Here is a 70,949-nt window from a genome sequence, read left to right on the forward strand (position 1 = left end):
CGCTATAATTCACCGGACTGTCCGGTGTGCACCGGACTGTCCGGTGCAACTCCGGAGCAACGGCTACCTCCGCGCCAACGGCTCTCTGCCGCGCATTTAATGCGCGCTCTGCGCGCGCAGATGGCAGGCGCGCCCACTCCGGCACACCGGACAAGGAACAGTAGATGTCCGGTGTGCACCGAACACCCAGGCGGGCCCACAAGTCAGAAGCTTCAACGGTCGAATCCAACGGCAGTGATGACGTGGCAGGGGGCACCGGACTGTCCGGTGTGCACCGGACTGTCCGGTGCGCCATCGAACAGACAGAACTCCCAACGGCCACATTTGGTGGTTGGGGCTATAAATACCCCAACCACCCCACCATTCATTGCATCCAAGTTTTCCACTTCCCAACTACTACAAGAGCTCTAGCATTCAATTCTAGACACACACCCAAGAGATCAAATCCTCTCCAATTCCACTCAAGCCTTTAGTGACTAGCGAGAGAGATTTGCCGTGTTCTTTTGAGCTCTTGCGCTTGGATCGCTTTCTTTCTTTCTCACTTGCTCTTGTGATCAAAACTCAATTGTAACCAAGGCAAGAGGCACCAATTGTGTGGTGGCCCTTGCGGGGAAGTTTTGTTCCCGTTTTGATTGAGAAGAAGAAAAGCTCACTCGATCCGTGGATCGTTTGAGAGAGGGAAGGGTTGAAAGAGACCCGGCCTTTGTGGCCTCCTCAACGGGGAGTAGGTTTGCAAGAACCGAACCTCGGTAAAACAAATCTCCGTGTCTCACTTGCCTATTCACTTGGGATTTGTTTTGCGCCCTCTCTTGCGGACTCGTTTCCTTATTACTAACGCTAACCCGGCTTGTAGTTGTGTTTATATTTGTAAATTTCAGTTTCGCCCTATTCACCCCCCCTCTAGGCGACTTTCACAGGCTGCGCAGGCGGAGGCCAGGCTGGCGCGGGCGGAAGGCAATATCGCCAAGGAGCTCGCCGGAGAGCTGCAGCGGCGGCTTACTGCCCTGGAGAGCCGCGCGGAGGGGGCCGAGGCCGCGATGCGAGCGGAGGCCGAACGGACGCGCACGCAGCTCATGACTTCATATCGCGAGCTGGGTGTGCGGACGGGTGACTTCGAGGTGCCGGAGCGAGAGGTCGGGCTTCGCTGTCTGGAATGGGTGCAGGAGGAACTGCAGGAGCTCCCCACTGTCTTGGCGGGGTTGATGTCGTTCACCTCCCTGGTCACCTGCGAGGCAGCGATGAACGCGCTCTCTCGCGAAGGCTGCCGGCACTTTGAGGCCCTCGACCAGGTGGGTGAGGATTTTGGGCGAGATATCTTTGAGGTCGAAGACCCCGTGGTGAAGGAATCCGCCGGGGCCCTCTATGACCGGATGTGGGGTTCATACGGTCGTGAGGTGGTCCGGGCGTGGGCCGAGGCTGCGAGGGCTCAGGTAACGTTGTCGTTTGCTCGGCGTTTGCTGGATGCGGTCTGTGCGTGTGTTTGCTGAATTTTTGTGTGTTTTGTCTTAGGCGGAGCGCGGCGAGCGGGTGGACGACTTCGGGGCGCTGAACAGCGCGCTGCCTGAGCCGGAGACGACCCCTGCGGAGGCCGCGACTGGAGTCGCCCCGGGACCGACCCCGGAGACTGCGGAAGATGCACCAGGCGCCCCTGCATCTGCTGCGGCCGGCGAAGACCTTCCCCCAAAGGTGGCCGAAGGCGCGCCTGATGCCCCCGCAGCTGCTGTGCCGAGCGCTGAAGATCCAGCGGAGGTGGGGGCGGAGGCAGCGGCGGAGGCTCCCGCAGCGGTAGGGCCTTCGCAGGTGGCATAGGTGGTGTTTAGGGTTGAGGAATTTTTGGATGTTGTACTGAATTTTGGTTGCTGCGCAGGTTCAAGATTTTGGGCCTGCGCACGCAACCGCTACTACTGAGTTTTTGGCGGCTTCGACCGCGGAAGATGGAAATGAATGTGGTGGGTCTGTTTCTGAGTTTTTTGATTTTACTGACTCTGGGAGCTCGGTTGAGTGGACTGAGGAGTCGTCGGAGGAGGACTTGGATTATTTTGCGGCCTTGGACGTGGCTGCGGCGGAGGCTGCACCACATGCTGCGGACGCGCCAGGCGTGCCCGGTCCTAGCACCGGGCACCGACGACGAAGGGCGGTTGCAAAGCGTAGGATTAGTGCGGAGGAAGGGGCTCGGCTTCGCGTTAGTAGGGCTGGTCGGCAGGAGCTGCTGTCTTTGCCGGCCGCCTCGGGTGTAGGGGAAGGGGAGCTGCGAAGCCTTTTTGCGGGTGAGGAGCTTAGGATAATGTTATTTAATTATAGAGAGATGGGGATTATTCCTAAGGTTGAGCCGATGTAGGGCGTGGTGCCCTCGCTTGTGTATGTGTAAGGGCTTGTAAAATGGAGTTGTGTGCCCTCGCGTGCCTGTGCCTGCGAGGGCGCTGTGTACTTTGTCTGGTGTGATTGATTGTGCTGTGCCAGTATGATTATAATTGGTCTTGCTGTCATTTCTGCTTTTGTTATACTGGGTTGGCTGCGCCCTTAGGCGGCTCCTGCGATAGACTTCGGATTTTTGCGCGTTTGTGCTTAGTCCGGCTGCACCTTTTAGGCGACTTCTGCGCGGATAGTCTTCGCGATAGACTTCGGATTTTGCGCACTTGTTGTGCTAAGTCCGGCTGCACCCTTGGGCGACTTCTGCGCGGATGGTCTTCGCGATAGACTACGGATTTTTGCGCACTTGTTGTGCTAAGTCCGGCTGCACCCTTAGGCGACTTCTGCGCGGATAGTCTTCGCGATAGACTTTGGTTTTTGTGCACTTGTTGTGCTAAGTCCGGCTGCACCCTTAGGCGACTTCTGCGCGGATAGTCTTCGCGATAGACTTCGGATTTTGCGCACTTGTTGTGCTAAGTCCGGCTGCACCCTTAGGCGACTTCTGCGCGGATAGTCTTCGCGATAGACTTCGGTTTTTGCGCACTTGTTGTGCTAAGTCCGGCTGCACCCTTAGGCGACTTCTGCGCGGATAGTCTTCGCGATAGACTTCGGTTTTTGCGCACTTGTTGTGCTAAGTCCGGCTGCACCCTTGGGCGACTTCTGCGCGGATTGGTCGCACGCGAGGGTGGCTAGCGCTTAGCCTCGCGGTGACTTCGAATTGGTCGAATGCCGAAGACCGTTGTCGCGGTCTTTTTTCGACACATGCCTTTGCGGGGGATTTTTCTCACATATATTACATGGCTCCGCCTCGTTAAAAACCTCACCCCCCGGGAGGAAAAGAGTGCGGGCCGGTACAAGATTGTTTGCGGTGAATTACAAGGGCGAACTCAGCCCTAAGTATTAAACAAAAAATTTACGAAGGTTGTCGATGTTCCAGGAGTGCTCCAGGTCCTCGCCATTTGGCGTTGTGAGCCTGTAAGCGCTGGGGGAAGCTTTTGTTTTGACTATGAAGGGGCCCTCCCACTTGGGCTCCAACTTGCCCTTGGACTCCGTCCGAGCTGTTCGGATGAGTACGAGGTCCCCCGCGCTGAACTCCCTTGGGATGACTGCGCGGTCGCGCCATGCTTTGGTCTGGGCTTGGTATTTGTTTAAGGCCTGCAGGGCGAAGACCCGGTCTCCGTCAATGAGATCTTTGGAGGTTGGCTCATCCACGTCAGGGGCGGCTGACGGAGCTGTGCGCGGAGACCCATGCTTTATTTCTTGCGGGGTCATTGCCTCCGATCCGTATAGAAGGCGGAAAGGAGTGAACCCGGTCGCCCTGCACTCGGTTGTGTTTAGCGCCCAGACTGCCTCCGGTAACAAGTCGGTCCATCTGCCTTTTTTTTCATCGAGGAGCATCTTCTTGACAGCTGTGAAGATTTTCCCATTGGCACGCTCCACGACCCCGTTGGACTGCGGATGATAGACTGAAGCGAAGGCTAGCTTGGTGCCGATGGAAAAGCAAAAATCCTTGAAATCTTGGCTGTCAAACTGCTTGCCGTTGTCAACTGTTAGCTCGGACGGTACTCCGAAGCGGCAAACAATGTTCTGCCAAAAGAACTTTTGGGCAGTCTTTGATGTGATTGTGGAAACGGCCCTCGCTTCAATCCATTTGGTGAAGTATTCGACGGCTACGAAGGCGAACTTAAGGTTCCCCTGAGCGGTGGGCAGGGGCCCGACAATGTCCAGGCCCCAGCGCTGAAGAGGCCATGTATGGGCAATCAGCTTTGTGTATTGCGAGGGGTTGCCTGACCGAGGAGAGAACTTCTGGCAGGCTTCGCAGGACCTTGTGACTCGATTTGCGGCGCAGATCATTGCAGGCCAGTAAAACCCTTGTCGGATCACCTTTGCAGCCAGGGCCCTTGGCCCCGCGTGCGAGCCGCACGTGCCACTGTGGACCTCGCGCAGGATTTGCATGCCTTCGGTTTCGGTGACGCATTTAAGCATTGGCTGACTGACCCCTTTCTTGTATAATTGGCCCTCGATCAGTGCGAAGTCCCGGCTTCGATGTCTGAGGCGCTTTGCCTCACTGACGTCGGTTGGATGATAGTATCCCTGTAGGAACAGGGTTATTGGGGCCCGCCAGTCTTCGGTCATGATTAGGTTGACTATACGGTGGCCCTCGCTATCATTAGTTATTTGGAGCCCTTCGGGGCTCCGGACGGCTGGCGTGCCGATGGTGTGAAAGAATACGTCGGAGGGCAGGGGCTCGCCCCTGGCGGCGGCCTTGGCTAATGCATCGGCCTCCTCGTTCTTTGCCCTGTCCACATGCTGTAGGGTGAATCCCTTGAACTGTCTCTCGAGACTTCGGATAGCCGCGAGGTATTGCATGAGAGCGGGGTCTTTTGCTGCATAGTCTTTCTCGACCTGACCGGCAACTATCTTGGAGTCTGTTTTGATGATACATGTGGTGACTCCGAGGGCCCTCAGCTTGCGGAGGCCGAGGATGACTACTTCATACTCTGCTATGTTGTTTGTACATTTGTCAGATTCCAGAGCAAAGCTGAGGCGTGCTGCATATCTGTGTTTGACTCCGGCTGGTGAGGTGACGACTGCAGCGACGCCTGCCCCCGCATGACACCATGCACCGTCGCAATGGATAGTCCAGACCTTTTCTGTGGATGGGTCCGGCTGTGTTACTGGCCCAGTCCAGTCGACGACGAAGTCTGCCAGGACTTGCGACTTGATAGCTGTCCTGGGCTCGAAGCTGATGTGGTAGCCGGAGAGTTCGGCTGCCCACTTGGCAATCCTCACTGATGCCTCCGGGTTCCTGAATAGTTCGCCGAGCCCCCTGTCTGAGGTGACTCGGACCTTAAATGCTTCAAAATAATGGCGCAGCTTGCGCGAGGACATAACAACTGCGTAGGCAATCTTCTCCAGCTCTGTCATGTTGCATTTGGACGGTGTCAGGACTTCGGAGACATAGTAGACAGGGCACTGTCTGACTGCGCCCTCGACTGTCTGCTCCTGTACCAGTGCCGCGCTGACCGCGTGCGGCGAAGCCGCGACATAGAGCAACAAGGGGAGCGAGGAGTCGGGGCTTGTGAGGATGGCCAGCTCCGACAGGTACTGCTTTAGTGAGGCGAAGGCCGCTGCTTGCTCCGGTCCCCAAGCGAAGTCCTTCGCGCCGCGGAGTGTTTTGAGGAAGGGGAGGCTTCGCTCGGCGGACTTGGAGATGAATCTGTTGAGAGCGGCCATCCTGCCTGTCAGGCGCTGGACGTCCCTGGCGGACTGCGGAGGCGACATATCGACGATGGCCTGGATCTTGGTTGGGTTGGCCTCTATGCCGCGGCGGGACACCAGGTAGCCCAATATCTTGCCCTGGCGAACACCGAAAACGCACTTTTCCGGGTTTAGGCGGAGTCGTGCATCTCGCATGTTCGCGAATGTCTCTGCCAGGTCGGCGAGATGGTCCTCCTAGGCCAACAAGGGTGAACAGTGGTGAAAACAGGGTTACGTGCACGGGGGCAATAGCTCTGTTAATCTAGCCTCTCACGGGCACTGTGCGGGGGTATTTATAGGTATCTGAGTGCCCAGCATCTTGTGTTAAGGACGCATGTGCCCTCAGACACCTATTTTATCCCCAGAATATTCCCATAAAGCAGGGTTACAAGCTGTAATTACAAGTATTCCTTTACAAGTTAGGCCCGTAATACAGAGGCGGCCACGCGGGGCCCGTTACAATGGGCCCGATCACTCGTGGGCCTTGGGTTTGAACGAGGACGCGCCGTGGGAGGACGTCGCCGCAGGCCTTCGTCAAAGAGCCGAGTCCTGCGAAGGGTGTCCCTGCCCGCTTTGTCTCTGTCGGAACAGCGGCTGCAGCGAAGGCCTCGAGCGAAGGGTGGCGTCTATGCCTTCGCCCCAACACATTGTATGTGTATTCCAATCACTATAACCAAAAAGGATGTGTAGATGGAAAAGGGATTTATTCTACCAAGTCAGATTGTGAGTGGCCCTCATTGTTATGAAAGTTGATTGTATAACTTTTGTCTTTCTATTATTCTGAACATGTTGGGAAAATTGCAGAGATATGTAAAATATTTCGAGCACATCTTAACTTACTTCAATGGTGAAAATCAACCACCTAGGAGGTATTTATACCTTTTCAACAATGGTGTCAAAATCATATGCATGTGTATTTTTTAACCGTAACTCTGAATTTAGTGATTCTCGAACCTACGACCTCGTAGCAGCGCATAGAATATTCTTAAGTTGTTTGTTCTCATGTTTGATGTAATGTTATTTTTATGTAATCCTTGTCCATTTGTATGTATTGCTACGAATAGAAGTGAGGTCACGAGTCACTTGAAGACCAAGTTGGTGAAGCACCTGGGAATCTCGAGTCTAAGGCAAGTTATACCCTTGATCACTTTTCTCTACCTAATAATGTTCCTATTAATCACTGTGACATGCTTAGGTTAATTTGATTGGACCTAATAGGCTTCCCTAGCATTGTTTATCCCACACCTTGCAGACAAAAGAACTATTGGGTAGTTTTGCTATTATTCTACCTGGTTTTAGGAAAGTAATGTTATATTATGTTCATGTTCCAATTTTGTTGTTGTTGATTATTGTTCATGATAAGATCATTATGTTAATTGGAACATGGAGAACCACCCGGGAAAACAATGCTACCACAAGGGTGGTATGGGACGCCCTTGGCTGACTAATTAGGAAAGCTAGTGGAGGACTACCTTACCCGAAAGGGGCAAGAGCGGTAGAGGAGCTACGTATAGGGAGGTTCTCGGGTCGATCATACTGCGATGGCTTTTCGAACAAGGGATTCCTATATTGCCCTTCTCAGAAACCGTAGCGGGTTTTATGAAGCTAGTGGAACTTTGTAAAGGCCTCATAGTGGATCCCTAGCCATTCACCTCGAAAGTGTCTAAGGGCCATGCAAACCCTGGCTAGACGGGATACACGACTTGTGGGTAAAGATGCGTAACCTCTGCAGAGTGTAAAACTGGTATATCAGCCATGCTCACGGTCATGAGCGGCTCGGACACTCACATGATTAATTTATGGAATTACACTTAATTTGTCATTTGCATTGCATTGTGGGTGTTGTTATTAATTGTGATCTCTTATTTAATTGGGTTGGTATCTACTTACACTTAGTAACTGCTAATAAAATTTTGACCAACTTTAAAAGCAATGCTCCGCTTTAACCATCTCCTTTGGTAAACCTTACACTTTACATGAGCTCCCACCTTTGGTGAGTTCATGCACATTATTCCCCACAACTTGTTAAGCGATGAACGTATGTAAGCTCACCCTTGCCATACTCACATCCCCCTAGGTCAAGAACAGGTACCGCAGGAAGAGGCGCGTGAAGGATGTTGTGACGAGTTTGTGAGTGGTCTAGGCCATCGTCTCCTAGTCAACTTTGGGTTGCTGGATCGTTGTCTTCGTATGATGTAATTATTTAATTATTTTGTACAGAACTCCATTATATATTAATGATGTGACATCCGTTTCTGTACCATTAGTCATCATATGTGTGAGACTTGATCCTAGCACAGATTTGAATCGTGCCCGGGTTTGGCCCCCTAAAACCCGAGTGTGACAATTTTCCTTGACTGTTAAGTTGGTTGTAGAAACCTACATGGTTTAATGAGATCAATCATAGTATCTAAAAATGTATCTTAAATAGTGGAACAATCGACAAATTTATAGTTTTGAACAATGCAAATGTATGCATTTTAGGAGAATTAATTTAAGTTACAAAGTAGAAAAAGGCAGGTTTAATAGAAGCATGTGGTTATTCTATACTTTTTTTGTTACTTTGAGCACAAAAAACTGCTATAACCTCAATCATAAAGGTATGGAAAGACTATATACCAATTTAAAAGAAGGTAAAAAACTAAAAACACATGCTACTTAACATATGTTAAGAACTACATATACACATTTCAAAATTTAAGTATTCAGGATGGCAGAAATATGAAACTAAAACCGCTAGAAAGTTCAAATGATCCACTGTCTTACCTTGAACTTTGGTATGTTTCTCCTTATACCACATTCAAATTAAATCAGTGGTATAAAGGTCAAAATAGGACTCTCTATGTCAACCAAAAATTTGTGCAACATCCAAAGCTATTTTATTACGAATGGCATATGTCTGAAGTGCTGAACTAAGCGAAGACAGTAGAACAACAAAGAGAGAATCCAATCTAAGTTGATATTCTGTAATAACTCTAGAGAGCACCAATTGAGTTATTACAGGATCGCAACTCACTGAGCTGACCACGTCCGCTCATGACATGCCCTAGTAGCCGCCAGCTGCTTCCGGTAGCACAATAAAATTTTCTTTACTATTAAGTTGGTTATAGAAACCTACATAGTTTAATGGGAGGATAGCATCTGAAAATGTATCCTAAATAAGGAAACAATCGACAAATTTCTAGTTTTGAGCAGTGTAGTAGTGTGGATTACAGTGGTGTCAAAGAGGAGTTATCTCGTTTGATCTACTCGACCATTTATAGCTGAACTACCTTTTCCCCAAAAAGGTAAATAAACGTCCGCTTATGACATGTCCTAGTAGCCGCCAGCTGCTTCTGGTAGCACCATAAAATTTTCTTTACTGTTAAGTTGGTTATAGAAACCTACATAGTTTAATGGGAGGATAGCATCTGAAAATGTATCCTAAATAGGGAAAAATCGACAAATTTCTAGTTTTGAGGAGTGCAGTAGTGTGGATTACGGTGGTGTAAAAGAGGAGTTATCTTGTTTGATCTGCTCGACCATTTATAGTTGAACTACCTTCTTCCCAAAAAGGTAAATAAGACGAAACATAAACACACATACATAGCAGAAAAGAATCTCAATTGAGAAAACTAATAAAAACTATACTTTTAGTAAAGAACTTACATGCTTTTTTCTTTCTTTTCTGCTAGCTAAGGCACCGTCATCCTTTACTTGAGATGTCGACATTGAAATAACTAGAAGGCAGCTACTAAGGCTGTTTTTGTAAGATTTGTAAGAGGTGTATAGTATCATCAGTTCGGTAGAACTGAGCAGTGTGAGCGACCTAGTCATGTTCAATACAGATTCAGATTGTATAGCCTGCTACAAATAGTAGATTCATGATCAATATCTTATAATTTAAAAAGGAAAGTAACATAACAATAAGCACACAGTACTAAACATATTTATGTTGAGCTCAAGTTTCATTATTTGCATACCACATAAATATGTTAGAAGGATACAAGAGCATGTAGTGTTTGGAAAAATTGCCATGCACGAAGTATGGAATGTGTTTATTAATTGTAAAATAGTCTACACATAATTGTCGGCAAATCACTGTGTATGTAGATATATAAATGTACATGTAGGTTTAATTGGTGCAAGAACTGATGTGCATATTCACAGGAAAGAAGCACAATCACAATTACCATATATTTAGAATATAGCACGACACGTAGAGAAATAACATAAGGCAACGCTTATTGAAATAAATTTTTGGTAAATGCGTTCGGGCTCACAAAAAAGTGACAATAAAACTACGATCCTAAACCTGAACATGAACAACAGCGAACAAATACAACAGCACAATCCACAAATCCTCAAATATGCGCTCGAATCAGACACCTTCCTGCAACAATTGAAGAAACGAAGCTAATACAAATCCTGGACAGGGAGATGAGAGTATGAACCTAGTAGTCATGTATCTGAAGTAGCTGCAATCCCCAGATAAGGATCCGGGAGCGAAGCGACAATGTTCACGCGCGACCACGCAAGGGAGCTGCATGGTACGGAGGTCAGCCAGGAGCCAACATGTAATGTGGCCATTGGGGAAGGGTAGCGAGGTGGGACCACATCGCATCTTAGAACTCTCGCTTGACGCCAGGGAAGGACCTGGTCACATTGACGAAAGGGTTCCATAGCTGCAGGTGGAGGTGCTTGCCGCTACAGCGCTTGATATCGAGCTCTTCGGGTGCGACGCGAGACCAGATCCCATCTCAGAACTCCGGCTTGACGCCACGGAAGGGCACTCTGACGAAGGGGTTCATTAATTGTGGGTCGAGGTGCTCGCCGCAGCGGCGCTTGATGTCGAGCCCCGGGTGGTACCAATCTGTCGAGGCAAAGAACTCCAGGAGACCCTGCAGCAGCCGGCAAGGTAGAGCGCGGAGATAGACCTGTAGAGGTCCCCGTGGAGGTCTTCGATGGCGAGGAGATTGGAGGAAGGTGGTCAGATTGTAGGGGGAGGAGGGCGATGGGGAAGGATGGGGGGCAAGGAAGGGAAGGAGATGCTTGACATGGCAAAGTCTAGGAAAGCGTCGAGGGTTCATTTTCATTCTGGAAACCTTCTGTGGTCTCATGGAGTGGCGAAACGCGGACCAGCTCCTGACCTTAGGTACACGATCTAACGACTGAGACATTAAGCGCTGCCGTGGATAGTCTCATTATTGTCGTTTTGAACCAGCTTTAATAATAAGGAAATTGGTGATTGTTAACAAACATGGTTCTCTGAACTTTATTCCAATAATTAGGGATTTTAAATTATGTGGTATAATGTTGCCTTATGAACTTCGATAAAATAATTGTCCTATGTCCTGTAGGTAATCTATGTAGGTGTTATATGTATTTCTCTCGCTTTGCTATCTAAGAAGGTGTTGTAGCTATTCAACCCCTAATGCCCTTAGCCCAAAAAAGTGTTATCTGTTTTGTTAATGAAAGAACACCTAATCCAATCATTTTTTAGATTAATTGGTGAAACCTCTATTTAGAAGTCCCATGCTGATATATGCAAATTTTTAGTCTTTGTTTGTTGTGTCCTAGAGATACGTTTCTATGTGGTTTGTAGCTCTTCTTAAATTGACCGTTATTTCAGTCTTCGTTTACTATTATGCTTGTTTTGCTGATAGGTTGTTGATGACTTGTTTGCATAAACCCAAAACTACACCATATTCTCATTTAGTGAACCTTAACCTAAATATGTATTAATTTCTCGACCACTCATCCTAGGTGCCATCTTGTGTGAAGATCGTTCTTTTCACAAGTGTTGGGGGTCTTCTTCTCCGTTGAAGGTCTTCAAGACAAAGACATCATTGGCAAAGTGATTTTGAGGACTCTCTCTCTCTCTCTACCGAAGATCCTCGAGATGAAGATATTGTCTGGAAGCAACGATGGCGAGTACCAAAGTTACCATCGAAGGATGATAGCTTCGGCTTAAACCGATGCCGAAGATCAAACATGGAGCCAAGTCGAAGAGGAAAAGACTAGCTAGTCCCTAGTGATTTACGTTACGATTATGAATAAATGTTAAGGTCATAAATGTACTTTTACCCGGTCTACGCCCGTGCCTCTAAATAGGTGAACACTACCCCCATACTGTTCACGCTGAATTGTAATCGCTCTCGCATCTACACCTTCGAACAAGCTGAAGGTATCAGTGTAATATAAATTTTATTAATATCCATGTGTGTATTATGAAACACATATATGTAAAAGTCAATAGATTACATTCATTGTCTCAATGTATTCTTACTTGCATGAATCGTGAAGGCATGTCCTTCATGACCTTCGTCTGAAAATTATTATATCTGAGAAGAGATAATACTTTGGAGGACGAAGGTCCTTATCTTTAACTATTATGTTGCCTTGTTCTTGATTCACAGCATTCGAGAACAAGTGACCAACATTGGCGCCCACCTCTAGTGAACTCACTTCCACGACCACAACAATGGCTTCGCATAGCGGCCAAGGTGTGGCACCTTCGGCTATGAAGCAAGTGCTCCTAATCACAGGCGGCTCAAGTTCTGAACTAGGCAATAAGAAGCAAAAGAAGGAAGCACAAAGAAGGGTACAACATGTTGGAGTGCAGGGACCCTTCATCAAGTCCAAGTGGTCTCATATACCAATCACCTTCTCCCAGGAAGACCTTCAGCTCAAGGACCACCCTCATAATGATGCAATAGTTATATCTTGTGTTATCAAAGCGTTTCTAGTTCACAATGTCCTTGTAGACATAGGCAGTGCAATAGATATCATCTTTGCAAAAGCCTTCAAGCAGATGCAGGAGCAGGATGACAAGATACATGATGCAACACACCCCCTGTGTGGCTTCGGAGGAAGGCAAATAGTGGCACTCGAAAAGATAACAATGTCAATCACCATAGGTTATGTTCACAACACAAGAACAGAACGAAGTTGTTTTTGACATTGTCGATATGGACTATCCCTACAATGCAATCATTGGTCGAAGGACATTAAATGCCTTCGAAGCAATACTCCATCCAGCATATCTGTGCATGAAGATACCATCTAACCAGGGTCCCATCGCTTTGCATGGAAATCAAGAGACTGCTAGAAGGGCCAAAGGGAACTGGATAGATTCAAAAACCATCCATAACATAGATGAAGCTGAAGCTCATCAACGTATAAACATAATAGAGACAAGGCTGCCTCAGCAGATCAACCAAAGCCTATGCTTTTGAGCGAAGACATAGCCGAGCAGAAGGTGTTGTTGGGGTCCAAATTGTTTGATGGACAAGAGAAAACTTTGTTGAAGATTTTTTTCAACAAGGATGTTTTTGCTTGGTCAGTCAATGATCTTTGTGGTGTCAACAGAGATGTCATTGAGCACTCACTCAATGTAGACCCGGCCATTAGACCAAGGAAGCAGAAGCTTCGGAAGATGTCCAATGACAAAGCCGAAGGTGCAAGAAACGAAGTCAAAAGACTCCTGAGTGCCGAAATAATCAGAGAGGTGACATATCCAGAGTGGCTAGCCAATACTGTGATGGTGAAGAAGGCTAATGGAAAGTGGAGGATGTGCATTGATTTTACATATCTCAACAAGGCATGTCCGAAGGATGAGTTCCCCTTGCCAAGAATAGACTCCCTTGTGGACGCAGCAGCTACTTCAGAACTCATGAGTTTATTGGACTGTTATTTAGGCTACCATCAAATTTGGATGAAGAAGAAAGATGAGCCCAAAACAAGCTTCATAACCCCTAGTGGGACCTATTGCTACCATCGGATGCCCGAGGGGCTCAAGAATGCCAGAGGAAGCTTCAGCAGAATGACCTCCAAAGTCCTTAGCTCTCAGATTCGCAGGAATGTATTGACATATGTCGATGATATCATTGTAAAAAGCACAAAGCAAGAAAATCATATTGTCGACCTGCAAGAAACATTTGCCAATTTTAGGAAGGCTGGTCTCAAGCTAAATCCAGAGAAATGTGTCTTCGGGGTGAAGAAGGGAAAGTTTCTTGGGTGCCTTGTATCAACAAAAGGAATTGAAGCAAATCCAAGCAAGATAGAAGCTATACTTCGGATGGAGCCACCAAGGACAAGAAAAGGTGCTTAGAGATTAACAGGAAGGCTGGCATCTCTAAACAGGTTCATCTCAAGATCAGCAGAGAGGAATTTTCCATTCTTTGAAGTGCTGAAATCAGCCAAAGTCTTTCAATGGGGACCAATTCAACAAAAGGCTTTCGAAGAACTGAAGCAGTATCTGATACAATTGATACCAGTCACTCCACCTTCGTCAGGAGCCCCACTGCTACTGTATGTAGCTGCATCTCACGCTGTAGTCAGTGCAGTGCTGGTGCAGGAGAGACAAGATGGTCAAACGAAGAAGCAGGTCCTAGTATACTTCGTCTCTGAAGTACTTAGTCCTTCAAAGAGAAATTACACAGAGTTGGAGAAGGTACTATATGTTGTATTGATGGCTTCCAGAAAGCTTCGGCATTATTTCTAGTCATACCACATTATAGTACCTTCATCCCAACCTCTCAAGAACATTATAAGAAACAGAGAAGCCACAGGGAGAGTTGGCAAATGGGTTGCAGAACTAAATGAGTTCATTATTTATTTTGTCCATAGATCTTCGATCCAATCCCATGTGTTAGCAGACTTCATTGCTGATTGCACGCCAGGGGCTCAGGTCGAAGAAAGCACAACAAACAACAAAGCTTGGACAGTTTTGTGTGATGGGTCATGGGGGACCTTCGGCGTAGGCGCAGCTGCTATCCTAATTTCACCATCCATGATCAAAACCTGCTACGCAGCCAGATTGGAGTTCAACTACATAACATTGCAGAGTACGGAGCCCTTCTCTTAGGGCTTCGAAAGCTTAAGGCAATAAAAATAAGAAGGGCAATCCTCAAATCTGATTCACAGGTCATCATAGGCCATGTTGATAAAAGCAGCAAAGCAAGAGATCCGAAGCTTGAGAAGTATCTTGATACAGTCTGAAGAATGGAAGTCTCTTTCGAAGGTTTCTCAGTGAAGAATATCCCAAGAGTAGAAAATGAGCATGCAGATTTACTAGCTAAATCAGCGGCACAAGGGCTCCCACTTCCTTCATAAGTATTCTTTGAAACTTTAAAAGCACCTTCAGTCGAGCTCATGGAGCGAGCGATGCTTACAATCTCACCAGTACACAGTGAAGATTAGAGGACTGAGATTGTATCTTTCCTGCAAGGCAATTGTTCTTCGGATGACAAAGTTTACATAAAAAGAATCCAAGACAGGACAAGGCCTTACCTGATCATAGAAGGAGAACTGTACAAACAAGGAGTTTGTTCTCCATTGCTGAAGTGTTTGTCTAGAGCCGAAGGCCAAGAACTAATGAAACTGATACATGCAGGGGTATGCAGAGCTCATATTGGGTCCAGACCTTTGCTTGGAAAAGTTTTCAAACAAGGATTTTATTAGCCAAAGGCAGCTTCGGATGCAGCGGATCTAGTTCAAAAATGTGAAAGCTGACAGAAGTGTGCCAGAGACCAAAAACTTCCTTCGTCTTTAACTCAGCTAATCCATCCCACTTGGCCACAACAAAGGTGGTGCCTAGATTTATTAGGCCCATTTCTACCAGCGCAAGGTAACTTGAAATATGTTGTGGTAGTGGTGGAGTATTTTTCAAAGTGGGTTGAAGCTAAAACTTTAGCTACAATCACTTCGGCCATGGTCCAGAAGTTCTTCTGGCAGAATATTGTTTGTCGGTTTGGTTTGCCGAAGACCATCGCAGTTGATAATGGAACTCAATTTGATGTTGAAACATTCAAGACTTTTTGTGACCAAATTGGTACAAAAATACATTTCGCATCCGTGAGGCATCCAGAATCAAATGGACTGATAGAATGAGCTAACGGAATCATTATAACAGGAATAATGAAGTCAATCTTCAATCTGCCAAAAGGAAAGTGGCTAGGTGAGTTGGTAAAAGTTGTATGGAACCATAACACGGTTGTCTCAAGATCAACTAGGTTTACCCCTTTAGAGCTTTTATTCGACGATGAAACAATAACACCGGAAGAAGCAAGAACAGGTTCAATAAGGATTTTAGCTTCGGCAGAAGACGAAGAGGCTTACAAAGTAACAAAAGACACCATAGAAGGGACCAGGCTTCAAGCAATAGATCACATCAATAAATATCAGGACGAAACAGTTAAATGGCGAGACAGAAAGGTGAAATTAAAGAATATCAAGCTAGGACACTTGGTGCTTCGAAGAGTGGCCAACCCAAATACAGTGGGGAAGCTTCAGCTTAAGTGGAAAGGTCCTTTCTTGGTGGTGTCTTCGTCAAGACCTGGATCATACAGGTTGAAAGATATGGACGGTAATGACATTCCAAGATCTTGGAACGCAGATGAGCTTCAGAGATATTATGTGTAAACTATGTAATTTTCCTATTTTTCCCCTATGGCACCCTTTTCCTTTCAAGAGGGGAGAAAGGTTTTTAATGGGGCCATAAGTTTTAATTTTCTTTTTTTTCTTGCGCAGCCTTGTGCAATACAAGGGCCAGCTTCCCCCACATGTAAAATGTAAAGATCTAAGATTACACCATCGAGTGTAAAAAAAGTATGAAAAAGCTCCAAAGTCGTCCCTAAGGAGATGCAGAGCTAAAATACCACCTAAGTCAAAGGTGAAGAAGCTCCAAAGTCGTTCCTAAGGGGATGCAGAGCTTAAATGCCACTTAAGTCAAAGGTCAAGAAGCTCCAAAGTCGTTCCTAAGGGGATGCAGAGCTTAGCTCCAAAGTCGTTCCTAAGGGAATGCAGAGCTGAAATACCACCAAAGTAAAAGGTGAAGAGACTCCAAAGTCGTTTCCAAGGGGATGGAGAGTCTGAGTGTGTATTCTCGTGAGTTTTTTACCTTTGGCATACATTTGCATACTTGATCACATCATCTTTTGCATTTATACAAACATACATTAGGCATCTGTAGATTCATCGCATCATGACATAAAGCAAAGGGCATTAACAGGAAAGGCGAGGGTGTTTGCCTCCAATGACAAAATGCTTCGTTATAAACGAGGATGCTTCGTCTCAAATGAAGGTGTTTTTCAGAAAAAAGAAAGGAAAACACTTAGTTGTATATGAGGGGGGCGATCTTTGATTTTGCTCAAAAGGTGCTTCGATGTGAACGAAAATAAGGGAAGGTGTTTTTCGCCTTTTCGGCTCAAAAAAGCTGCGAGCATTGGTTTCATCCACAACAAAGCAGACAACACACGAATAAAAGGTAAAGTAGCATTACGAAGCATTTACAAATATTTACAACAATTTGTTCACATTCAATTACAATTCTTTGACAAATGATACACTTTCTTGCACAAAGAACTTCCAAAAGTGTTTCTACAAATATTAAGAATGGGAACTTCTGAAGTCTTCTTCAACGCTTTAGATCTAGCTTCGGCTTACTAGCTTTCGGCACCATCACCCTGAAGAATGACAAAGGCAAGGATATTGAGGAATATGGTAAGAAAAAATATAAAATAAAAGCATAAAGGTAAAGAGATTTTTTATACTTTGTTGAGCAGGTTTCGAGCTTCGTCTCCAGCCAACTCTCGGTCGCCCTTCGCCCAGATCTAGGTGATAAATCTGTTGCCTATGCTTCGAGCTTCAACTAGAATATCAACTAGGTTCGACGGTGAAAGGCTGAAGTTTGGCCTGTTAATGACTCTTACCGGCTTTCATGAAAGTAGCAGTCGTGCCACGAGAAACCACTAGCGCACAAAAACCACCGTGGCCAGTTATGACTTCGTCGAGGACGTCAACCTCTTTTTCAACACATTCAAGAGCCCCACGAATATCCTCAGCAGAAAGGGCAACTTCTTCAAATGCGGCTCCAACAGAATGGAAGATACCCTTCAGTCGAGCAATGCATCGAGTAGCAAAACTGAAGCATTTATCCCGAAGAATTTTCACGGTTTCACTCAGTTTGACATTCTTTTCAACTTCTGCTTTAATTCTCGCATTCAGCGCTTCGAACTCATGATTGAAGCGATCCGAGTTCTTCTCCAAAAGTGTTCGAGCTTCTTCCAGCTCTTTGCTCAATTTTTCATTTCGGGATTGAGCTCCGGCGAGGGAACCTTTGGCTAAATGCAGCAGGGTGTCTTTTTCTTTCAAAGAAGTTTCAAGCTTTTTAATCTTGTCTTCCAAGCCTTCGATAACGATCTCATTTTTTCTGTCTTCGTCATCCTGCTGCATTTTCAAGGCCATGCTCAGCAACAGACTCTGAAAGGCGAATTAAAGTTAGAATCTCATTATTAAAATACTTAAATCGGCATGATAAAAGAAAAGATAGCAAAGGAACTTTACTTTAAAGTCTGAGTAAAATAAGCTGCCAATAATGTGTTGTCTTCTGTAGCAGCTGATGTCCTTTTCCAGCTTCGGGAATCTGATGCTCTTTGATAATGTGCTTATGATTTTAGCTCCGGCGCGATCGCGAATGCATCCCAAAATATCTTCGTCGACACCGCCAAAGAGCATGGATCTAGGCTGGTAGCCGCAAGATATGGCAAACTCCTTCAATTCCGATATATCCTCTTTGGAAAGTTGTTAGCCACCCAGGTGCCAAAGGTCGAAATTTTTATCTTCCGAAGAGGTCTCTTCAATTCTCATTCCCTTATCAGGAGCCTCTTCGGCTACGACTTTCTTAGGAACCACATCTGATATAAGTCTGTCAATTTCTGACATTGTGGTTGCAAGATAATCAGTTTCAGGTGTAGCTTCATTAGTTTTGGCCCCGACAGTATCTTCAGTATCGGCAGGAATAATAGCTTTTTCCGCCGAAGCTAGGGGCGGGGTCTGTTAAATAGCTTGCATCACGTTCATCATCCGGTGTTTCTTCTGCCCCCTCGGCTTTCCCCTCGGTAGCCGAAGCGGTCTCCTTTGACTACAATAGACTAGTCAGATCTGATCTTAGAGAATTAGTTGTGCAAACGGAATGGGTTCAGTCATTACCTTTAGAATTTCCGAAACATCAGCAGAAGAAGGCGAAACAGCGCCTGCAGCTTTATCTAGCACATCTTGTACCTTCGTCTTTACAGGAGATATTCTGGCGAACTTTCGTTTCTTGGGAGCCGAATCATTCGGCTCTGCTACAATTTTCTGCTTCTTGATGGCCTTCTGGTCTTCCTTGATTGACCGGATGGTCTGTCTATCCAGAATACTAACAATCCTTTTTCTTTTTGCTCCTCTGGTCCCTCCATCAAGTCTCTCGTAATCTGGGTACTCAAAATTCAGAGCGTCCATCACACGATTCAACCTTCATTTTTGGCAGGTGCCAAAGGCAGCTGTCATCAGTTGATCTTCTTTCTTCGTATAATTCCTGAGAATTTCGTTGCACATCGTTTCTATCAGCTCCAGCCATTCAATGCACGGTTTGCTGAATCTCTTCTGGAATTTAAACTTATAAGGAAGTCGAACAAGTTCATACTTCTTTCCTTCCTCCTTTTTCTTCGGCATTCCCCAACCACCAGAGGTTGGAAACGTCTTGTTCGCCAAGTATTCTTGCACCAAGTCCGTGGTGCTAATGTGCTCGGCCACAACTCTAAACTCCACCTCAGCTAGTTGGACGGAGACCTGAAGCGCCCCAATCCTCTGGGACTCAAATGTGATACAATTACTAGTCCCACGAGGCTAGTAAACACATTTATACATCAGATAGTTCCAGATCTTCTTAAACGAGACAAACCTATAAAGGTGGCGATCAACTTTAAGAGTTGGTCCACAACTCGGGACATAACATCAGAGTGTGGCTGAAACAGCCTGATATACGCAGCGAAGCAAATCAGCGGTCCAACAGCCACAGGCAAGGTTGGGAACAAGCGTAACTCTTACCCGATCAACGATATCCTTCTCTGAAAAATAACAAATAAGCAAGGGTGAGTACTAACGTACTCAGCAGTCCACCTTCACCCACGGAATGGGGAAATCAGATATAATGCATGGAATATGTGGAGCTCAGGATATTTTGCAGAAAGAGCAATATTTGATGTAGGGTTATTTTGTAAAACATTTTGTATTTTTCAAAGCACATCCTCTCCCAAAGGAGTAGGAATTTTTTCAATATAGAACAAAATCCCCTGGACTAAACCATCCAGGTATCTCAGCAGTTTCCCACTGGTCTTTATTTTCAAAAACAGCTACTGGACTTCCCGTCCACCATAGCTCACGGCTAACCCGCCGAACCTTTTAAAAAGCACTTTTCAAAAGCATTTTTGGAAAAAACACTAATTGTCAAATCTATGCCATGACTCATCCATATCCGTGGATGCAGACTATTCGAATAGGTTTTTAAACTCTGCGTGGAGGTGTACAGTTTACCCACTAGTCCGGTTTCTGCAATCTCACGGTCGTGAGATCCGAATGCTGAATCTCTCTCTTTCCTTGCATGTACTTACCTTAACGATTATACCAGAAGGAGTCAGGCCACCACCATGTCCAAACCGGACAAAACATTCCCCTTCCTTATCCTCCCGGTGCTCCCCAGCCATCATAACCCTAGGGTTCGGACTGTACAAGTTCAGATTGAGCGACCGCCCTGTGTTCTTCTGCTAGATATCGTCTCTATTGTTGATATCTCCAAATAGCTTAAAGTGATACATGATATATCTAGTAGAGAAACAACATCTTGAGACACTTATCTTCGCCTAGAACTGTCTTATGCTATCACTGGTATGGACCGGAGTTACAGGCTTCTCTACTCTTAAAAGTCTTTCCCTTCGAATCTCGAGATGATATACTTTTAAGGGGCGAGGGCTGTAACACCCCAGGTGTTTATCGCCATCTTAACACCAAATATGGGTCTAAGATAAGAAGGTCAGTGAAGATAAGGAGTTTGGTGTTGTATTCATCTCCATAATTTAAACAGTTAAAAAGATTTTATGAACTTTGGGGTTACCTAATCTCGTCTGATGGCGAATTTTGAGTCGTTTGGATCATGCGTGTAAGTGAATATGAAAAATCAGAAAATTTCCCATTTTGCGTAAATTTGGACCCCTCGTGATGTCCGAGAAAAACCATGCGCCAGTTCATTAATCGATTATTCTCTAGTCAAATGTTCGGATAGCGGGTGTTATTCATCTAAATTCAACTGGATCAAATGTAGTCCAAAGTGTCGTGGTCGATATCATTTTGGTTCGCCCATTTACATCTCGCTCAAACCTTGGTCCTTGCAACAGAATCTGGTTCCTTAAACTTCATCTTGAATCCCTCCACATCTGCAAGAACGTCTCTCTATGGCCTGACATTGTGGCGTGTGGCGGGTGCTAACATGTGTGTGGACAGCGCATAGCCTCTCGCCCACGTGAACGATGTGTGATGTCGCTTCCGAAAGGATCACAATTTCGATGCCGCATCGGCCTCGCATATTTATTTCGCGAAATGTCGAGTCTTGTGTCTATTTAAAATTAATGGATTAAGAGAACACGAATTTGGAATCCTGACCCACTATTGTGATTGTTGTCCTAAGTAAATATCATTAGAACTCGATGACAACAGTATTGATGTAAAATTAAATCGGACCGAGATAATTAGAACCGAACCGAGTATTCATAATTAATCTGCGTCACTCTCCATAACTGTGGAAAATTAATGTGTGTAGCCTAAAAATCGTTTTAGTCCGGTCTATTTGCCTCTCGCCAATTCTAACACTAGAACTCAGATTACGTTTTTGTAGCTCATGTCGCATTAATTCGGTCTGACGTGTGTTTGAATTCAAAATATAGATAAATACTAATTATTAAAAACTTTTGTAGTTTAAACTCCACTCAAGTCACGTTATAATCTTAGGGTTGAATTAGGATAAATTGTTGCGTTGAAATTTGAATTGGAGAGAAAACAAAATATAGTAATTTAAAAAACTGACTTTATCTCTTACCGCCTCTCCATATATCCTTATCCTGAGTCACATGGTTCCTGGAGGTATAGATGTCCATCCGGGCCGCCCGGCACGGACCCGGCCCGAGCCCGGTTAGGCACGGCACGAACAGGGTCATGCCTGGCCCGGCACGCTGTTGCCTCGGGCCGTGCCGGTTCGGGTCACGTGCTAGGACATGTGTCCAAGCACGGCCCAGAGAGGCCCAAAACGTGCCGGGCTGGCCCGAAAGCCTCTGGGCCATTCCGGGTCGTGCCCTCCACTGGCCCGAAAAATCACATAATTACAAAAAATCTAAAATACTAAAATTCTAAAATCAGGCATCAGGCAACCAACTAATATGAAAACACAAGCACACATCTAATATGGAAACAGATAATTATGGAGCTGTGTGCAATGGCTGCCTCATTAAAAACCTTCTTAGGCAAAAACTCACACCTCGTGAGAAAAAAAGCCTAAGAAGGAAAAAAGAGTACAGCCACAACTCCTAAGCCCTAAGGCATAAGTTCATACAGTACAGTCCATGAGTTCATGTTCATTACAAGAATAAGCCATCAGGCATCAGGCAAACAACTAAGCTAGCCAACCACCACTCCACCAGTCCACTGTCCACCACCAACTACTGGTTGTGTTCTTCTGGATCATCAAGGTACAAGTTCTCATGTTCAGCTTCAAGTTCCCGTGTCTCTTCTTCCACAGTATGCTGCAGGTGAGCATCAGCAAGCTCCCATCTTTTATGCAAGACAAAACCTCGACCATATCTGGAGCCAGGCGACGTCGACGCTCTTCAATCACCCTGCCAGCAAGACTAAAGGTAGACTCTGAAGATATAGTAGAAGCTGGGACTGTCAAAACATCTTTAGCAAGTAGAGCAAGAATAGGATAAGTGAGCTTATGCTGATGCCACCAAGATAGGACATTGAAGTCCTCATCAAACTCAGTTATAGTATCACTATCTAAGTAAGATGCCAGCTCAGAAGTGGATGCAGCAGTAGAGATAGAACTAGAACCTGGTCTCCTTCCCGCAGAAAACTCACCATCATAGTCATCATCACCATAGATGTCATCCCATGCCATTTTTTCTTACCAGAACCAAGAGATGTTGGGTGTTGATTAGCACGCAGGCGTGTGTCACCAAATTTAGCTTCATACAACTGAAATATCTTGGATAGTTTAGATCTAACTTCAATTGGAACATTAGAATAATTTGTACCAGTTAAGCTAGCTAACCTGACAAGGAGTTTGTTAAAACCCCTCATCTTAGCTAACCTGACAAGAACTTTTTCAGCAATTGTCCAATGATCATCAGTGAGTAAAGGAGTACCATCAGAATGCAAAGGATACTGAGTTTTGATAAAAACAGAAAAGCTGGACTTGTATGGTACTAGGTGTTTAAGCATTAAGTATGTAGAATTTCATCTAACATCCATGTCAACACCAAACTTACGAGGACGAATAGTGTAACACCCGGTTTTAAAGGACAAAGCCGGGTGCATCTCATACATGCGCCAAGAAGACAACATATATAATAACAGAGTGTATAGAGATAAATGTCATAAAACATCAAAGTATTTATTACATAGCGGAAGACTTATTACAAAATAAAAGAATAAATATAAAACGAACTAAGGATCGTCGGCGCCAATGTCAACTGAGAAACGCCACCTAGATCAAGTCGAATGCCTCAGTGTTAGGCGGCTCCTCTTCGACCACCTGTTCTTCTCCTGTGTGGGGGGTGTGAGACAGCAAGAGTGAGCTCACATACGTTCATAGCTCAACAAGTCATGGGGAATAATGTGGCATGAACTCACCAAAGGTGGGAGTTCATGAAGTGTATGGCTGGTCAATGAAATAAAGGCTGAGGCTGAGCATTGCTTTTATAAGTTGGTCAAAATTTTATTAGCAGTTACTAAGTGTAAGTAAATACCAAACCTTAATAATAATAAATAAAAGTAGGAATAAAATAATCCCAAATGTGATGCAAATGTCAAATTAAATTTAAGTTCCATAATTAATCATGTGAGGGTCCGAGCTGCTCATGACCGTGAGCACGGCTAGTATACCAGTTTTACACTCTGCAGAGGTTGCGCATCTTTACCCACAAGTCATGTTACCCATCTGCCAAGAGATGGCCAATCCCATACACCTCTACCGAGGAGGTGAGGCAGGGTAACACTACGAGGCCTTTACAAAGTTCCACTAGCTTCAGAAATCCCGCTACAGTTTATAGGAAGCTCCAATGCAAGGTTCTTGCCTGACCGCCATCGCAGCAAAATCAACCCAAGGACCTCCCTACACTGACCACTCCCCTACTGCCCTTGCCCCTTTCGGGTAAGGAAGACCTCCACTAGCTTTCCTAGTTAATCAGCCAAGGGCGTCCCATTATACCCTTGTGGTAGCACTGTTTTCCCGGGTGGTCGCTCCATGTTCCCATTAACATAATGATCTTAACATGAACAGTAATAATAACAAGATAATAACAGAATAATCATGAATAGTGTATCTTCATACCCAAATCCACATAAAGCAATAGCAGGTACTACCCAAAAATATTTCAGGGGTGATCAAGGTATAAAGATAACCAAAACTGGGGTAACCTATTGGATCCCATCAAAATTAACCTATGCAGATCATTATAATTAATAAGAACATGGCTGGGAAAAGTAAGTGATCAAGGGCACAACTTGCCTTCAATGAGCTCCTGCTCAGCTACTTCTACTTGTTGAACCTCAGTTTCCACAGTGGCTTGCTCGTCTATTCGCATCAACACAATACATACATAGTATAGCCAAAATCAACATCACACCAAACATGTAAATAAAATATACAGTAAAAATCTACACATTAAAATGAGATCATAGGAACTGGAATCACTAAATTTGGAGTTATAGAATTTAAGTTATGAATTTCCTAAGGTTTAATGTGATTAAAATAGGTTTAAATGTTAAATTAATGTTCTTACTGTTTTTATGTCAAAACAGAGACACTAAATGATAGATAATATTATTACAAAATTTTAGAAATTGGAATGGTTCAATTTGGAGCTCTCATGGATTTTCTAAGAATTAATTAAGTTCTAGGAATTGTTTTGTATTAAAAATACATTTTCCCAATTCATTTAATCTGATTTACTCTTCTATGGATGGCGCCTCAATTCCCAGAAAAGCCAGGGGTCTCTGCGCAAATTACCTAAGACACAGAGAACAATTCCACTGGACGGCGGGTTGATTACTGCTTTCCTCGGGGACTCTTTAATAAAAGTGTGTCGCGAAGGGGTATGCTCATATATCCATCGTCCGATCGGACACAGACGGCCCAGATCGAATTTAGTATTGATCTAATGTCATCCCTACGATCCAAATCAGATGATCGCGCACACGCCCGCACCAATCAGTACCAACTTCCAATCTCGGTCGCCCATCGTGAAATCAACGGCAGACAGGTCCTCCCCTAACCCCACAGCGTTACCAGGCGGCGGCGGCGGACGACAGAACCCAGAGCCATGGCCGAAGCTCACCGGCGCGCACGATACATCACCCAAGCGACCCCAACTCTGAAATTGATTGGTGCTACGCGACGAGGAGGACGAGGCGAGCTTAGTAGCTTAGGTTGTTACCTGTGCTGTAGCGCGGACACTGCCGCCCACGGGATTAGGCGGATACACGGCGGCGGACTCCCTGTCTGGCGAGAAATTGCTGCCCAACCATAGCTTTCTACTCCAAATTTCTCGCCGTGGAACGCTCCTCAAGATAGCGCGCTATCCCCAAGCCCGATCCTGGATTCCGGACGACGTCGAGATGGAAGATCCGTGTTGGTGACGAAGTGCTCCACCCGATGAACATTCCACAGTATTTCGAACAGACAGCGCCCTCGATCTCCCTGTTCTGCTTGGCTTCCATATCGACGCCATAGGTCCCAGTCATGGTGTGGCTTGCCCCAAGCCCCTCCGCGGCACGAGCAGTCCCGCGGCGTGGATCTTCTCCAACGCGGCATTCGCGTCCGCGCGTATGCGACGGAGAGGAAACAAGGCGAGAGAAGGCATTGGATTTCCTAGACGGCTTCGGGAAGGAGCGGCATGGGAGGGATGCGACACGCGGCGAAGTGATGGACCAGGTCTGCACATTTATGGCCCCTAGGGAGCAAGGGAACGACCTTGGCGAGCTCCCAGGCGAGAGAATCGGTCCAAGCACAACTACCCGAGGAAGAAGACCGGCCTGGCGAATGGGCCCCACGCGGAAGAGTGACGACAGAGAGACAGGCGCGCGCGAGTGGAGAATTGGACCGTAGGCAAAAAATGGTATGGGCCGAGGGGAGGAGAATCGGCCCAGATGGATTCTGCTAACTTTTTCTTTTTACCTCCATTTTCTTTTATCTATTTTCAAGATCAATTTGAATTCGAATTTAACTTTAAACATTGTGAAAATTTCATTCTCAATTATAGTGTGACCTTAAAGTACTAATCTTGTAAATTTAATTATATTACTTATATTTTTATATCATTCCTCTTCTTCCTATTTTCAAAACCCTATTTTCAAATTTAGGGTTTAATCAAACCTTTAGATTTATTATTATTATTATTAACATTATTATTTTATTTAATGCACAAACAATAAAACTCCAACATGATACATATTATTATATTCATTTATTATTATTTTTTTATCATTTGTCTTAATTCGTCTCTAAATTCTGTGTATGCTCTTTTCATGATGCAAATGAGGCACACAAAATGAGGAGCTCTCTCAATTATTCTTTGTATACAATTTTGAGTACTACAAATAGCCATACTCATACAATAGCTTTTATATGCAGCTATTCGTTGATTTGAAGCATTTAAAAAGGTTATAGCAGTTCTAAAGTCATCAATATAAGCTTTCAAATGTTGAAGACCAGCTTTAACAATTAAATTAATAACATGACAGGAACATCTTTGATGCAAGAACATAGTGCACAAGTCATCATCAGTAGGTGTAAAAGAATCATCATCATCATCAGTCACAACAGGAGCAGGCACACCAAGGTAACCAGACAAGAAAGGTCTGAGATATTTCATGGCAGTATTGTTTGATGAAGCATTATCTAAGGTGATTGCAAATACTTTATCAGTTAAAGCATAATCATCTATCACAGTAGCAACTAGATTAGCAATACTAACACCACTATGTTTACCATCAATTAACCTTAGACCAAGCAACCTTTTTTCTATTTCCCAGTGAGAATTCACAAAATGAGCAACTACACTTAAATAGTCTTCCTTAGCCTTGCCAGCCCAAATATCAGAGGTTAGACAAACAGATGTAACATCAGTTTTCAAAGTACCAATTAAGTTTACCTTACGCTCATTATATAACTTAATCATGTCCCTAGCAGTGGTTTGCCTAGAAACATGCACAAATCTAGGGTTATGTGCACGAGTGATGTATTCTTGAAATGCATCAGTGGAGCCATGCCATAGAGGTAGATCATCTCTAGCTATCAAACAACAAAGTTCATTCCTTGCAACAGAAGGACAGTACTCCCAACGCTGCAAAGAACCATCAGGGTTGTACTTAAGCACAGTTTGGGTTTGGCTAGGTCGATCATGTGCCTTCTTAGCACTACAATTGTGTCTAAGCAAGTGACCAGTACCAGAAGAGGATCTAGCACTTAATGTCTCATGACAGAACTTGCATCGAGCAGCATACCTTACACGCTTACCATTTACCAGATTGGTTAACTCGTTGAAATTGTTCCAAACTTTGGATCTCTTCCTTGAGCCGCCACCAGCAGAGGCAGTGGTAGATGCTGGTGGGCTCGTGGAGTCCGTAGCAGTGCCTGTTCTAGAGGCAACGAAATCCTCGAGGTCGACCGGATCTAAATGAGTGACACCAACACCCAATAAGGCTTGTCTAGCATCCATCGCCTCATTGTGGTCCTCAAGTTGTCGCTCAGCCTCCTAATCCTCTGCAGCCGGGTCAAGATCCATAGTATTGAGACCTTGACCTCGACAACGAGCACGAGGAACACACCGGTCTCCGACTCTCGGCTCTCGGCTCTCGACACCCGTCTCCGACTCCTCAACGACTGCACGGCACCCGATTTAACCGATACCTACGTTGAGGAACACACCGGAAGAATTAGGGTTAGGAGTATTGCCCGAAGAACACACCGATAGAATCATAGAATAGGGAAAGGAGTAGGGCCCGAGGGACTCACCTTGTGCAGTCGGAGCACCGGAGACGACGGACGATGGGCGAGATCCGTGGAGCGAGGAACACCGGAGGGGATTAGGGTTAGGGAGAGGACCGGGAGAGGAAGGTAAGGACAGAGAGGAAGTATAGATGTCCAAGCACGGCGCGGGCGACCGACGTGCAACTGATTCCAAGCACAAGAGACACCGGCGGACGGCGGCGAACCGCAGATCCGAGAGGAGAGAGGAGATTAGGGTTCGGGCGGAGCCGCGGAGTCGTCGAGAGCAAGCGAGCGAGGCGAGAGCGACTGCGTAAATGGGAGTATGGGACTGGCGAGAGGGAGAGGCCGTAAATGGGAGTATGGGACGGCGGGGGTGGGCTGGGCCGCGGGGCGCGTCGCGCGCGGCCGGTTAACGTAACCGGGCCGCCACGTGCCTCCCCCTCAGACGGGTCGGGCCGGGTTAAACCCGACGGGCCGAATTCTGGGGCCCAGCCCGACACGGTGAACGGGCCGGGCCAGCCCAGGCACGTTAGAAGCTGGGTCGTGCCGGTTCTGGGCCGGGCCATTTTCGTGCCGTGTCGCGGGCCACCCGGTGGGCCCGGCGCAGATGGACATCTATACCTGGAGGTACGTAGAGCACTTCTAGTTTGATCGTTCTCTGTCCCCTCGTGCAGACGTGCAGCTTATGGCACCCCACCCCAGCCTTATCTCCTCTGCAGTACACGTCTCCTTCATCCCTATCATGTTCATCTCCAAGCCGCACAGCTGCGGGCGACCTACTGCTCGCTCAATTCGCTGGCATGCCACTCTGGCCGCGGCGCCGCGTGTCCTCATCGCAGCGCCCCTTCTCCAGGTCCGACCGGCGCCTCCCCTCGTCCCTCCCATGGGCCATGGCACGCTCGCCCAGCCATCTCCCATGGCCAGCAACCTCGCTTCCACACAGTGCCCCCCTACTCGTGCCTGGACTTTGCTCGCCCAGGTCTTCCTCCCCATCACGCGCAGCACCCAATCAGTCGCCGCTCTGCCTCTTCATCCTGACGTGGCCACGGCGAGCATCTGCCCCGCCGTCCGCGGCTGCTGGACGCCGCCCACTGTAGCTCGCCGGCGTCGTGCTTCCTCACCATGACTGCGTCCCTGCCGCAGTGCCGGCAAGCTCGCCTCTGTGCTCAGGTTCTCCTCCAGCCGCTCCCCCCTCCATGGACGCTACTCTTTCCTCTCCGTGAAACTCTGTCGTGCTCAGTGTTGTCCAAGTCGAGTTATTTGGAGCCGAGGTATCCCGAACGGCGGGCTTCGGAAGTTTGGTACCCCCAACCTTGCAATTGGAATCTTAGTATTATAATAGGCTTCCGTTTGGAAATTTGTCATCGTGGGCGCTTTAATCCGTCGCCAGCTGCTGTTACGTTGAAGATTTGGATTTCCCGTTCGTCAAAACGGATCGGCCTTCCAACCTCCTTCAGAACGGATCGCGAGCTGAGTTCGCTCCTTTCTTCCTCTCGCTCTCTGTCCGGCTCCCCGACGGCTCCTCCCCGACTGCTCCCAGCACCCCGGCGCTCGTCGAGCTCGCCAGTTTGCGGTGCTCCTCGTCGAGCTCCAGGTGAGTAGCAGCCCTGCAAACTGTCGGCTATATCTTGCTTTCTTTTCTGCAACTGCTGAAGAAAATCCAGCAATAATTCTTGTCCCAATGGAAACTCCTGCAGACTGATTCCGGCGCTCCCCTCGCCGGACTGATTCCTCTCCGTCTCTCCGTCTCCGTCTCTTTCTTCGTCCCAATGGAAACTCCGACAGTCCCCTCGCCGGACGGACTCTCGCCGGACCTCGCAGTCCAATCAGCCGGCGAGTTAGCCTCGTCGTTGCCTCCAGGCGATGTCGTAGGCAGCGACACAGGGTTGAGCCTCAATCCGTCGCCGTTCGTCGATGCTGCTTTGACGATCGCCGACGTTGACAACTTTTGGTTGGAGGCACCACCAGATTGTCGTGAAGATCATGTTGAAACGGTAACTGATTTGTGCCCAGTGGTCAACAATTTCTGTTTGTGAATGACATGAAAATGTAGTCAACATTTTCTGTTTGTGCCCATGCGATGTCAACTTGACTGGGCCAAAATTATTCAGTTAACAGTTAACTTCACTGCTCCTCATAATTTTTGTAGGGCACTGTCAATTTTCAGTTAACAGTGTTTGACCCATCGCAAGTATTTGATTTTGAGGGTATTGGACCTGATCTTCGATGGGATGAAGAAGGGCCTCAACATGTACCCAGTGAGTTAGCTATGTATTCGAAACTTGGATTGGCGGCTGAAGATGAACGAGAAAACAAAGAGAGAGAGGAGGCTTCTAATCATTGTGGTCATTCAAATAATCCAAATGAGTTTGGAGTTGATTCTTCATCCTCCATGCCCTGTGTTGATTTTTTGCCAAACGAGAGTAGAGTTTTGTATGATTCTAACCATCCAGTCATGGCGGTTGGCTGCATGTATCCATCTATGGCTGAATTCAGACTTGCTATGAGACAGTATGCCATAGAAAAAGAGTTTGAGTTAGGCATTGAGGCTAGTACCCCGAAGAAATACAGAGGATTTTGTCGAGGTGGTGATTGTCCTTGGAGCATACATGCAAGAATTGAGAGGGCTGGGTCACCTACCATAATTGTACGGTTTTGTCAAAGTTTTAATTTTGTTGAAGTTTTTTTATGCCTTAGTAGTAATGTGCATTTCATTTATACATCTGTAGGTGACTGTGATGAATGATCATCACACTTGCACTTCTAGTGGCCGGAGGAGGACAAGCACACCGACCAGTGCTTGGGTTGCTGCTAAAGCTTTACCTATCCTTGCGAAGAAACCACACACAGGTGCAAAGGATTTACAGACTTTCCTTCAAGATACGTACAAGTGCACCATTTCTTATGATACAGTTTGGTATGGAAAAGAGAAAGCCTTGAAGGAGTTGTTTGGGACTTGGGAAGAGAGTTTCCAACTTCTATTCTCTTGGAAGGAGGCTGTACTGCAGAGGTCACCTGACAGTGTCATTGAAATTGATGTACTTGTTGAGGATGGCAGAGTTTATTTTAGTAGGTTCTTCTGTGCACTTGGCCCTTGTATTAGTGGTTTCTTACATGGATGCAGACCATACTTGAGTGTTGATTCGACAGCTTTGAATGGTAGATGGAATGGTCACCTACCATCTGCAACAGCCGTCGACGGCCACAACTGGATGTTCCCTGTTGCATATGGATTCTTTGAGTCCGAAACAGAGGACAACTGGCATTGGTTCCTTCTACAGTTACGCAAGGCCATCGGGGATTTACCTAACCTAGCATTGTGTTCTGATGCTTGCAAAGGGCTAACAAATGCAATGAAGGATGTTTTTCCAGAAGCTGAGAAAAGAGAGTGTTTCCGGCACCTAATGAACAATTATGTCAAGCAATATGCTGGATCAGAATACATGTACCCTGCTGCAAGGGCGTACAAGGCAGAAGTATATGACATGTACATTGCAAATGTCAGAAGCAATCCTGATATTGCTGCTTGGTTAGATAGGTTCCATTCCTTGTTGTGGTACCGAAGTGCATTCAACCCTACTATCAAATGCGACTATGTAACAAATAACATTGCTGAGGTGTTCAATAACTGGATAAAGGACTACAAGGACCTCCCTGTTTGTGACCTGGCTGACAAAATTAGGATAATGATCATGCAACTATTCTACAAGAGGAGGCGGATAGGAAGGAGGTTGGAGGGAAAGATTTTACCTTCTATCATAGCACAACTAAATGCAAGAACTAGAGGACTTGGACACTTGGAGGTCATAAAAGGCGATGACTATGTTGCAGAGGTGAGAGACAATGGTGATTGTTTTTCTAGATATGTGGTGAAGGCTCATCTTAGAGAATGTTCATGTAAGGAATGGCAACATACAGGGAAGCCCTGCCACCATGCATTATGTCTAATTACCGCACAGCAATATAGAAATGTAATGATGGAGGAGTTTGTCGACGATTACTACTCAGTTGACATGTTTAGGAAAGCTTATGAGAGATTGGTGGAGCCAATTGAAAGCAAATTATTTTGGCCAAAGGTGGATTTTGCAAAGGAGGTTGGTGCTCCACTAGGCAAGAGAGGCGTGGGACGTCAAAGGAAAAATAGGTTCAAGAGTTGTCTAGAAGGTGGGAGTAGTAAGAAAAAGCCTGCCAACGAAAGTGAGAAAGCTAAGAAGATTATTCGAGGCAAATTCAAGTGCCCTAATTGTGGGGAGTTAGGGCATAGGAAGGCTAGCTACAAATGCCCCCTAAATGGAACGAAGAAAAGGTACTCTTATAATCTCATATTTGTTTATATAAATTAATTTCGGTTGTTTATCTAATAATCATTTGCACAGGAAAAGGAAACCAAGAAAGAACTCAACAAAGAAATGGTTTCCTAAGGAGCCAGCTGAAGCTTCTTCATCACAGCCAGAACTAGGGGATTCTGGTCAACACCAACTTGTCTCCACTGATGTTCCAAAAGAAATAGTTGGTACTACCCCACAGAGGAGAGTGAGGTGTGCTGTCAAAAAGAAGATTACTCCCAAGAAGAAGATCTGCTTCTGAGTAGCTGCTTAAGTATGGAAGTTGTGTCTATATTTTAAGTATGAATTATGGCAGTTGTGTTTGTATTTTAAGTATGAATTATGGGTATTGTTTCTGGCAGCTGTCAACAATTTCTGTTTGTGCCTGAGATGAAAATGTAGTACTGGGTGTGTTTAGAAATGTGACAGGCAACAGCCCAGTAGTGATTGAAGTAGTGAACTATTTCTGTTTGTGCCCAGTGGTCAACAATTTCTGTTTGTGAATGACATGAAAATGTAGTCAACATTTTCTGTTTGTGCCCAGCTGTCAACAATTTCTGCCAACTGCTGTTTCTGTTTGTGCCCAGGTGAACTGCTGTTTCTGGCAGCTGTTTCTGGTAGCTCTTACATTGCAGTTAGCTTCACATATTCATGCTTGTTGTGGCAAATGCAGTTAGACAAATGCAGTTAGACAAACAGCTGTTTCTGGCAGCTGAACTGGAGCACGAACTGGCAGCTGTCAACAATTCTGTTCGTGCTCCACATATTCACAGATAGTTCAGTTCAGTTCAGTTACTTCAGTTGACTGAACTAACTGCATTTGTCTGAAAATGCACATAAATTGACTGAACTAACCACATATTCACAGATAGTTCAGTTCAGCTGAACTGGAGCACGAACTGGTAGCTCATTTCTGAAAATGCACATAAATTGACTGAACACAAGCTGAACTAAAGCTGAACACAAGTTGAACACAAGCTGAACACAAGTTGAACACAAGCTGAAAATGCACAGATGACTGAACACAAGCTGAACTAAAAGTTCAAGATACATTATGGCCGAAACAGAAATTGTACAAGCTGAACTAAAAGTTCACAGATAGTACAAGCTGCCAGTCAAGCTTAGATAAATGAACTACAAGTTCAAGATACATTATGGCCGAAACCAAGTTGAACTAAAAATACATCATCAACTACAAGTCTCACAAAATACATTGCCAATAGAATACTACATCAAATTAAAACATGGCTATTGTCCACGAGACAACTCTCTCACAGACAAATAGGTCAGATAGGCTCATTCATATGTGATAAACGGCGATCATTGATCTCATCCGAGTCAAAAGAAGAGTTGTCTTCATCTGAACCACACTGCTCATAACAATCACAATGAACATCAGATTTGAAATCATCATACATTCCAAGGGCTTCGTAATCCTCAATTAGAGGTTGCGGACCAATAAGAACTTCCTCCAAATCCCTGCTCATAGTGTCTAGACCTTTTGCAATTTCACTAACATCACTCATGGCATTAATCAAGCAATTCTTGTGCACCATATCATAATACTCAGGCACATGATTGCGGCGGCTCAACTTCCTCAACTCATCGGCAGATAACTGCATTTGTCTAATGGCGTCTAAAAGACCATCCCAAACTCGATTATATCTCTGCGCCTACAACCAAATGAATAATGACATTTAATATCACATTATATTATTGACTATTACTATAATAAGACATTATGTTAGTTACAGTAAAAACATACCGGATCATGTGTGGTACATAATCGATGGCGCGGACGTAATCTACTAGTGCCATAATCAATTTTGCTCGTGTCGACAATGCATGTGCGCCTAATCCCATCTGCAGCTTCTGCGACATCTTTGCGTGTGTCGGCCCTAGCAGGTCCAGATCCGATACGAATTGATCTTGGTGATTTATCCATGGCCGCGGTGAAGGATCCTACGACGAGCTGCTCAAGGGGCGCCAGGAGAAAGGTTACCACCTGATAATTCCCTAGGTCTGAACTGAACACCTGATAATTCTCCCTGTCTGAAACCAAGATTTTATATGGAAAAGTGCAGCAAACAATCTAAAAGTTGTAGCAACCAACCATCCTACAATGCACTTGCGGGACAGTTCTGCCTATTTGTGAAAGTCAGATGTATCATTTATCTTATAATATTTCGGTTTTGAACTTTTGATATTATTCATAGTTCATGTTCATTTCGAATCTTCAATAGAAAAATATGGTTGTATTACAGCTGATGAAAGTGCCAGCACACTTCTTTTCGTTCTAGGCGTTCCTCAGTGGACTGTGGATCTTTATCTTTGGCTAGAAAAGAAAGCAAGATATAGCCGACAGTTTGCAGGGCTGCTACTCACCTGGAGCGCCGGGCAGAGGGACCAAGACCTTTCGGTAGGAGACTCGCGAGCTCGACGAGGAGCACCGCAAACTGGCGAGCTCGACGAGCGCCGGGGTGCTGGGAGCAGTCGGGGAGGAGCCGTCGGGGAGCCGGACAGAGAGCGAGAGGAAGAAACTCAGCTCGCGATCCGTTCTGAAGGAGGTTGGAAGGCCGATCCGTTTTGACGAACGGGAAATCCAAATCTTCAACGTAACAGCAGCTGGCGACGGATTAAAGTGCCCACGATGACAAATTTCCAAACGGAAGCCTATTATAATACTAAGATTCCAATTGCAAGGTTGGGGGTACCAAACTTCCGAAGCCCGCCGTTCGGGATACCTCAGCTCCAAATAACTCGTCCAAGTCACCGTCGTTTGCCTCGGTTCCACCATGCGCCATGCCCATATGCCACCATCGTCCATGGCTGCACGCCGTCATACATGGCGCCTAGCCGCCGTTCTCCGGCCGTGCGTCGCATTCCTCATCCTCGAGCGTCGAGTTTCCCTGGCGCTAGTCTCCTCATCCATCGCCCTCTGGTACTCGACCTCGCTCCTGGATTTAAGGGGCAGACTAGGGTATATCTCACATATGTCCCAAATAAAATCAACACCTATAATGACTCTTATTACAAATAAAATGTTTTACAAAATAACTAATAATAAATAGAACGAGCTAATATTATTAACAAAATATCTTACAAAATAACTGATAATAAATAGAACAAGCTAATATCACTAGTATTTCTTGGCTCCATCAATCTGACTAGGAGATGACGACACCTAGAACTCGTCAAACTCATCGTAATAGTCCTCCTCTAGGGGCATCTGCTCTTCACATGTGGGGAGTTTTATTGCAATAATGAGCCCACAGATGTTCATCGCTTAACAAGTGTGGGGAATAATATGCATGAGCTCACTTACGATGGGGTCATGTATAGTGTAATGTTGATCAACAAATAATGGTTAAAGCATAGCATTGCTTTTAATAAATTGGTCAAATTTTATTAACAGTTACTGGGTACAAGTAAATATCATTCCAATAAAATAAGAGATTATAATTAATAATGAAATTCACAATGGGATGCATATGACACATTAAATTTAATTCCATATGTTACTCATGTGAGGGTCTGACCCCTCATAACCATGAGCATGGCTGATATATATATCAGTTTTACATTCTACACAGGTTACACATCTTTACCCATAAAATGTGTTCCCTTTGTCATCTCGGGTTGATCAGACCCGTAAACACTACCAATGTGAGTAGACGAGGGTACAATGCTAAGCCTTTACAGAGTTCCACTAGAGGAGAGAACCCGCTACAGTTTCCGGACCGAAAGCAGTAGGAATCCATCGTCCGAAAAGCTAAACAGACAGTCCGACCTGAGGACCTCCCTACACCTACACTCCTCCACCCTGCTTGCCCCTTTCGAGAAATGGTTAACTCACACTAGTTTTCCTGATTAATCAGTCAATGGTGTCCTATTCCACCCTTGTGGTAGCACTATTTTTCCGGGTGGTCGCTCTATGTTCCAATTAACATGATAATCTTATCATGAATAGTAAATAATCCATAGACAATAAATAGCATGATCTTGAATAATATGTATTTTAACACCAAAAACCACATAGAGCAATAGCATATACTACCCAAAAGTTCAGTGGTAAGCAAGGTATAAAGTAGATCAAACTAGGGTAACCTATTAGGTCCCATCAAATTAACCTGAGCATATCGTGGTAATTAACAGGAACATTGATGGGTAAAGAAGAGTGATCAAGGGCACAACTTGCCTTCAACGAGCTCCTGCTCAGTATTTTCCACCTGTTGTGCTCTAGACTCATCGGTCACTTGCTCGTCTACTCGCAACAATACAAATAAACAATATACATAGGAGAAATTAACATCACACCAAACATGAGAACAAACTATGTAATAATGTTCCACGCATTACCACGAGCTCGTAGGTTCGAGAACCACTAAAATTAGAGTTATGGTTCAGAAGATATAGTTTTCTAAAGTTTTAGTTGATTAAATGATAATGATATCTTTTATGTTATAAATTATGTGAGAAACATATTACAAATAAATAACTAATTCAATATCTAGTATAGGTTATAACTTGATTAGATATCATAATTTGGTCAGATTATAATTATAGATAAGTTAACTTTGATTAGCAAGCTTAATCTACTAAACATAGATTAAACAATGTCTAATTATAAAAATATGGGTTATGACAAAACTGTTATTGCATAGACAATGTTATTACGAAGCCATCACAGCTGGAACGGGTTAAATCGGAGCTAAAACAGAGAAGTTATGTTTTGTCTAAAATTCCTAGATTAATCTTTTTACACCTTTAAAGATTATCAGCTTATTTCCCTAATTTATTTATTTTATTTATCTGAAAAATGGACGGCGGACACTATTTCTATGAAATCCATGGTTTACTCTGTGAATACCAGGACCTAATTGTAATGATTTTATAAAGGGATAGGATTGCGAGTTCGTTTTCCCAGAAACGAAGGGTTTCTTAGAAAAATGGCAAGGCCGACAGTGGCCGCCAGATGTGAGATCTATGGCTCGTTTTACTCTACACGGGTGATGCATTACGGTCCTTGGATCAAGGATCCGCGACCTAGGTTTAAATAAGAGAAGGGGTATATCTCTTATTATCTCGACAGTAGATGTGCCGATGAACGGTCATCATCCACCCTGCCCATAACGCAAATGACGACGACACAACGTAATTACGTGGCGGAGCACTGCCAGAGTATTGCGCGACAACGCGCTCCCGGGCCCCATACTCGAATCCCCCGGTGCTATGCCTAAGGAATCGCAAGGTGAACGAGACGAATAGGTCCTTGCCACGGGTCAGACGACCGACGTCACGGTCTACGATGGTCAGCGGATGCGCGGCGGAGTGTGACGATGACGAGCAATTGCTCAGCCCTGGCCTGGTCTCTTGGCTTCGTTGGTATGCGGACGCACTCCCTGGGCCCCTTTGAGTCACCCATACGGTCGGTCGGGCAACGGCAAAGCCAATGTCGAATTGGCCCCGCAGTGTCCTACCCTAGATTCCGCTTCCTCTCACCCTCCCGCGAGCTCTCTCTCTCTCTCGCTTTGTTGTTGGTGGGTCATGGCGATGGAACGAAGAGGTGGAAGCCCCGGCACCCGGTATTATAGCCCCAGGGTAGGTCGGTTGGAGGGTCCGTCGTAGCGCCCCCAGCTTCGCGTGGCCATTGCTTTGAGGTGGGGAAGAGCAGCAGTGCATACGGCCCCATGTGTCAATGGAAACGTGACGCCATTGGTCACTGGTCCAAAGGGACCCATGCGCTAGAGAAAGAGCTTGGTGCGCGTACGAGGTGGAGCTAGACAAACGGGCCCGAGCTGCAAACGAGGGGAAAGGGAAGAAGGCACGACGCTATGGCTGACAAGGGGACTTGGTGTCGGCGCCAGATATCCGGGCTGAGCGCAATGGCGAACTAGGCTGGTCAGATTCGGCCCAGCCACGAGGAAAGGCTTTCTTTTTTTCTTTTTCCATTTTATTTTTCATTCTTTTGTTTCGTATTTTATTTTCTTATTTCTTTCATTTTCAGAATTCAAACTAAATTCAAATATAAGTTTAAAATTTCAGATTTTAAATTGTACAGTAAAATTCTAATATAAGGTAACCCTCACTCTAACATTTTTATTATTCTTCTATTTTTCCTTATGGTTTACTTATATTAATGTAATCCACTTAAAATAAAGTATTGCTCCTTGACTCAAATTTCCAAATTCAAATTCAAATAAATTCGAACTTCAGAGTTTAAATGTTCTATTCATACAGTAATGGGATGGAGTTAGTATTATGTAGAGTTCTCCGGTTTTGTTTATGTTATGTCTGATTATGTTGGTACATTCGTAAAATAGGTATTGTCGAGGTTACAATGATGATTTAATTGTATTGATAAATATATATGTAGTTGTATATAAAGTGTTGTAGAAACGCCTCAATTATGCATTGTTGTAGTTGTGTTCATGATTTAGAAGTAATCGTGTTGTGTGAAGATTAGGTTTAAGATACAGATTATTATGCGAGGGGTGTTTTAGTGAATGTATAAGTTAGGTGTGATTGAATAAGTTCTATATTTGTGGAATATGGTACATTAGTGATGCAGTTTATGTTACTAGCATTTTCTTCTCAGTTTGCTTGCATTTAGCTATTTGGCTTTCATCTCCTAGTAAAGTGTATTGGTTGACAAGTATATGATGTATGGTCAAATTAATAATGTGAAGGTTAGGTCTAGTGTTTCTAACATCTAGTCGATAGGTTCTTCTAGAGTTGTCTATGCCGATTTTAGTTAATTGGTACAATAATGTCTTGTTTTAGTAGTTGTTGGATGCTATGTTTGTTGATTGATTAAATGTCATAAATAGAAGTTGAGCGCTTAAGCTAAACCCTAAACACTAGCCCTACGAGGGATCAGTCCAATTTGGTGAGCTGCCTGCAATCACAGGTTAATTTGGTGAGCTGCCTGCAATCACAGGTTGAAGTGGCCCGAAGGGGTTTTTGTAATGTGACCGTTGGGAGATGTGATGTTTTACTGTGCGACCTTTGGTTTCTCGAGTCGTTTTTTTGGCTTATAAAAACCAGCGTCGTCCATGAGGTAAAACTTTCTCACAACGGTTTGCAAACACTCGCCACAAATCATCCAGCGCCACTCAAGCTGAGAAAACGCTCGCCGCCGGTGAGCTGGCCCATGTGAAGCAGACTGCTCGTCGCCGCACACGACACGTAATGATGTCTTCTTTGTCGTCATCCGCTAGTCGAGGGCGCCTTGACGGTGATTCTACGACGCTTATGGATTATACTAGGTATATACTCGTGCGTTGCAACGGGAGACACTTGTGCACGCATAGGTCACTATTTAGCGATGCTATCAATAATCAACTCAGCAATCATAACAAACATCGAAATCTGCCATTTCAAACAACTAAAATTAGCTCAATGCCACTATTAATGAAATAGACAAATCCTAAATTGATAATACATGATACGATGATATACCATAGCCTTCATATAACAATTTTGCATTGTAGGGTGAAAAAATATAAAAAGGAGATCCTAAGCCTATTGAAAAATATAAAAGCAGTTGAGCCAGCTCCGGGAGCTCTTCGTCCGCTTCGACCTCGACGGCGACGGGAGCCTCACCAAGCTGGAGCTGGCGGCGCTGCTCTGCTCCCTAGGCCTCGCCCCGCGGCCGGGGACGAGATCCACACGCTCATCGCCGCCATGGACGCCGACGGCAACGGCACCGTGGAGTTCGACGAGCTCTCCTCCCTGGCGCCGCTGCTCCTGGGGCCCTGCCGCCCCGCCGTGGCCGTCGACCACGCGCAGCTCGCCGAGGCCTTCCGCGCCTTCGACCGCGACGGCAACGGCTTCATCTCCGCCGCCGAGCTCGCGCGCTCCATGGCGCTCATGGGCCACCCCATCTGCTATGTCGAGCTCACCGACATGATGAAAGAGGCCGACACCGACGGAGACGGCGTCATCAGCTTCCAGGAGTTCACCGCCATCATGGCCAAGTCCGCTGTCGACTTTCTAGGCCTCGCTGCTCTGTGACTTCCTCTCTCTCTCTTCCTACACATCGGAGGCGATCTCCTCCTCTGTTCGTGCGTTCCTTCCCTTTTCTTCTCCATTTGGCAATTGCCAGTGCGTGTTCGAAGTGAATTGATATGTGATGATGTCTGTAAATATGCTGTGATGTTCGCGCCTTGCGGCTGGTGGCGGGCGAGGGTCGCGGCGTACGGGTCGCGGCAGGCGGTTGGCGGGGGTCGCTGTGGGATCGGGCGGGCAGTTGTTAGGCGGGGCAGTGCAGTCTTAATAGTAGTATAGATATAGATTGTTGTGGCCTGTGTCGTAGACTAATGGCTCGGTCAACTGGCTGGGCACAGTATGGCCCATAGCTGGTTCTGATTTAATAGACCGTGCCGTGATGGTGATGTGTCTAGATGGTTGTGCTTGAATGGGTCCTGCCTTGTTGTGCCTAGATCGTGTCGTGTCCCCGGCCAGATGCCCAGCTTGCCCAACGCCGTCGACCTCGCATTGCCGTGCGTGTGGCTGGCAGTTGTCAAAAGGATCGTGAACCTGCTACAGAGAAGTCAAGGCGCTACAGCAGCCAGCAGGGAACCAAGGCACCGCACAACGATACAGCCACCGCCACAAAAATGACAGCCAATCAGGCTGTCTGCTTTGTTGCATACGGATTGCTAATTCAACTTTACCCAAAGAGTACAAGTGAACTTTTGGTGCTGGAGGGGCAAAACTGTCAAAAGCGCGACAGAAATAAAAGATAAGAATGCCAGTTTGCGACTCCAATCCCATGTGCTAAAACCGCTGACCTTGAATCCTTGATGTATCAAGCCTGCACACATTTTATGCATATTATATCCAGCACTGACCAACAGCAATAACAGCAACCAAACCATAGCAAAAACAGTGACTAATTTCTTTCTTTTTCCTCGAGAAACATCATATCATTTCACCCTTATGTACCTGACAATATTACACTGGAGGTAAACCTAGGCAGTCAAGGTACAGGGAAAAAAAGAACAAGAAACCGTTTGCTTCTTTTTCTTTCCCGTTGCGGTTCTAGGGCACAACTTCGCAAGTGTCGCAGATATCCAGCCGACGAAGGAGGTTAGGCTATCGGTGCCTCGCCGGGAGCCCACCGCTGCCGCTCTTGCGGATGAAAGCGTTTCTGCTCTTCGGCTTTGGTATGTCATTGATGTCCATCACTTGGATTGTCCTCTGCTTTTTGGCTGTGAAAAAAAAAACAATCGTGAGAGAAAAGATAGAGAGATTAAGCCATTGGTGGGACTAAAACAAGATTAAACTGTTAGTCTCTAATCTCTCAAGAAATAACTAAAACAGACTAAATCATATTAATTCCACCTTTTGCCCCTATTTTATTTCAGTTGAACTAATGACGGAAGAATACAAAGGACTATTTTGGTTCTCTTATAATTCATTTAATTCTTTTATAAATATTTTAGGTCATAGAACCAAATAGAGTATGGACTAAACTTTAGTCCCTGTACTAAAGTGGAGAATTCACAAAACAGCACCGGTTTGAGAAGAAGTTCAGAAAATAACATCTGTTTTTAAGCAATTCGTAGAACAACACCAGTTTCACCAAATTAATTTAGAAAACAACACTCCATCTATATTTTGCATTCTTTTATTGCTTACACCACATATAGATAGACTAGATTACCCCTATTCATTTCACAGCCCATTTTTATCTCTTTTGTCCATAAGAAAAACATAAATAGATAAAATATACAATCTCTATTTTTATAGTATTAAACATACAAATAGGCACATTTTTTACAAAGGAGGAAGTTTAGATTTAAATGTTGAACTTCAAACCTAGGTATCTTCAACATCGAGCCATTAAAATTTAGATATACTTGGTTCACCGAAAGGTCTTTGAATGTAATTCCTCTGTTCCTTTTTATTTGACATTGTTGTTGTTTTTCAAAAACTTCAATCATTCGCCTTATTAAAAAATAATATGTTCTATAAAAACTACTCACTTCATCCCATAATATAGTTTTGAAGTTCAATTGTTAAATCTAAACTTCCTCCTTTACAGAACATATGTGTTTCTTTGTGTTTATATGTATGTTTAACATTATTCTTAATAATATAAAAATAGTGCTCATATATTTGTATGCATTTATGTTGTTCTTATGGACTGAATAGATAAAACAAATAAGGCTGGGAAATGATAGGGGCAATTTGGTCCATTTCCTTGTGAGCTGAGAAATAAAAAAATTATAGTTGGAGTGCTGTTTTCTAAATTCATTTGATGAAACTGATGTTTTTCTTTGAATTGCTTGAAAACGAGTGCTATTTCCTGAACACTGTCTCAAAGTAGTATTGTTTTGTGGATTCTCCTGGACTAAAGAAACCAAATGGGCCCTAAAAGATTTGTGCCACCAGGACTTTTACAAATCGATTTCTTCAGATAATGACATCTTGTCATTTCGATCACATTTACTAAGAAAGCACCATGACCAGACCAATAAGCAACAATTAAGGCAAGGAAGAAACTGAGATACGATATTTTCTTTAATATCATTATGTTGTCTGTCTGTAATGCAAAATGAGGCATAAACTCAGTAACTTACCATTTTGTGCTTCTTGGTAATTCTCCTGGAGCCTCTTCCTGGCAGAATCAAGCCTGTCAAGGTCCACAAGACTCTGCTTTTGCTCCCTTGTCACTTTCTGCACCGAGAACTGAAAATTATTCTCAGACTTGAATCGATCCAAGGAAATAGCTAGACTCCTTTTCGACAAAAAGGATTTACTAAGAAACTTCTGATTTCGTGGTAACTCCCAACTGTTCTGTTCACTGAAGGTGGGACACGATCCTTTTGCAAGTAGCAATATTGTGCAATTAGTAGTGACATGTGAGGCAAAGCTGGTCAAAAGATGCTTCATTGGGGTCCGTACTCCATACTGACAGGGCTACTTCCAATTTAAACAAAATGCATTGCACAACCGTCGGTATGAAAGCACCGCTAGGAATTAAGGAGAAAAATCTGGTTTAAATCCTTACAGCTGGAGCAGATGACGTGCTGGTGGTAATAGTAGTAGAATGATGATTGTTGTTCATCTGCCTGGAGTTATGATGTGCTGGTACAGGGCTGGCCCTACGCTTCGCATCCATTGTTGACTCAAACCCATTGTTAGCCATCTCTGAAGTTGAACCATCTAAAATTTCAGCAGCAAAGAGCACACTGCCATAAGTACATTACTACTGCATTACTGAAAATACAAAAACTGAATGCTATATCAGTGGAAGATGATATGTGGCACTCACTAAACCTCTGTGGGCTTGGAGAATACTGAAACCCCGAAACCTGCAAGGTTCAAACAACGAAACTGTCTTTGTTACATAGTTAACAATCAATAAAGATAAGGTAAACATACAAGCTATAATAAAATACAGAGGTGTCACCATATATAATAGCTACTGACACTGCACAATCTGTTTTATGTTACTGCTTAGTTTACCCAGCATGAGAAAAGCATGGACAATCAGTAATCACCCCTTTAAGAGCTGTGATTGGTTGGCAAACTAACAGGGGAATAACATAGGAGGGAATATTCCAGGAACGATGCCTTGTACAAGAAAGAAGCTTTCTACAGACAGTGGAATCACTAAAAAAAGATTGAGGTGGACTTATTCAGAGCAATCTCTAAGCAAGAAAGGTTACCCGAGGGCTTTGGTGGCTTCTGCCTTGGATTTTATGTGGGGAGTCACCATCAGCTGCTGTCATCAAAGCAAAAGATTTCCACACATCAGGAGTGTCAGGGACAGTAAGGATTATCTAGAACAGGATAAAAAAAGCTCTCAAAATCCTGAGGCGAAGAGGCTAAAAAACTCTGCACGGTGACATACTCATAACAGAGGCACTGCCGTCACCGCCGGAATTGTCCAGGCGCACCCAGTCGTCCACTATCTCCTTCCACTTCCTTCAAGTTGCAAGCAACACCAGGTTCCACAAAAGAGGATAATTAGACAGCATATTCAAAACCGAAAATCATCTGTCTAGTTCAACAGTGTCCGTGCCCATGTTCATCACCTGATGAGCTGCTTCACCAGCCGCCTGACCTCGGCCGAAGGATGCTTGCGCAGACCATTAACCTGCCGCCCGATGTCAGTCTCCTGCAGAAACACGAACATAAGCTTCAAAACTTTACCCTTCACATGGTTGTTGCTCCTGATCATCTCAAACAAGCAAGAAAACCGATTGGTCCACCCATTGGGTAAGCCAAACAAGAGTGAAAGAACAAAATGGCAAAAGAAAACTTGACCTGGAGTGCGTTGTAGGTAACATCCATGTCTGCCAGGTTCTGCAGCAAGCTCACCAGCTCGTTCTCGGGCTGTGACAAAACACCACAAGCGTGCAGTTTGCGTGAAAAACGACCGCGCATTTGGAGCAAATTTGCGCTGCGAGTTGGTAAAAATGGCTTCTTTGGGGACCTGATTAGGGTCCTCCAAGAAGTCCCTGATGGCCACGATCTTGCTCTCGAGATCAGGCTCGCCGGCGCCGAGCACCTCGGTCTGTGCCTCCGCGCCACCGGCTTGCGCGTCAGCCTCCGCCCACGGAGAAGCCGGAGCCGCCTCCTCGCCGTCCTCTTCCTCCAGCCCCGCGGCCGCTAAAGCGGCAACAGACGGCGGACGCCCGGCGCAGTTGCTACAGCCCGCGGCGGCAGCGTAGAGGCGCTCGACGATGCTATCGCGGCGCGCGCGAAGCTCGTCGGGGCGGTCGCGAGCGGCCGCGTCCAGCGCTGCGTCAACCAGCGCCCACAGGTTGCCCCCGAAGGCGTCCAGCGCGCGGCCGAGACGCTCGCCCCGGTCCATCGCCGGGCAGCCCACAACAGAGAACTCCTCACGACTGCTCTGCACAGACGCCGGGTGGGGCGTCGGATCGCCGGAGAGACAAAGCGGAGGCGGTGGCGGGCGTGTCGGGCCCGGCAAGCGAGCGGGAGGCGGAGCGACAGCGACGGACCCAGCTAAGGCTGCGGCGGTGGATCCAGAATGAGGGAGAGGAGAGAGAGAGAGAGAGGAAGACGGGCAGACGCAGACGGTAGAATTCTTGGCGATATTCCTATCGCTGGCTGGATTTGGCTGCGCTCAGCGTCAATCAGCTTCGGGTGGTGTTGGTGCCGTGGGTGTGGGTTGGTTTGGTTCGTTCTTGCGTGCCCCGCCCCCCGGGGTGTGGGGGCCTGCTGCGCGTTGCGATGCTCTCGGTCTCGGGCCTCGCCGCGCCGGTGGCCGCTTTCCGCCGCCTGGTCCCATGCGCTGTCTTTAACTCCGTTCCGGGGAGTGACGAAAATAGCCTCGGAAACCGCGGGGGCTCTCCTCCGGTCCTACGCCGCATTTATTTTTCCTTCTCGGAATTGTCATCGTTTTCTTTTTCTCTCGGAGAAAACGATGGTTTTTTTTTGGGGAATTGATAATTGCACAAGTGTGTAGCACATGGAATTGAGGTCCTGTTCCAATCTCGTGAGATAAACTTTAGCAGCTTTTTTAGCTACTTTTAGCCATTTGTAATCTAAACAAGAGAGCTAATGGTGGTAATTGAAATTAAACTTTAGCACTTCAACTCATATAGCTAAAGTTTAGCAGGAAGCTAAAGTTTATCCTGTGAGATTGAAACGGGGCCTGATACTGCATGCGTTCCAAGGCGGTGAGTTGGGTGGAGATCCTGATACCGTGGGCAGAGGTGCTTGTAGTGTGAATGTGTTTGTGCCTCAATTTACCCTTGATGTTATGATTTTCTTTTGTGATATATTTATAAAAACATTTACACCTCCTTTCCTAAAATAGTTATTGTTATAGAATTTGTATTCCTCAAACTTTTTTTCAAATTTAACTAGATTTATAAATAATATTAGAAATATTTGTATCCCTAAATAAGTTTATTATGAGAATAGATTTAAGGATCTATTTAATTATACTAATTATGTATATAAGTATTAATAGTTTTATATATATATATTTGATCAAGGTTAAAAAAATGTTTGTGATTGTGTACTCCTATTAGAGTATCTCAAGACAACCCAAAAGATTACTCTAAGATAAAGGCATGGCCAATAATACATGGTTCGGACGAAAGACAACGTCGATCTGGTCACCTCGACCAGGTCAACCTTGATCTTGGTCGTTGTGGGAGATAAATATCCCCTAGGTCCTCATAACGTGGATATGCTCCATGGGTTGCTTGATGGGCCCCCGACAGTTAGCCTAACAGAGTGTACCATTGGATCGTGGCCAGGTAGAACGAGGTCGACCAAGAAGGATGATGAACGGAACAGGGAATAATCTCGAAAAATACGGCACAAGGGTACTATCTGTGCGCGCCAACCACAAAAGGATCATTGATACTTCGCGCGCACGGTTCACACATACCTGAAGAGCTAGATACTCGGAAGATAACTCAGAAGAGGCGAACAAACTCTGGATGAGCAAGAGCGCATGCGACGTCAGAGTTAGACTTGGATAGAGTTAGATAGGCATCACGACTTGTAAAGGGATATCCCTCCTGTCGGCGTTTCGAACCCGGGGGGTCCCTGGACCGACGAGTAAATTGTCGCCGCGTGCCCCAGCCCAGATGGGTCGGCGCGAGACGGAGCGCGAAGGGGGAAAATGGAGCCGGAGGGAGACAGGCGTAAAAGGGGAAACCCACGGCCTTCGTGTTTGTCCCGCGCCCAGGTCGGGTGCGCTTGCAGTAGGGGGTTACAAGTGTCCACGCGGAAGGGAGCGAGAGTCTTACGCGAGCGCCGTCCCGTCCTTCCCCGCGCGGCCAACCCTCTATAAGAGGGCCATGTACCTTCCTTTTATAGGCGTAAGGAGAGGATCCAGGTGTACAATGGGAGGTGTAGTAGTGTGCTAATGTGTCTAGCGGAGAAGAGCTAGTGCCCTAAGTACATGTCGTCGTGGCAGCCGGAGAGGTTTTGGCACCCGGTTCGTGTGGTGTCGTGGCCGTCGGAGGAGCGCTGGAGCCTGGCGGAAGGACAGCTGTCGGGGCTGTCGAGTCCTTGCTGACGTCTCCTTGCTTCCGTAAGAGGGCTGAGAGCCGTCGTCGTCATGGAGCATGCGGGGCGCCATCATTACCTGTTTACCGGGGCGAGCCAGATGGGACGCCGGTCTTGTTCCCCGTAGCCTGAGTTGGCTTGGGGTAGGGTAATGATGGCGCCTCCTGTGACGTGGTCGGTCCGAGCCCTGGGTTGGGCGAGGTGGAGGCTCCTCCGAGGTCGAGGTCGAGTCTGTCTTCTGAGGCCGAGGTCGAGGCCGAGCCCCTGGGTCGGGCGAGGCGGAGATCGTCGGAGAGGCCAGGGCCGAGCCCGAGTCTGAGCCCTGGGTCGGGCGAGGTAGAGTTCGTTGTCTTCCGGGGCTGAGCCCGAGTCCGATCCCTGGGTCGGGCGAGGCGGAGTTCATCGTCTTCCGGGGCCGAGCCCGAGTCCGAGCCCTGGGTCGGGCGAGGCGGAGTTCGTCGTCTTCCGGGGCCGAGCCCGAGTCCGAGCCCTGGGTCGGGCGAGGCGGAGTTCGTCGTCTTCCGGGGCCGAGTCCGAGTCCGAGCCCTGGGTCGGGCGAGGCGGAGTTCGTCGTCTTCCGGGGCTGAGCCCGAGTCCGAGCCCTAGGTCGAGCGAGGCGAAGTTCGTCGTCTTCCGGGGCTGAGCCCGAGTCCGAGCCCTGGGTCGGGCGAGGCGGAGCTTCCTATGGCGCCTGAGGCTAGACTTGGCTGCTGTCAGCCTCACTCTATCGAGTGGCACAGCATGCAGTCGGAGCGGCGCGGGCGGCGCTGTCTTTTTGTCAGGCTGGTCAGTGAAGCGGCGAAGTGACGGCGGTCACTTCGGCTCAGTTGACTTTGAGAGCACCTAGAGGGGGGGTGAATAGGTGATCCTGTAAAACTTAAAACTTAAGCCACAAAACTTGGTTAAGTGTTAGCACAATAATCACCAAGTGGCTAGAGAGGAGTCTCGACAAAACACAATAACCACAAGGATATCAATCACAGAGATGGCACGGTGGTTATCCCGTGGTTCGGCCAAGACCAACGCTTGCCTACTCCACGTTGTGGCGTCCCAACGGACGAGGGTTGCAATCAACCCCTCTCAAGCGGTCCAAAGACCCACTTGAATACCACGGTGTTTTGCTTTGCTTTTCTTAATCCCGTTTGCGAGGAATCTCCACAACTTGGAGCCTCTCGCCCTTACACTTTTGATGTTCACAAAGAGTCACGGAGTAAGGGAGGGATGAGCAACTCACACAAGAAACAAAGATCACAGCAAATACGCACACACAAGACCCAGACTTGAGCTCAAAAAGACTAGCACACTAGAACAGGGCTCAAATCACTAGAATGTCGAACAAGTGCGCAAGAGTGGAGTGTGAGTGATCAAGAATGCTCAAAGGATGCTTGGTCTTCTCCTCCATGCGCCTAGGGGTCCCTTTTATAGCCCCAAGGCAGCTAGGAGCCGTTGAGAGCAATCTGGGAAGGCAATTCTTGCCTTCTGTCTCGTGGCGCACCGGACAGTCCGGTGCACACCGGACACTGTCCGGTGCCCGATTTCTTTCCTTAACTGGCGCAGCCGACCGTTGGCCGCCAGAGAGCCGTTGGCGCACCGGACAGTCCGGTGCCCCCTTCTAGCCGTTGGCTCGGCCACGTGTCCCGCGCAGATCGCGCGGCCGACCGTTGGCCTGGCCGACTGTTGGCTCACCGGACAGTCCGGTGAATTATAGTCGTACGTCGCCGGTGAATTCCCGAGAGCGGCCACTTCGCTCGAACCAGCCTGGCGCACCGGACACTGTCCGGTGCACCACCGGACAGTCCGGTGCTCCCAGACTGAGCAGAGTCTTGGCTGCTCGAGCCAAGACAATTCCAATTGGATTTTTCCTGTTTCCAGCACTTAGACACAATACATTAGTCCATAAAACAATGTACTAAGTCTGAGAAACATACCTTTATCCTTGGTTTGTACTTTGTCTACCATTTTACATTTTAGCACTTGTGTTAGACACTAAATCACCAAAATACTTAGAAATGGCCCAAGGGCACATTTCCCTTTCAATCTCCCCCTTTTTGGTGATTTATGCCAACACAACATAAAACAACTAGAACAAGTGCAATGTCACTTCAAATAAGAACTCAAATTATTTTGATTCAAATTTGACATATATGGATCACTCTATGCCACCACTTGGTTTGTTTTTGCAAATCAAACTCAAATTCCTATCTCTAAGTCAAAACCACTTGTAGAGACATAAAGAGAGGTTTTCCAAAGAAATTTGATCAAGGATTCCAAAAACTCCCCCTTTTTCCCATAATCAACACTTCTCCCCACAAGAGGCCAACTTTTGACATAAGAGGCAATAAAAGAGTTTTGACAAACCAAAAGCTCTAATCTACTATTTTCAAAATTTCTCAAGTGGTAGCTGATCCATCTATTGCTTTGGCCTTTATTTTCTCCCCCTTTGGCATCAAGCACCAAAACGGGATCAATCTTGGCCCTTTAACCCCATTGCCTCACCAAAATCATCAAATGAGAACACAAAGGCAATAAGAGTGTAAAGATGAACTTGGAAAAGTTACTCTTTTCATCGGAGTGCAGTGGAAGTCTTGCATGGTCCAAGTCCACCTTTTCCCTTTCAATCCTCCTTTGAGGCTAAAACAACCAAACTCAAGTACATGGTTAGTCTCAAAGGGTCAAGTTGTAGCACAGCTCCCCCTAAATATGTGCATCACTTGCAAAAAGGACTTGTGAGGTCCAGGGAGTGTTTGTACAACTTGAGCACCACAATAAGCAACAAAATGCAGAATGAACATGATCAAAGGCATAAACACATGTATGCTATAATTCAATCCAAGTTCCGCGAATCTAGGACATTTAGCTCACTACGCAGCCTGCAAAAGGTCTTTTCATCTAAAGGCTTAGTGAAGATATCGGCTAGCTGGTTCTTGGTGCTAACATGAAACACTTTGATATCTCCCTTTTGCTGGTGGTCTCTCAAAAAGTGATGCCGGATGTCAATGTGCTTTGTGCGGCTGTGCTCAACAGGATTTTCCGCTATTCGGATTGCACTCTCATTATCACATAGGAGTGGGACTTTGCTCAGATTGTAGCCAAAGTCCCGGAGGGTTTGCCTCATCCAAAGTAGTTGCGCGCAACACTGTCCTGCGGCAACGTACTCGGCCTCAGCGGTGGATAGGGCAACGGAGGTTTGTTTCTTAGAGTTCCACGACACCAGGGACCTTCCTAAGAATTGGCACGTCCCCGATGTACTCTTCCTATCGACCTTACATCCAGCATAGTCGGAATCTGAATATCCAATCAAGTCAAAGTTAGACCCCTTTGGATACCAGATCCCGAAGCAAGGCGTAGCGACTAAATATCGAAGAATTCGCTTCACAGCCACTAAGTGACACTCCTTAGGATCGGATTGAAATCTAGCACACATGCATACGCTAAGCATAATATCCGGTCTGCTAGCACACAAATAAAGTAAAGACCCTATCATAGACCGGTATGCTTTTTGATCAACGGACTTACCTCCTTTGTTGAGGTCGGTGTGTCCGTCAGTTCCCATCGGCGTCTTTGCGGGCTTGGCATCCTTCATCCCAAACCGCTTTAGCAAGTCTTGCGTGTACTTCATTTGGGAGATGAAAGTGTCGTCCTTGAGTTGCTTCACTTGGAACCCAAGGAAGTAGTTCAACTCGCCCATCATCGACATCTCGAATTTCTGCGTCATCACCCTGCTAAACTCTTCACAAGACTTTTGATTAGTAGAACCAAATATTATGTCATCGACATAAATTTGGCATACAAAAAGATCACCATCGCAAGTCTTAGTAAAAAGAGTTGGATCGGCTTTCCCGACCTTGAAAGCATTAGCAATAAAAAAGTCTCTAAGGCATTCATACCATGCTCTTAGGGCTTGCTTAAGTCCATAGAGCGCCTTAGAGAGCTTACACACGTGGTCGGGGTACCGTTCATCCTTGAAGCCAGGGGGTTGCTCCACGTACACCTCCTCCTTGATTGGCCCGTTGAGGAAAGCGCTCTTCACATCCATTTGGTACAACCTGAAATAATGGTGAGCGGCATATGCTAGCAAGATACGAATTGACTCTAGCCTAGCCACAGGAGCAAAAGTCTCCTCAAAGTCCAAACCTGCGACTTGGGCATAACCTTTTGCCACAAGTCGAGCCTTGTTCCTTGTCACCACTCCGTGCTCGTCCTGTTTGTTGCGGAACACCCACTTGGTTCCCACAACATTTTGCTTGGGGCGAGGCACCAGTGTCCAAACTTCATTGCGCTTGAAATTGTTGAGTTCCTCCTGCATGGCCAACACCCAGTCCGGATCTGGCAAGGCCTCTTCTACCCTGAAAGGCTCAATAGAAGAGACAAAAGAGTAATGCTCACAAAAATTAACTAATCTTGAACGAGTAGTTACTCCCTTGATAATATCACCCAATATCTGGTCGACGGGATGATCCCTTTGAATCGTTACTCGAACTTGGGTTGGAGGTGCCTGAGGTGCTTCTTCCTCTTCAATTTGAACATCCTGTGCTCCCCCTTGATCATGCGCCTCCACTTGAGGTACCTATTCGTCATCTTGGGTTGGGGGTTGCACCATAGTTGAGGAAGACAGTTGATCTTGCTCCAATTGTTCCTGAGGCCGTACATCTCCAATCGCCATGGTGCGTATCGCGGCCGTTGGAACGTCTTCTTCATCTACATCATCAAGATCAACAACTTGCTCTCTTGGAGAGCCATTAGTTTCATCAAATACAACGTCGCTAGAGACTTCAACCAAACCCGATGATTTGTTGAAGACTCTATACGCCTTTGTATTTGAGTCATAACCTAACAAAAACCCTTCTACAGCTTTGGGAGCAAACTTAGAATTTCTACCCTTCTTCACTAGAATGTAGCATTTGCTCCCAAATACACGAAAGTAAGATACATTGGGTTTGTTACCGGTTAGAAGCTCATACGACGTCTTCTTGAGGAGGCGGTGAAGGTAGACCCTGTTGATGGCGTGGCAAGCCGTGTTCACAGCTTCCGACCAAAAACGCTCAGGGGTCTTGAATTCTCCAAGCATCGTCCTTGCCATATCGATTAGTGTCCTGTTCTTCCTCTCTACCACACCATTTTGCTGTGGTGTGTAGGGAGCGGAGAACTCGTGCTTGATCCCTTCCTCCTCAAGGTACTCCTCCACTTGAAGGTTCTTGAACTCGGACCCATTGTCGCTCCTTATCTTTTTCACCTTGAGCTCAAACTCGTTTTGAGCTCTCCTTAGGAAGCGCTTGAGGGTCCCTTGGGTTTCAGACTTATCCTGCAAAAAGAACACCCAAGTGAAGCGGGAAAAGTCATCAACAATAACTAGACCATACTTACTTCCTCCTATGCTCAGATAGGCGACGGGTCCGAAGAGGTCCATATGTAGCAGCTCCAGGGGTCTTGATGTTGTCATCACATTTTTGGTGTGATGTGCTCCTCCCACTTGTTTACCTGCTTGACAAGCTGCACAAGGTCTATCTTTTTCGAATTGCACGTTAGTCAACCCTATCACGTGTTCTCCCTTTAGAAGCTTGTGAAGGTTCTTCATCCCCACATGTGCTAAGCGGCGATGCCACAGCCAGCCCATGCTAGTCTTAGCAATTAAGCATGCATCTAGACCGGCCTCCTCTTTTGCAAAATCAACTAAATAAAGTTTGCCGTCTAGTACACCCTTAAAAGCTAGTGAACCATCACATCTTCTAAAGACAGACACATCTACATTTGTAAATAAACAATTATATCCCATATTACATAATTGACTAACAGATAGTAAATTATATCCAAGAGACTCAACTAGAAACACATTAGAGATAGAGTGCTCATTTGATATTGCAATCTTGCCTAAACCTTTCACCTTGCCTTGGTTCCCATCACCGAATATGATTGAATCTTGGGAATCCTTATTCTTGACGTAGGAGGTGAACATCTTCTTTTCCCCCGTCATATGGTTCGTGCATCCGCTGTCGATAATCCAGCTTGAACCCCCGGATGCATAAACCTGCAAGGCAAATTTAGGCTTGGGTCTTAGGTACCCAACTCTTGTTGGGTCCTACAAGGTTAGTCACAATTGTCTTAGGGACCCAAATGCAAGTTTTATCACCCTTGCATTTTGCCCCTAATTTCCTAGCAACTATCTTCCTATCCTTTCTACAAATAGCAAAGGAAGCATTTAAAGCATGATAAATTGTAGAGGGTCCATTCATAACTTTCCTTGGAACATGAACAATATTCTTTCTAGGCACATGATGAATATTTTTCCTATGCATTTCTCTACCATGCATATAGGAAGAACTGGGAGCAAACATAGCATAAGAATCATAGGCATGTGAATCAAAAGCATTACAACTCCTATGAGACTGTCTTCTATCATTGTACATAAAAGCATGATTCTTTTTAGTACTACTTGCCATAGGGGCCTTCCCTTTCTCCTTGGCGGAGATGGGAGCCTTATGGCTTGTTAAGTTCTTGGCTTCCCTCTTGAAGCCAAGCCCATCCTTAATTGAGGGGTGTCTACCAATCGTGTAGGCATCCCTAGCAAATTTTAGTTTATCAAAATCACTTTTGCTAGCCTTAAGTTGGGCATTAAGACTAGCCATTTCATCATTTAACTTTGCAATAGAAGCTATATGTTTACTACAAGCATCAATATCAAAATCTTTACATCTATTGCAAATAACAACATTTTCTACACAAGTTGTTGATTTACTAGCTATTTCTAACTTAGCATTCAAATCATCATTAATGCTCCTTAAGTTAGAAATTGTCTCATGACAAGAAGATAATTCACAAGAAAGCATTTCATTTCTTTTAACTTCTAGAGCATGAGATTTTTGTGCTTCTACAAATTTGTCATGTTCTTCATACAACAAATCCTCTTGCTTTTCTAAAAGCCTATTCTTATCATTCAAGGCATCAATCAATTCATTAATTTTATCTACCTTGGTTCTATCTAGGCCCTTAAATAAACATGTATAATCTATCTCATCCTCATCACTAGATTCGTCCTCACTTGAAGAAGCATAAGTAGTGTTTCGAGTACATACCTTCTTCTCCCTTGCCATAAGGCATGTGTGACGCTCGTTGGGGAAGAGTGATGACTTGTTGAAGGCGGTGGCGGCGAGTCCTTCATTGTCGGAGTCGGAAGAGGAGCAATCCGAATCCCACTCCTTGCCTAGATGCGCCTCGCCTTTTGCCTTCTTATAGTTCTTCTTTTCCATCTTGTTCCCTTGATCCTGATCACTATCATTGTCGGGACAGTTGGCAATAAAATGACCAAGCTTACCACATTTGAAGCATGAGCGCTTCCCCTTTGTCTTGGTCTTGCTTTGCTGCCCCTTGCGACCTTTTAGTGTCGTCTTGAATCTCTTGATGATGAGAGCCATCTCTTTATCATTAAGTCCGGTCGCTTCAATTTGTGCCACCTTGTTAGGTAGCGTCTCATTGCTTCTTGTTGCCTTAAGAGCAAGAGGTTGAGGCTCATTGATTGGACCATTCAATGCGTCGTCCACGTATCTTGCTTCCTTGATCATCATTCGCCCGCTCACGAACTTTCCAAGTATCTCCTCGGGCGTCATCTTGGTGTACCTAGGATTCTCACGAATATTGTTTACAAGATGAGGATCAAGGACAGTAAAAGACCTTAGCATTAGGCGGACGACGTCGTGGTCCGTCCATCGCGTGCTTCCATAGCTTCTTATCTTGTTGACGAGGGTCTTTAGCCGGTTGTACGTTTGTGTTGGCTCTTCTCCCCTTATCACAGCGAATCTCCCGAGTTCGCCTTCCACCAACTCCATCTTGGTGAGCATTGTGACATCATTCCCCTCATGAGAGATCTTGAGGGTGTCCCAAATTTGCTTGGCGTTATCCAAGCCGCTCACTTTGTGGGATTCATCCCTGCACAAAGAAGCTAGAAGAACAGTAGTAGCTTGTGCATTTTTATGAATTTGCTCATTGATAAACATGGGACTATCCGTACTATCAAAGTGCATTCCACTCTCTACAATCTCCCATATACTAGGATGGAGAGAGAACAAGTGACTACGCATTTTGTGACTCCAAAATCCGTAGTCCTCTCCATCAAAATGAGGAGGTTTACCAAGTGGAATAGATAATAAATGAGCATTTGTACTTTGAGGAATACGAGAGTAATCAAAAGAAAAGTTTGAATTGACCGTTTTCTTTTTCTCGTAGTCGTCGTCGTTGTTGTCCTTTTGGGAAGAAGTGGACTCATCGCTGTCGTCGTAGTAAATGATCTCCTTGATGCGTCTTGTCTTCTTCTTCTTCCCATCTTTGCGTCTGTGGCCCGAGCCCGAGTCGGTAGGCTTGTCATCCTTTGGCTCGTTGACGAAGGACTCCTTCTCCTTGTCGTTGATAACGATTCCCTTCCCCTTAGGATCCATCTCTTCGGGCGGTTAGTCCCTTTCTTGAAGAGAACGGCTCCGATACCAATTGAGAGCACCTAGAGGGGGGGTGAATAGGTGATCCTGTAAAACTTAAAACTTAAGCCACAAAACTTGGTTAAGTGTTAGCACAATAATCACCAAGTGGCTAGAGAGGAGTCTCGACAAAACACAATAACCACAAAGATATCAATCACAGAGATGGCACGGTGGTTATCCCGTGGTTCGGCCAAGACCAACGCTTGCCTACTCCACGTTGTGGCGTCCCAACGGACGAGGGTTGCAATCAACCCCTCTCAAGCGGTCCAAAGACCCACTTGAATACCACGGTGTTTTGCTTTGCTTTTCTTAATCCCGTTTGCGAGGAATCTCCACAACTTGGAGCCTCTCGCCCTTATACTTTTGATGTTCACAAAGAGTCACGGAGTAAGGGAGGGATGAGCAACTCACACAAGAAACAAAGATCACAGCAAATACGCACACACAAGACCCAGACTTGAGCTCAAAAAGACTAGCACACTAGAACAGGGCTCAAATCACTAGAATGTCAAACAAGTGCGCAAGAGTGGAGTGTGAGTGATCAAGAATGCTCAAAGGATGCTTGGTCTTCTCCTCCATGCGCCTAGGGGTCCCTTTTATAGCCCCAAGGCAGCTAGGAGCCGTTGAGAGCAATCTGGGAAGGCAATTCTTGCCTTCTGTCTCGTGGCGCACCGGACAGTCCGGTGCACACCGGACACTGTCCGGTGCCCGATTTCTTTCCTTAACTGGCGCAGCCGACCGTTGGCCGCCAGAGAGCCGTTGGCGCACCGGACATGTCCGGTGCCCCCTTCTAGCCGTTGGCTCGGCCACGTGTCCTGCGCAGATCGCGCGGCCGACCGTTGGCCCGGCCGACTGTTGGCTCACCGGACAGTCCGGTGAATTATAGCCGTACGTCGCCGGTGAATTCCCGAGAGCGGCCACTTCGCTCGAACCAGCCTGGCGCACCGGACACTGTCCGGTGCACCACCGGACAGTCCGGTGCTCCCAGACTAAGCAGAGTCTTGGCTGCTCGAGCCAAGACAATTCCAATTGGATTTTTCCTGTTTCCAGCACTTAGACACAATACATTAGTCCATAAAACAATGTACTAAGTCTGAGAAACATACCTTTATCCTTGGTTTGTACTTTGTCTACCATTTTACATTTTAGCACTTGTGTTAGACACTAAATCACCAAAATACTTAGAAATGGCCCAAGGGCACATTTCCCTTTCAGACTTAAAGGCGCGCGTCAGGATAAGGTGTCAGGCCACCTTTGCATTAAATGCTCCTGCGATACGGTCGGTCGGCGTGGCGACTTGGCCATGGTTGCTTCTTGGCGAAGACTGGGCCTCGGGCGAACCAAAGGTGTGTCCGTTGCTGGAGGGGGTCCTTGGGCGAGACATAAATCCTCCGGGGTCGGCTGCCCTTGCCCGAGGCTGGGCTCGGGCGAGGCGAGATCGTGTCCCTTGAGTGGACCGAGCCTTGACTTAATCGCACCCATTAGGCCTTTGCAGCTTTGTGCTGTTGGGGGTTACCAGCTGAGATTAGGAGTCTTGGGGGTACCCCTAATTATGGTCCCCGACAGTAGCCCCCGAGCCTCGAAGGGAGTGTTAATACTCGCTTGGAGGTTTTTGTCGCACTTTTTTGCAAGGGGACCGGCCTTTCTCGGTTGCGTTTCGTTCCGGTGGGTGCGCGCGAGCGCACCCGCCGGGTGTAGCCCCCGAGGCCTCGGAGGAGTGGTTTGACTCCTTCGAGGTCTTAATGCGTTTCGCGATGCTTCGGCCAGTCTGGTTGTTCCCTCATGCGAGCTGGCCGTAGCCCGGGTGCACGGTCGGGTCCCAAGTTCTCGGGCTGGTATGTTGACGCTGTCAACGGTTTGGCCGGAGCCGGGTTTGCGAGAGCAGCCCCCGAGCCTCCGCACAGAGCGAGAGGGCGGTCAAGGACAGACTCGACTTTTTTACATACGCCCCTGCGTCGCCTTTCCGCAAGGAAGAGGGGGGAAAAGCGCCATGTTGCCCTTGGAGGGCGCCGAACATGGTGTCTCCAGTGAGCTGCTAACGGGTAATCCGAGTGGACGCCCATGCCCCATTTGTTAGGGGTCGGCTAGAGGCCCGGAGGCGCGCTCCAAAAGTACCTGCGGGTGATCTGCCGGACCAGGTCCCCTTTTGACGGGGTCTGAGGGCTCGATGCCTCCCTCTGATGGGATTCCGTTACAAGATCGTTCCCACTGGTCTCGAAAATGTCCTAGGGTACCTCGGGAGCGTAGCCCGAGCCTTGGTTATGTATCGAACGTACCCAGGGTCATCCCTCGCTCTGCGTCTGAGGCGGCTGTGAACCCTTCGAGGGCCAGCCTACGAACCCCTGATCAGTAGTGGGCGCGGAGCCCAAGTGGCCTGAGGCAGCCGTTGAACCCTTCCGAGGGGCCGGCCTTCGAACCTCTGAACAGTAGCGGGCGCGGAGCCCGAGCGCTCTGAGGCGGCTGTTGAACCCCTCCGAGGGGCCAGCCTTCGAACCTCTGATCAGTAGGGGGCTCGGGGCCCGTTTCCTTCACGGAGAAGGATCCCTTTCGGGGTATCCCCCTTTCCCGGTCCCTGTTGTAAGAGAGAGAAAGAGGAAAAGGATACGAAATCGAATGACGTGGCGCACCTTTTTTGACGCGGTCATTATGGCGAAGGCGAAGCGTCGCCCGTTTCTCCTGCCACAGGTGCCGCCTGTCCCGCCGCAGAGTGAATGCGACGGGACGAGTGGTTCGCGGGGCAGCCGTTGCGCGTGCGCGAGCCGTTCGAGGAACGGGCGTTTCGCTTTGAGTTTTGTATCCCGCGGTGGGTTCGGGCGACGCATTGAACGGGTCTCGCCTGGGTCTTTATATATTCGGGAGAGGGACCGGTGACGGTTCTTTGCTCTGCTACTTGCCTCCTTTTAGGTTTTCGCAACCCGAGGGAATAGCCAGAGAAAAGGAAACTGCCCACCCAGTCCTTTCCGCCGCCACCTCCTCTGCTTGGTGATGGCCGACTGGGTGACCATTGTTCCGCCGCGCGACCCGTGGCCTTTCTCCACCGTCACGGTGGATGACCTGGAGGCCCTCGTCGCTGAGGGTTTACTTCACCCTCTCTCCGATGAGAGGCAGCCGGAGTGGATGCCCCCCCCCCCCCCGAGCGGAGCCGCCCCGTCCCCGCCGTCGGGGTATGTCGTGAGCTTCGTCTCCTTTCACGAGCGGGGGTTCGGAGTGCCGGCAAGCCGTTTTATGCGGGCGATTATGCATGTCTACGGGGTGGAGCTGCACAACCTCAGCCCCAACTCCATCTCGCAAGCTGCCATCTTCGCAGCGGTTTGCGAAGGATACTTGGGGATTGACCCTCACTGGGACCTGTGGACTCATTTCTTCTCCGCGGAGCTTTTTGCTTCGCCGACAGGGGAGAGAAGGGTCCGCGCGGCAGTGCGGGCCGGTGGCTACATCCTCCAGTTGAGGCAGGCGCGGGCGCCGCAGTATATTCCCGCCATCCTTGCGTCCTCGAACAAAGGGTGGTAGCGCCGGTGGTTCTATCTCCGAAATGACGACGGGAGGCTCCCGTCGTTTTCTCAGCGAGTGGTGACCGTCGCCGCCGATGCCTGGCGCTACGGGACCCCGCACGACAGATAGAAGAATCTCTAGCCTCTTCTGAAGGCCCTAGAGGTGTTGCGGAAAGGAGGGCTCACCGCTGCGGGAGTGGTTGCCGCCATTCATCGCCGGAGGGTGCTTCCCTTGACGGAGCGGCGGTTGCCGCTTTGGGAGATGACGCCGGAGGCCGACTTGGAGGGTTTGCGGATGTTCTCGGATCCCCTTCCCGTCGACGACCTCCACAGGCGGGTAGCCGTTACGTTGGGGAAACCGGACGCCGACGCCCTTTCCCAGCCCTTGATGCGTCCCGACCGCGGGTGTGTGTCCCTGGTGAGTGTTCGCTCCTTCTTTCTCCTTGCGTCGGATTGCCCTTGGTTCTCACAGCCGAGACTTTCCGCCTGTCTCCAGGAGGTAGGGTGGCACAAGCCTTCCCGGCCACCGGTCCTGGAGGACGCAGTGGACCGAGCTGCGCGGAGGGTTGCCGCGGAGAAGAGGAAGGAGAAAAAGGATGTGAAGGAGGCTCGGGCCCGCGAGCGGATGCGGGCTCGGGACGCCTTGGAAAGGCTCCGTCGTCGGCAGGAGAGGGATGGGCTCCCGAGGGAGCCGTCGCCGGAAACGCCTGACGACGACGACGACGATGAAGACGATGATGAAGACGACGATATGGCTGTGCGCCTTGGCCTCAGCCCGGATCTGAGCCGGGCTAGGAGTCGTCAAGCCAGCCCCCGAGCGGGCTGGCGCCGTCGGTTTCCGGGGTCGGGACGTCGGGGTCCCGGTCCGAAGAGCGGGGGCAGACCGAGGGGGTACTTGACCCCTCGGCTGGGGAAGTTGAGGTGACCCCGGGGAGTCAGGCCGAGCTGCCTGTTCCCCGAGAACCGTCGCCCGTGTCGGCTGCGCAGGAGGGCGATCCTCAGGTCGTCATGGCTGCGCCTGGGCAGTCCGTCTCTCGGGCGTCTAGGGCGCCCAAGGCGAGGATGGTACCGAAGCTGGCAGCGAGGCAGACCTCGGTAGTACCTTCGGGGGTCGAGGTTCGAGAGACCTCCCCACATGCACGGTTGATCATGGCCCGGAGTGGGTAAGTACCTTAGGATGTCTTCGTCCTGGCTCCTCCTTTGTATGTCCCGACCCTGACTTTCCTTTTCTCCTTAGCAAGCGGAGTCATGGTCCGACCGATCTGGCTCCCCAGAAGGTCCTCAAGACGACGTCGGCTTCCGCAGCTGGTGCCGCGCCGGGCCTCGCCGACCAGCTGACCTCCTCGCAAGACACCCCACAGCGGGGGGCTCAGGCGGCACCGGTTGCCGTGGAGCGAGCTCCCGAGGCTGGCTCTTCTGTCGAGGCGGCCATCGCGCTGGGGGAGGCTGCTGGCGCGGCCGTGGCTTCGGGCCCACCAGACATGCCGCCGGCGCTGGCGCCGGCTGCTGCCGAGGCCGTTGCCGTCCTGGCCGTGGAGCGACCCGTCGCCGCTGACGCTGAGATGGCCGAGGCGTCGCTACTTGGTGCCTCGGAGGAGGGGGGCACGGAGCCGTGACCCGTCCCATTGAGCGGCAGCCTTGTCCCCGCGCGACGCAGCTCCGAGGGGCGGCGCCAGTTGCTTCGGTTCCAGACTCGCGAGGCCTCGGATCCCTTCTTCGTTCTTGACGGTGAGCGGGAGGAGCAGTCTTGGGACGAGCTCCGTGAGTGTGCTGAGGCAACGGTGGGGTCGCTCCGGTCATCCTTGGAGGTCTTTTGCAGGGACGTTCCCAAGATCCTCCAGGTAATGATTTCAGGCATACCTTTCTCGTGATCAAGGCGTTCTTTGTGATGCCCCGCTTCCTTTCCTCAGGATCTAACGGATTTGAGCGCCGCCAAATCGTCGTTCATCCGCCGCGAGGTCGATGTCTGGGGTCCGCTGCGGTCCCTGAGGACCACGCTTGCCAGGGCTACCGTGCGCCTCTCCCAGCAGAGCACTGAGGTGGCGGACCTTCGGTTGCTCTGTGCCGATCTGGGAGCAGAGGCAGCAGCGGCACGCGCAGAGTTGCAGCAGCGGCAGTCGGAGCTTGACTAGGTCACCGGCGAGCGGGACCAATCTCGGGGCCGGGCCGCCGAGGCCGAAAGCCGGGCTGGAGTCCTTGCAGTAGACCTAGCCGTGGCCCAAGCCGCATCCTCGGAGCAGCGTGCCCGAGCCGGAGGTATGTCTTGGCTGTTTTAAGTTTTTGTTTCAGCTCGGTTCCTCAACTTGCGTTTCAGGTCTTGCACTTCGGCTGTTCGCAGAGCTCGAGTCTGCCCTTGATAAGTCCACCAAGGCGCTTGCTCAGGCGGCCGAGCAGAGGGAGGCCGACCACGCGGCCATGTCTGATGCCATCTTGGCTTTCTACCGGGTCTTTGGCTTCGACGACGTCCCCACAGGAAGCTCCCCTCAAAGTCGCCTGCAGGCCTTGGGTGACCATGCGCGTGGCAGACTCCGCGAGGCGCTACATCACGGCGTCAGGCGGGCCTTCGCCGTGCTTGCTTCCCACTGTGTCGTGGATCTGGAGCGGGTCAGCGAGGGGTATTGCCTCCCCGACGAAGATGAAGCCGCCCTGGCCGAAATCCAGAGGCTCGACGCGGTCGCCGCGGGCCCGAGCGCGGTGCTGGCGACCACCTTCGAGGCAGAGATCCTCCCGTATGCGCCATCGTCCGAGGCCGGGGCGAACCTTGCCGAGGGTGGGAACGAAGCCGAGGGTGCGGCTCCTTCTCCGGGCGACGCCTGACTCTGCCGGGGCAGTTTTCTTTGAATGCACATGTGTCTTTTGCGGCCACTGCGGCCCGAACACTTTATTATCGTAGTATAAGGTTGTGCTCCTTTTCCTTCCGTTTTGCGTATCTGGCCCCGTTCGTCAGTAGCAGGGTGGCTTGCCCAAGTAAGAGTCATTTTTCGTGGTAGGTGACGAGTGAGGTATCCGTATCCCAGAGGCGTAGGAGTCCCTCGGCTCGGTCGGCCTTGCCACTTACATGCGCCCTCACTCGCTTCTTGGGGTCCTGCTACTGATATAGCCGGGGAACGCAGAAGCCTTTTTGATGGAAGACTTTTTTTCGAGGAAAATTTTGACGCAGAGGGGGGTTCCCCCCTTCTAGCCCCCGAGGGAGGGTCGGGCCTTACCGAGGCAAGGCTGACCCTTCCTTGATGACTAGACTTTGTGTGTAAACGAAGTGTACGAACGACTTGAAAGCATCTTAAGGGTAGAAGCGACGTAGTTGTCGGATGTTCCAAGCGTTGCTGTAGACCTCACCTTGACTGTTGGTCAGCTTGTACGTCCCGGGCTTCAGAACCTTGGCGATGACGAACGGCCCTTCCCAGGGTGGCGTGAGCTCGTGCCGCCCTCGGGCGTCTTGTCGCAGCCGAAGCACCAAGTTGCCCACCTGGAGGTCTCAGGACCGACCCCCTCGGGCGTGGTAGCGTCGCAGGGACTGCTGGTACCGCGCCGAGTGCAGTAAGGCCATGTTCGGACCTGATGCTGTTTAGGGGTCGGACTTCGATCCACTTGAAGAATTTGTCGATGGCGACCAGCAGGTGCTTGTAGCCCCCGGGTTCCTTCTGCAAAGGGCTGACGAGGTCCAGACCCCACACAGCAAACGGCCAGGTGATGGGTATGGTCTGCAGAGCCTGAGCGGGCAAGTGTGTCTGCTTCGCATAGAACTGACACCCTTCGCAGGTGCGGACAATTCTAGTGGCGTCGGCCACCGCGGTCGGCCAGTAGAAACCTTGTCGGAAGGCGTTTCCAACAAGGGCCCGAGGCGCTGCGTGATGGCCGCAAGCCCCCGAGTGTATCTCTTGTAAGAGCTCCTGGCCTTCGGCGATGGAAATGCATCGCTGGAGGATGCCCGAGGGGCTGCGGTTGTAGAGCTCCTTCCCGTCTCCCAGCAAGACGAACGACTTGGCGCGCCACGCCAACCGCCGAGCTTCGGCTCGGTCGAGGGGTAGCTCTCCTCGGTGGAGATATTGCAGGTACGGGGTCTGCCAGTTTCGATTAGGCGTGACCCCGCTCCGCTCCTCCTCGACACGCAGTGCCTCACCTTCGGGGGCCGAGGGTGCCTCGGGCTGAGCTGAGGGTGCCTCGGACTGGGCCGAGGGTGCCTCGGGCTGGGCCGAGGCCTTCTCGGGCTCGGGCGTGTCGTCGGTTTTGACGGAGGGTTGATGCAGGTCTCGGAAGAAGACGTCTGGGGGAACCGTTGTTCACCCCGAGGCTATCTTAGCCAGCTCGTCTGCAGTCTCGTTGTAGCGTTGGGCGATGTGGTTGAGCTCGAGCCCGTAGAACTTGTCCTCCAGGCGCCGAACCTCATCGCAGTAGGCTTCCATCTTCGGGTCACGACAGTGGGAGTTCTTCATGACTTGGTCGATGACGAGCTGCGAGTCACCGCGAGCGTCGAGGCGTCGGACCCCTAGCTCGATGGCGATGCGCAACCCGTTGACTAGAGCCTCGTACTCGGCCACATTGTTGGACGCCGGGAAGTGGATGCATAGCACGCAGCGTAGGTGCTTCCCGAGGGGCGAGATGAAGAGCAGGCCCACGCCTGCCCCTGTCTTCATCAGCGACCCGTCGAAAAACATGGTCCGGAGTTCCGGTTGGATCGGAGCTATCGGGAGCTGGGTATCGACCCATTCAGTCACAAAGTCCGCCAAGACTTGGGACTTGATGGCCTTCCGAGGGGCGAACGAGATTGTCTCGCCCATGATTTCCACCGCCCACTTTGCAATTCTACCCGAGGCCTCTCGGCACTAGATGATCTCCCCTAGGGGGAAGGATGACACCACAGTTACCGGATGAGACTCGAAGTAGTGTCGCAACTTCCGCCGCGTCAGGATCACCGCGTACAGCAGCTTCTGAATTTGTGGGTAGCGGATCTTGGTCTCGGACAGTACCTCACTGATGAAGTAGACTGGCCTCTGGACGGGCAATGCATGCCCCTCTTCTCGTCTCTCAACCACGATCGCGGCGCTAACCACCTGAGTGGTAGCGGCGACGTAGATCAAGAGGGCTTCTCCAGCGGCGGGAGGCACCAAGATGGGCGCGTTCGTGAGGAGCGCCTTCAGGTTCCCGAGGGCTTCCTCGGCCTCAGGGGTCCAAGTGAAGCACTCAGCCTTCCTTAAGAGGCGGTACAGAGGCAGGCCTCTTTCGCCGAGGGGTGAGATGAAACGGCTCAGAGCCGCAAGGCATCCCGTGACCCTCTGTACGCCTTTCAAGTCCTTGATGGGCCCCATATTGGTGATGGCCACGATTTTCTCCGGGTTGGCCTCGATGCCCCGCTCGGAGACGATGAACCCCAAGAGCATGCCTCGGGGGACCCCAAAGACACACTTCTCAGGATTGAGTTTTACGGCTTTCGCCTTGAGACATCGGAATGTCACTTCAAGGTCGGAAAGGAGGTCGGAAGCTTTCCTCGTCTTGACTACGATGTCATCGACGTAGGCCTCGACCGTTCGACCAATGTGTTCGCCGAACATGTGGTTCATGCACCTTTGGTATGTCGCACCCGCATTCCTCAAACCGAACGGCATGGTAACATAGCAGTACATGCCGAAGGGTGTGATGAAAGAAGTCGCGAGCTGGTCGGACTCTTTCATCCTGATTTGGTGATACCCTGAGTAGGCATCGAGGAAAGACAGGGTTTCGCACCCAGTAGTGGAATCCACGATTTGATCGAAGCGAGGCAGAGGGTAGGGAACTTTTGGACATGCTTTGTTTAGACCAGTGTAGTCTACACACATCCGCCATTTCCCTCCTTTCTTTCTCACAAGCACGGGGTTGGCAAGCCATTCGGGATGGAACACCTCTTTGATGAACCCCGCCGCCATTAGCTTGTGAATCTCCTTGCCTATGGCTCTGCGCTTTTCTTCGTCGAATCGGCGCAGAGGCTGCTTCACGGGTCGGGCTCCAGCTCGGATATCCAGCGAGTGCTCGGCGACATCCCTCGGTATGACAGGCATGTTCGAGGGACTCCACGCGAAAACATCGACGTTTGCGCGGAGAAAGTCGACGAGCACTACTTCCTATTTGGGGTCGAGCTCGGAGCCGATCCGGATCTGCTTGGAGGCGTCGTCGCTGGGGTCGAGAGGGACAGACTTAACCGTCTCCGTTGGCTCGAAGTTGCCGGCATGGCGCTTCACGTCTGGCGCCTCCTTGGAGAGGCTCTCCAGGTCGGCGATGAGGGCCTCGGATTCAGTGAGGGCCTCGGCGTACTCCACGCACTCCACGTCGCATTCGTACGCGTGTCGGTACGTGGGGCCGACGGTGATGACCCCATTGGGGCCCGACATCTTGAGCTTGAGGTAGGTGTAGTTGGGGACGGCCATGAACTTGGCATAGCATGGCCTCCCCAACACCACGTGGTAGGTTCCTCGGAACCCGACCACCTCGAACGTGACGGTTTCCCTTCGGAAGTTGGAGGGTGTCCCAAAGCAGACGGGTAGATCGAGTTGCCCGAGGGGCTGGACGCGCTTCCCGGGGATGATCCCGTGAAAAGGCGCAGCGCCTGCCCGGACCGAGGACAGATCGATCCACAGGAGCCCGAGGGTCTCGGCGTAGATGATGTTGAGGCTGCTGCCTCCGTCCATGAGGACCTTGGTGAGCCTGACGTTGCCGATGACGGGGTTGACAACGAGCGGGTATTTCCCCGGGCTCGGCACGCGGTCGGGATGGTCGCCCTGGTCGAAGGTGATGGGCTTGTCGGACCAGTCTAGGTAGATTGGCGCCGCCACCTTTACCGAGCAGACCTCCCGACGCTCTTGCTTGCGGTGCCGAGCCAAGGCGTTCGCCACTTGCCCACCATAGATCATGAAGCAGTCGTGGACCTTGGGGAACTCTCCTGCATTGTGATCCTCCTTCTTGTCGTCGTCGCGGGCCCTGCCACCTTCCGCAGGTGGCCCGGCCTTATGAAAGCGGCGCCGAAGCATGGCGCACTCCTCAAGGGTGTGCTTGACGGGCCCCTGATGATAGGGGCACGGCTCCTTGAGCATCTTGTCGAAGAGGTTGGCACCTCCGGGAGGTTTCCGAGGGTTCTTGTACTCGGCAGCGGCGACAAGGTCCGCGTCGGCGGCGTCGCGTTTCGCTTGCGACTTCTTCTTGCCTTTCTTCTTGGTGCCGTGCTGAGTGGACGCCTCGGGAACATCTTCCGGCTGGCGGCCCTGGGGCTGCTTGTCCTTCCGGAAGATGGCCTCAACCGCCTCCTGGCCAGAGGCGAACTTGGTGGCGATGTCCATCAACTCGCTGGCCCTGGTGGGGGTCTTGCGGCACAGCTTGCTCACCAGGTCGCGGCAGGTGGTGTCGGCGAGGAACGCGCCGATGACATCCGAGTCGGTGACGTTGGACAGCTCGATGTGCTGCTTCGAGAATCGCCGGATGTAGTCCCGGAGAGAATCTCCCGGCTGCTGGCGGCAGCTTCGGAGATCCCAGGAGTTTCCAGGGCGCACGTACGTGCCCTGGAAGTTGCCGGCGAAGGCTTGGACTAGGTCGTCCCAGTTGGAGATCTGCCCCGGAGGCAGGTGCTCTAGCCAGGCTCAAGCGGTGTCGGAGAGGAACAGGGGGAGGTTGCGGATGATGAGGTTGTCATCGTCCGTTCCACCCAGGTGGCAAGCCAGCCGGTAGTCCGCGAGCCATAGTTCCGGCCTCGTCTCCCCCGAGTACTTTGTGATGGTAGTCGGGGTTCGGAACCGGGTCGGGAACGGCACCCGTCGTATGGCTCGGCTGAAAGCCTGCGGACCGGGTGGTTCGGGCGAGTGACTCCGATCCTCCCCGCTGTCGTAGCGTCCCCCACGCTTGGGGTGGTAGCCTCGGTGCACCTTCTCGTCGAGGTGAGCTCGATGGTTGTGGTGATGGTGCTCGTTGCCGAGGCGACCCTGGGCCGCAGGCGCTGTGTTGCGCGTGCGCCCGGTGTGGACCGAGGCTTCCCGCATGAATCGGGAAGTCACGACGCGATGCTCCGAGGGGTACCCCTGCCTTCGGGAGGCAGAGCTTTCGGCCCATCGGACCGCGGCATCCTCCAGGAGATTCTTGAGCTCTCCCTGGATACGCCGCCCCTCGGTGGTAGATGGCTCCGGCATCGCGCGGAGAAGTATTGCCGCTGCAGCCAGGTTCTGGCCGACCCCACTGGAAGCCGGTGGCGGCCTTGCCCTGACATCGTCGGCGACGCGGTGCTGGGTGCCCTGGGGTAGATGACGCGCTTCTCCGGCCGGAGGTTGGCCCGCCCATTCCTGCCCGATGTACCGGCGGAACGGCTCAAGTGTTCCTACTCCCTTGTCGAGCCTGGCCTGCATCTCGCGGATTTGGTCGAGCTGTGGGTCATGACCCCCCGTCGGGACGGGGACCACAGCTAGCTCCCGAAGGATGTCAACGCGAGGCGCAGGCCTAGGGGGATCACCGTTCTCCGGTATACCAAGATGGTTGCCTTCGCCGGGACCCCCTAGATCGATGTGGAAACATTCACGACTTGGGCCGCAGTCCTCGTCGCCGAGGCTGCGGCTACCGTCGGAACAGTCGGAAAGGCAGTAGTCGCATGCGGTCATGAAGTCCCGCATGGCACTGGGGTTGCCAAGTCCGGAGAAATCCCAACAAAAGTCGGGCTCGTCATCTTCCTCGGAACCCGAGGGCCCGTAGGTCGAGACGGCTGTCAGCTGGTCCCAGGGTGACCGCATACGATACCCCGGAGGGTTTGGACTTGCCTCTGTGAGAGCGTCCACCGAAGCGAAGTCGCTCGGTGGGTCGAGGCTGAATCCAAAAGGCACAAAATGGGAGTCGGTCGGTACCTTTTGGTCGACGGGCGGTGACGAAGTCGCGTCAGGGGCAGACTGCACCGTCGTCTCGGGTAGGAGGGTGGCGCCCAGCAAGTCCCTCGCGAGTGTGCTGGCGTCGTTCGTTTGCTTGGAGTTGGCGTGTTGCGGGGAGACGGCGCTCGTCTTCGTCTCAGACGCGAAGTCGATGCCCGACGTGTCCCCCGTTGGGGCGCCGGCGCCGTCGACTCGCTCGACAGCCGACGAGGTGTCGCCTCCTGCCTGGCCTTGGTTGCCCGCCTCCTCCTTCGTAGGCGGCGAGGGGGCGGGGGGGGGGGGGGGGGGGGGGCGACGAGACAAACTCGAATGTTGTTCTTCCGCCACGTGGGGAAGTCATCGTCGATTTCGCCGCGGGCGGGCGGGTTGTCGGCCGCCATTGTCGCTGTCGTGCGGTGGGGGAAGGAGTATCATGTCGCAGCTGCCGTCAAGGGACATGAACTCAAGACTCCCGAAACGGAGCACCGTCCCAGGCTGGAAAGGTTGCTGGAGACTGCCCATCTGGAGGTTGACGGGAAGCTGTTCGTCAACACGCAGCAGGCCCCTACCTGGCGCGCCAACTGTCGGCGTTTCGAACCCGGGGGGTCCCTGGACCGACGAGTAAATTGTTGTCACGTGCCCCAGCCCAGATGGGTCGGCGTGAGACGGAGCGAGAAGGGGGGAAATGGAGCCGGAGAGAGACAGGCGTAAAAGGGGAAACCCACGACCTTCGTGTTTGTCCCGCGCCTAGGTCGGGTGCGCTTGCAGTAGGGGGTTACAAGCGTCCACGCGGGAGGGAGCGAGAGGCTTACGCGAGCGCCGTCCCGTCCTTCCCCACGCGGCCAACCCTCTATAATAGGGCCCTGGACCTTCCTTTTATAGGCGTAAGGAGAGGATCCAGGTGTACAATGGGAGGTGTAGTAGTGTGCTAAAGTGTCTAGCGGAGAAGAGCTAGTGCCATAAGTACATGCCGTCGTGGCAGCCGGAGAGGTTTTGGCACCCGGTTCGTGTGGTGTCGTGGCCATCGGAGGAGCGCTGGAGCCTGGCGGAAGGACAGCTGTCGGGGCTGTCGAGTCCTTGCTGACGTCTCCTTGCTTCGTAAGGGGGCTAAGAGCCACCGTCGTCATGGAGCATGCGGGGCGCCATCATTACCTGTTTACTGGGGCGAGCCAGATGGGACGCCGGTCTTGTTCCCCGTAGCCTGAGTTGGCTTGGGGTAGGGTAATGATGGCGCCTCCTGTGACGTGGTCGGTCCGAGCCCTGGGTTGGGCGAGGTGGAGGCTCCTCCGAGGTCGAGGTCGAGTCTGTCTTCCGAGGCCGAGGTCGAGGCCGAGTGTCACACCCGGTTTTAGAAGGCAAACCGAATGCGAACCATGTACGTGCCAGGATCAGTTATTCACGTACACAGCAGTTACATAACATGGACATCATCACACAGTGCTCAAAATAGTAATAAGAAGGGAAATAGTCGATTACATCATACGTCTGAGACGTCCATATAGTTCTTACAATAAATCAAAGTGCGGAAAAGAAACGTAGATAAACGCGGCCTTCACAGGCAGCCGACTGGGGGTTGCCGCTAACCCACACCTAGAACTCGTCGTAGTCTTGGAACTCCTGAAAGTCTCCTTCCACAGCTTCATCTTCTCCTGAGCAGTGGTTGCAATGCTGACAACCTGGGGATGGGGGGGGTTTGGTGTGTAGAGCAAGGGTGAGTACACATCAACATACTCAGCAAGTATCCTGTTTGGCTGTAGTGGACTAGCTGTATGTGGGGATAAGTCAAGCAGTTGCTTTTAGTTGGTCAGATTATTACTTACTAGTAGAAAGCCAAGTTTTAGCATTAACCCAAGTTATTAACCCAAACATACTCCTTTCCAAACGGAAAGAGTACCACTTACCAGCATCATAGTCATAACCAGAACCATCGATCTCATAACCACCTGTACCATAATGTCTCTGATCAAGTCTCACTAATCACTGGAGCTCCCTTGGCCGCTCATAACCGCGAGCACGGCTGATATATCAGTTTTCAAACACTCTGCAGAGGTTGTGCACTTTACCCACAAGCCGTGATTCCCATTCTGCCCGGAGATCATGACTCTCCATTGATCACTACCAAGGTGACCCAGCAGGGCATCACTACGTAGCCTTTACAAAGATTCCCCGGGGCTGTAGCCACCCGTTAGGTTTCCAAAATGTACCACACTCCTCCCCAAGGGACAAATCAACCTTGGCAGAGCGAGCCGCATACACCGAGCCCCATTGACGGCACGACGGCTAAGTGAACTACACCCCGGATCCTCTAATTATTCAGCTAAGGGCATCCCATTCCACCCTCATGGTTGCACTGTTTTCCTGGGCGGTCATCCATAGAACAGGTCCTTACGGAGAGGCACTCGAGAAACCGCTCGAGCCCCCTTGATGACCACAAGTATAACATCATAATAAGAGAGGGGAAAACAGCGTATCATAGATATTCTCATCATGTTCATTGATTAGAGTTAAGCAATAGCCTAAAGCTAAACAGTAATAATCCAACCCAAATAGGTGAACAAGGACATGGATCACAAAAGCTAGTCAATCCTTAGGCATAAATGTGTAAAGCGGGAGGTGAATTAAGTAATGAATAGGACAGAGATAGGTCAAAGGACACTTGCCTCCACCAACCGACTGCTGCTCAGGGGCTTCTCCTGCGAGTTCCTCGGGCTCTTCAACCGGATCGTTCTCTATGCGAGCGCAAACATACATACATCCACACATTTAATACAAAAGAACAGTACACCATACAATAGAATGCAATAAGTAAACAGACGTTCCACGCGGGCTCGCAAGTACAGTTAAGAGAGAAAGAGGAAAAGACAGTCGAGAAACGATCACGTTACATGATTATAAATTAACCACTCGCTTAATGGAAGGAAATTTAATGTAGACACTATGTTTAGCGTAAAGTAAAGTCATGTTTCATGTCTAATTATTATCAGCAGGTGGAGATAAATAAAAAGATGGTCGCGCGGCGAGACGCGCGACAAAGCTCTCTAAAACAAATTAAGAAGTTAACGACTCGTCGTGCGACCGAGCAC

At 48.8% G+C, this 70,949-nt stretch overlaps 2 protein-coding genes, 1 long non-coding RNA gene and 1 pseudogene across 6 annotated transcripts; 2 read left to right on the forward strand and 2 right to left on the reverse strand.

The window, feature by feature from the left end:
- Positions 1-9,153: 9,153 nt before the first annotated feature.
- On the reverse strand, positions 9,154-10,764 carry LOC103654638 (uncharacterized). Its single transcript, XR_566230.2, has 2 exons — positions 10,104-10,764; positions 9,154-9,513 (listed from the first exon to the last, which is right to left on the reverse strand). It is a non-coding gene; the product is annotated as an uncharacterized lncRNA (long non-coding RNA).
- Positions 10,765-28,387: 17,623 nt separating this feature from the next.
- Positions 28,388-32,613, forward strand: LOC103654639 (uncharacterized). The gene is made up of 5 exons (XM_020552846.2): positions 28,388-29,324; positions 29,428-29,724; positions 29,880-30,377; positions 30,460-32,036; positions 32,107-32,613. The coding sequence occupies exons 2-5, from the start codon at positions 29,500-29,502 to the stop codon at positions 32,315-32,317; spliced, it is 2,511 nt and encodes an 836-aa protein (XP_020408435.1). The 5' UTR covers positions 28,388-29,324; positions 29,428-29,499; the 3' UTR covers positions 32,318-32,613.
- A 4,989-nt stretch (positions 32,614-37,602) lies between these two features.
- Positions 37,603-40,205, forward strand: LOC103655921 (probable calcium-binding protein CML12; annotated as a pseudogene).
- A 660-nt stretch (positions 40,206-40,865) lies between these two features.
- On the reverse strand, positions 40,866-45,378 carry LOC100276791 (uncharacterized). 4 transcript variants are annotated; one of them, XM_008678757.4, is made up of 9 exons: positions 44,507-45,378; positions 44,338-44,406; positions 44,106-44,188; positions 43,922-43,995; positions 43,737-43,789; positions 43,340-43,379; positions 43,076-43,230; positions 42,645-42,753; positions 40,866-41,270 (listed from the first exon to the last, which is right to left on the reverse strand). In XM_008678757.4, exons 1-9 carry the CDS (start codon positions 44,885-44,887, stop codon positions 41,155-41,157), a joined length of 1,080 nt encoding a protein of 359 aa, XP_008676979.1. In that variant the 5' UTR covers positions 44,888-45,378; the 3' UTR covers positions 40,866-41,154.
- Positions 45,379-70,949: the final 25,571 nt, after the last annotated feature.

The sequence above is a fragment of the Zea mays genome, chromosome 4 (genome assembly GCF_902167145.1).
Source record: "Zea mays cultivar B73 chromosome 4, Zm-B73-REFERENCE-NAM-5.0, whole genome shotgun sequence".
Classification (NCBI taxonomy): Eukaryota; Viridiplantae; Streptophyta; class Magnoliopsida; order Poales; family Poaceae; genus Zea; species Zea mays.

Bases quoted from the DNA above. Each gene is read 5' to 3' on its own strand.
- LOC100276791 (XM_008678756.4), bottom strand. From the start codon at position 44,887: ATGGACCGGGGCGAGCGTCTCGGCCGCGCGCTGGACGCCTTCGGGGGC. The intron at 43,996-44,105 runs GTGATGAACATG...TGCAACTTGAAG, and splicing joins CTGGTGAAGCAGCTCATCAG to GAAGTGGAAGGAGATAGTGG. The intron at 41,271-42,644 runs GTAAGTTACTGA...TTTTTTTCACAG, and splicing joins TTACCAAGAAGCACAAAATG to CCAAAAAGCAGAGGACAATC.
- LOC103654639 (XM_020552846.2), top strand. From the start codon at position 29,500: ATGGAAACTCCGACAGTCCCCTCGCCGGACGGACTCTCGCCGGACCTC. The intron at 30,378-30,459 runs GTACGGTTTTGT...ATACATCTGTAG, and splicing joins CTGGGTCACCTACCATAATT to GTGACTGTGATGAATGATCA. The intron at 32,037-32,106 runs GTACTCTTATAA...TCATTTGCACAG, and splicing joins CTAAATGGAACGAAGAAAAG to GAAAAGGAAACCAAGAAAGA.